Source organism: Argiope bruennichi, chromosome 1, assembly GCF_947563725.1.
Source record: "Argiope bruennichi chromosome 1, qqArgBrue1.1, whole genome shotgun sequence".
Taxonomy (NCBI): Eukaryota; Metazoa; Arthropoda; class Arachnida; order Araneae; family Araneidae; genus Argiope; species Argiope bruennichi.
The window spans coordinates 29,639,065-29,711,153 of record NC_079151.1 but is presented as its reverse complement, the minus strand read 5'-3'; the positions used below and the strand labels follow the sequence as shown (position 1 = coordinate 29,711,153).

The 72,089-nt window shown below is 28.4% G+C and overlaps 1 protein-coding gene across 1 annotated transcript; it reads right to left on the bottom strand.

Moving 5' to 3' along the window:
• Positions 1–13,305: 13,305 nt before the first annotated feature.
• On the bottom strand, positions 13,306–70,407 carry LOC129969920 (protein bicaudal C homolog 1-A-like). The gene is made up of 19 exons (XM_056084423.1): positions 70,297–70,407; positions 41,602–41,639; positions 39,951–40,017; positions 35,990–36,069; positions 35,740–35,898; positions 32,925–32,978; positions 32,046–32,303; positions 30,605–30,817; positions 30,368–30,425; positions 29,965–30,035; positions 29,030–29,198; positions 26,752–26,838; positions 26,077–26,169; positions 24,803–24,979; positions 22,902–23,047; positions 20,974–21,067; positions 20,550–20,695; positions 19,795–19,891; positions 13,306–16,809 (listed from the first exon to the last, which is right to left on the bottom strand). The coding sequence occupies exons 1-19, from the start codon at positions 70,334–70,336 to the stop codon at positions 16,709–16,711; spliced, it is 2,148 nt and encodes a 715-aa protein (XP_055940398.1). The 5' UTR covers positions 70,337–70,407; the 3' UTR covers positions 13,306–16,708.
• Between the last annotated feature and the right edge of the window lie 1,682 nt (positions 70,408–72,089).

Here is a 72,089-nt window from a genome sequence, read left to right as displayed (position 1 = left end):
TGAACCCGGTTTTGAAACATTGCTTTACATATGCCCTCCATCCATACTCATTTCTACTTCACAAACAGAAATTATCGGAAATTATAATTTTAAATTAGGATATTTATAAAATTTGAATTTGAAAAGAAAAATAAAAGACTTCTTAAACTTTATCCCCGGATTGGATACAGATAAATTCTTTTCAGTTCAAAATGAATAAATTTTGTCTGAAAATTAAAAAAAATAAAAATAATAATCCTTTGTGATAACTAAGAAGTCATAATCCTATTAATATATTAATAATATTCTAATTAATGCAAACGTATTAAAAGTCTTTCTGCTAATGCATTATCTCCAAAAGATCTGAGACATTTCATCTTTAAATTGGTTGCTTCAGTTTTGATATATTTCGAAGTACGAGAAAAATAAAGATGTTTAGCTAGTAGAATAGAGTTTCAATCGTGGATTGTGAGCCATTTTCCTTCAAATCAGAACTTCCGAAATTCCAATTTCACCCAAGTGTGCGAATTTACCTCAATGACTGTTTACTGAAGCATTTATTTACGGTAATTAGCATTACCTGAAAGCTCACTGTAACAGCACAACCCTAATGACATATGGAGTTCGTACAAAAGCCTCAATTTGGGATAAATTTTGTCACGTGCTTTATATGAACCATCCAAAGAAGGTTACGATTAGGTAGACTAGTCAACTAACTGCCTAAAACCACTTAATTGATTGGGGGAGGGGGGGAGAACGCAGGTGGTTTGATTTAAAAAATTGTTATTAATTTACTTGTTAAATAAATTTGTAATATATATATATATATATATATATATATATATATATATATATATATATATATATATATATATATATATATGTAGAGGTATGTTAACTCTGGCTCGAAAAACATGCCTCTACTAATCGGATAATATGTCAAATTAAATATCTCTCACGGGCCCTAGGGGAAAGCCCGATTGAGATTAATGCGTAGAGATGGCTCATATTAAGAGAATCACACACTAATTAAACATAAACAAATTTAATGATCTGGACGAACGGCTGGGCCGCTTTACATCGAGGGACGCTAGTACAGTACCGAACACAGTTCTTAGAGCGGGAATCAGATAGCTTCTTATTGGCTGTTGAGAGACGACGCGAGCGCCGTTAGGATGACACTCCGTACCGCGAACGCCGCTGGGATGACGCTCCGTACCGCTAACGCCGCCAGGGGGACGCTCCGTACACTACAATCGGCCGTCCTGATGATCTTGACGTCCTCGTCAATCTGAGAAAGAATCTGAAAAACTCAAAAAAGAAAATTTTAGATTTTTGCAAAATTTTTAGATTTTGTAAAGTAGATGCTTTATGCAGTTGTAGACCAAGGCTTCATATAATCTGCTGCTGTAGAAGTATGGTTGGGGCCTTCGTGGATTCCCACTTTCTCCACTAGGTACCTCTCGTGTGGCTTCTTCGCTGTGATGCGATAGGGACCATGGAACTTCGGGCGAAGCTTCAAACCACTGCCGAATTGGGTCCTCTGTATGGCCACTAAGTCACCTGGATTATATTGAGTAGCTTTCTTCCTGCGCTTGTTGTAAGCTCTTTTATTCTCTTCTTGAAGGCGCAAGATATTCTGTCGCGCTTCTTCGCGGATGTCCTCGCGGCTGTCGATGACCATTTGCTCATATTCTTCCTGTAGGATATCGAGAATTTTCTGGTCATTTTTATGCCTCATTTGCACACCGATCATGAGTTCGAAAGGAGTAAATTTTGTACTCCGTGGAGCAGTAGAGTTAAATACACGTTGTACTGCTTGAACATGAGTGTACCATTTCGTGGGATCATTGATGGAAAGTTTGGCAAGCAGGGGGATAAGAGTTCCATGAACCCTTTCCACTTGTCCATTTCCTCGAGGTATTCCTGTGGTGATTTGAATGTGATTAATATTTTGATTCGCGCAATAGTTTGTAAATTCCTTGGAAGTAAATGCGGAACCTTTATCCGTGATGATGCGCATAGGATTTCCGAACACTGCTTCCTGCAATTGCAGTTTCGTAATTGCATCATTTGCAGTTACACCTTTAACAGGATATAACCAAACAAACTTTGAGAATGCATCTATTATAGTAAGAATATGATTATAATTTTTATTGGTTGACACTAAGGGTCCAATAAAGTCAACATGGTAAGTACTTAGAGGAAAGTTTTCCTTCGGAATAGGATGTAAGAACCCTTCAGGTTTACCACGCTTCCGGTTGACTAGGATGCATTCGACACAGTTTTGTATTACCGATTCAATACTTTTTTGCATATTCGGGAAAAAATAGTCACGTTCGATAATGTTTTTAGTTTTCTCCACGGCGAAGTGCCCTTTTGAATGCGCGTTCTTAATTATTTCGTGTTTCATTAGATCAGGTATTACAAGCAAACGACGGTTGTCCTGACATTTATACAGAATGTTATTTTGTACCACGAAATCAACTTGGTTGTTATCTTTACATAATTCTTTCAATTTTTTTATGTATTCATCTGACATCTGTGCCACTTGCACTCGCGCTGTTAAATCATCACAAAGTGCAGTCATGACTGTTGGGTATCTACTAAGTGAATCAACGTGACGCATTTGACTACCTGAGCGATGTACTATCTCATAATCGAAATCTTTTTTATTTTCATTTAAGGGAGAAGTTGAATTATTATCATTTTTATTGGGAAAAGTATTTTTAAGATCTAAATAATTATTAGATGGTAAAATGCATTCAAAAGAAATATTAGTATCAACAGCTGCTAAAACTCTTTTCGTTACTGACTTTTTATTAACATGACTAATATATATCGCCACTAACGGAAGACTGACAATTGAACTGTTCGCTAATTTAATTTTTGTGCTACGTCCTACATAATTTAATTTCTTTACATATTTAGGATTAATAATCATTAATACGCTTCCGCTATCAACCAAAGCTTTAATAGGAACGTCGTTTACAATAATATCTGCGTATTCCAACTCAGCGATTATTAATTCTTGTGGAATTTCATTTGATTTTAACACGGAGTTTACAGGATTTGAGTTATGGGATCTTCCCTGATTGTTATGTTGTCTAGCATCAACATTTTGGGGACAGAATTTTATTAAATGCGATGTAGAATTACATTTAAAACAAGTTTTCCTATCAATATTTCCACCGTGTACATGATCATTATTTTGGCGGGAATTATTGACGCGCGGCCTTGAGCTGTAGTCATGTGTATATCTACTCTCTTCCCAAAACAAACTTTTATTTCTTGCGCGAAAGTAAATGTCTATTTCTTTTGCTAACATCAGCGGTTTTAACCAGTCCGAGCCTTGTTTGATCAAAATGTGCTCGGATGTGTCCTTGTCAAGAGTGCTGGTTAATTTATCGGTTACAATTAGTTCACAAAGGGTCGCGAAATCTTTCACTTTTCTTAGTTCCAAATAATATTCTAAATTTGCTTTTAATCTTGAGACGAATTGCACGTGATTTTCCCCTTTAAATCTTTTGGCGGCTTGAAAGTTATCCCAACATTCTTTAGCAGATGGTTGGAATTCTCGTAACACTATTCTTTTGATTTCGTCATAATCTTTTATTTCGCTTTCGTTCGCGTATAACAAAACATGTCGGCATTTTTCACCTAACAAATTTAGAAGGACTTCGGCTTTGTATTCAGTTTTAACCTGTTTTGTTTCGAAAGCACGTTCCAAAATATTGAAAAACAAATTGAAATTTTCTGATTTAGTTGGTATTGGCATTGTTAATGTGCGGATGCTTTTAATTATTTGTTCGATGGACTCCGCATGATTTTCTTGAGGAGGTCCGTTAGGACTACTTATTCCGGTCGCTTGAACGTTTCTCATACTTTCTTCATGAGCTAAAGTTAGTTTTAATTTTTCTAATTCAAACTGTCTTTCCTTTTCACGCGCTTTTTCTGCCTCTTCACGCGTTCTTTTTGCCTCTTCACGCGCTCGTTCGGCCTCTATTTTTCCGCGTTCCTCTGCTTCTATTTTTTCGCGTTCCTCTACAGTTGAAATGATAATGTCTTTAACAAATTCCAAATCATCTTTAGCCGCTTGGCTATTTTCTATAATTTGTTTAAGCTTCACAATATTTGTTTTTTCCGGAATTACCTCACCTATTGCTTCAGCGACAATAATTAAATCTTTCTTTTTTGTATTTTTAAACATTTTGAATATGCCTTTATTTTTCCTAATAACAAATGCTAATATAATAACGATAATAATAATAATGCTAATATTTCTTCAAAACAGAAATTTCTAAAATAAACACATTCAAGCAGTTTCTTTTTCTTGAAAAAGTCATTCACAAATATATAAATCTTAAAATAAATGCCTGCAAGATTCTTTAATCAAAATGATATAGAAAATTCTCCTACCTGTTCTTCTTCAATTATATCCGTTGAGATAATATGCAGGAACTTCACAATTTGTCACCCACTGCCGAAGCGAAGATTTGCTTGAAAAATTTGTCGACCACTGCCGAACCGAAGATTTTCTTGAAATATTTTGTCGGCCACTGCCGATCCGAAGACTTTTCTTGAAATATTTTGTCGGCCACTACCGATCCAAATACTTTTTTTGAATTATTTTGTCGGCCACTGCCGATCCGAAGATAATTCGACGAAAACTAATGGTGAAATTCCCAGCTTCTTACACGATCGAAGATTATTTTTCTATTTCCGAGGTCATTGCACTCCGGACCGAGCCCCCACATGTAGAGGTATGTTAACTCTGGCTCGAAAAACATGCCTCTACTAATCGGATAATATGTCAAATTAAATATCTCTCACGGGCCCTAGGGGAAAGCCCGATTGAGATTAATGCGTAGAGATGGCTCATATTAAGAGAATCACACACTAATTAAACATAAACAAATTTAATGATCTGGACGAACGGCTGGGCCGCTTTACATCGAGGGACGCTAGTACAGTACCGAACACAGTTCTTAGAGCGGGAATCAGATAGCTTCTTATTGGCTGTTGAGAGACGACGCGAGCGCCGTTAGGATGACACTCCGTACCGCGAACGCCGCTGGGATGACGCTCCGTACCGCTAACGCCGCCAGGGGGACGCTCCGTACACTACATATATATATATATATATATATATATATATATAATACTTTTCGAATCCTGTCGGCTTTTTAATATGTAATATTATTTGTTGTGAAGCATGATGCAGTTTGAAGACATAGATGAAGCATTTTACATTTTTAAATTCTTTTTAATATCCATTGGGAAGGCATAATTATTTACAAGCAGAGACGCGGACAAGACGTCCGCCACAGAGCAGTACAAAAGCCAAAGAGGGAAAAAAAAAGGGGCGAAATAAATTATCCCTCGCCTTATATAACCTTAGATTTTGATAGGGAAAACATTTCTTTACAGTGCTAATGTATTATGAGATTTCGATAGGGATTTTCATTACACGGGTGGACAAGGTAGGGGAAACACAGGGAGATTTGAAAAAAGAATTTGCTTGATCAGCGGTATGTTATCTCTTCACGCGTAGTGTGGGAAAGTTAGATTTTAGCTGATTCAACAATTTAACAAAGCTTCTCTTGAATTAATTAAGTAGAGACAGTGGAATTGGATCACGAAATAAGAGAATATTTTAGAATGAAGTTACTATGGGCTAAATTAAGATGAAGTTATTATGAAAATTAATTAAATTGAAATTAGAGTTAAAATATCATTACATATATATATATATTCTGTTAATTATAAAACATATAAAGACAGTACTAGTATTTTATCAAATACAATTAGTCAGAGTTCTGTTTATTTCATTATGATCGCTTAATAATTTTAATATTTATAAATCTCGAAAATGATATTACGTAAAATTGGGTACAAACATAGATATCGAACAGTCATAAATAAGTCATTATAATTTTTTTGAAAAAAAAGTATAAAAAATTTAAAGAAGTTACTGAAGTAAAAAAAAAAAAAATACTTAAAATAAATAATAAGCATACTGAATAAGTTAAAAATGTATAGACATGTAAAATTGAATTGGCCAGATGAAAAAGGCCTTATACTGCCTAGAATCGCAAAATATCTAAATCCACTACTGTATCCAACAAAAGAATAATATAACACAGAGCTACATCTAAGCCTCTAAGGCCGCTGGATGGGGAAAGGGGGAAATCGCAAGCAGATTAATTTAAAAAAATGTTATACTAGCTGCTAAACAAATAAATTTGTAATAAGATTCAATTTCTAAGATTTATAAAATATTAGTTACTATTATGGCCATGTTTTAACATGTTTTATTACGTTCACTAAGAGTATTTATAAACATCGAGATGCCAACAATATAGATCCCGAGAATAGCCTTTTACGACGATTGCATTTCGCTAAGGAGTGGTACGCAGAAAGACAAGCAGTTGTTACATCTCCTGACTCCAGAATATTATGAATTCACCCTATAATAAACCTTAAACATCTCCTCCTTTCATATTTCCTCTCACCCTGTTTTTGAGCAAATAAGCGCCTTCAGACGACGAGGTATTCAGGTATTTTCCGAATATGAGAATGAACAATACAAAAGTGGATGCTGCGCCATCATGGGATAAATAAATAAAAATATATACATTTTCGCACAAATTTAATAAAATAAAAAATAACATTTGATTGATTTAAAATTGCGAAATTAAATTAATTGGATGCATTAAGCATTAAATAGAGGGCTTCACCATGTAACCTGCATAGGACCGCAAAATATCTATATCCGCCCTGGGCCTCAGGATTGGAGAATAGCAGGTTCCAGAACTTCATCTCACATAGCGTGTATCTGCGGGTTCTTGCACATTAACCATTTCTATCCGACTTATGCATGATTAAATTTGAAATCCTATATAAAAATGTTCTTTCTACGTTAATCCATGTAAAAGTAGAATTTATTTATCCAGTTACAGGACATAAATGACCTTTAGGGTAAAAATGATTAAACCTAATATCACAAGCTAAACAATCGTCCTCTAAATCGATGTTTAAGTATTAAAAGTGTTGTATCAGAATAATGCAGAAATCAGCCTCATCATTTGGCCGCAGTTCAAAAATTCCTAATTTAGAATTATGGTCAAATTTACGAATCTAAGCAGACTCAAATCATTTTTATGTAGCTTCAAGGCTGAGCACAAATCTAATAAGTCAAATTGCAAAAAATGCAGGCTGATTTGAGCCCATTAGCAATACCCAACAGCCTCGTTGCGATATCTTCGCGATATTAGCCGATATTTAGACGATCGAACACCATCACAGACATATTGTACAATATCTTCTGCTAATACTCAAATATTAAAATACAATTAGCCTTAATTCAGAATCTATAAATCAGTAATTTTAAATATTTTAGAAGGTTTTTCTTTGTTGTTGTTTTTATTGTTGTTCCATCATCCAAATCAAACGAGTTTTATGTGATTAAAGCGAATCGAGAAACGTTACTTTTTTTCTAAAAGGAAAATTAAACAGAGCAATTTCAACTTAAGAAAATAATGGTTTTAAAACAAGAAAAAATGTAAGAAGATCGCATTGGAAAGCTTTCATCGAATGTGACCGATTATATTACCTTAATAAAGTTTCTTTTTATAAGTTTCTATACTTCTCTAATTAATCCATTAATCGTCTTTAAAGAAAATAACGATCTACTTAGAATAAGAATATTACTCTTTCGAAAATTGGATTGAGAACAATGATTGCATAAAAATTAGGATTCCAAACAATGACTTTATTTTGATAAAACTGAAACACCAGAATAATTTTTAAAAAAAATTCTTAATGCCAACCGAAAAAAAAATTAAAACAAATTCTTATGGAATGTTTCTTTCCAAAAAAATCAGAATGAGAACAACCATTTCGTAAAATTGAAATATCTCAAGCGAGTAAAGATTTTTTTATGACAGAAAAAAAAAGAAAAAAAGAAATTCGAAATTCAACGCAAAATCCACAGTTACATCCATTACATAGATTGAGAACGCTGTCAAATGACTTCAATTTCAAATCAATTCAAGTTTGTCCATGTTTACATAGAACTGAAAGTGTCACGTTTGAGTGGATTCACCTTGCTGCTCTCTCTTATAATTTCCTCGAATCTGTGGTTTGTTCTTCCAAAATGTAAGAATTTACTCAAGTAGAACGCTGTTCGTAACTTATCAATGATTAGGAATGGACCAAAAGGAATTCAATTACAGAATTTTCATAGAATTTTTGTCCTTATATTCCTAAAGATATATTTCTGGTGTACAGTGTGTCTTTTCTATCGGTTGAATTCGAATATTGAAATTGATATAAAACATCATACCTGTAGAAACATATAACAGGATATGATATTTATCTAATCTCAGATTACTCTTGGAAGATATATCTTCATTATCACTAAGTGTTATGGTTTCTTTAGCTGGAATCAAACACGCATTATATCTGCTTAGACTTACAAGGAGATGCTGAAACTTATGTGTAAGTTCACTTTTCCTTTATATTGCCTTTGGTAATCAGATGATTTAGTGAGATTAATGGTTGCTAAAAATTTCAATTAAATATTATGCATGAGTTATCTTAATGGCTTTCTCAACGATGTCTTTTTAAACTTCAGATTTTGATAGGCACTTAAATCATATTATTTTAGAAACCTTACACAATTCCGATTCCCCCCCCCCGGGTGGGCACCTCGAAATGAGGATGAGAAGCTTCCGGAATGGTGGTTGGTTCTCGCCAACCTGGAGGGTACATGAAAAAGTGGGAGTCTGGTTCCTTCCATCGATGACGGGATATATTTCCTTAGGGAAGGGTTGCATCGTGGCCGGGGATTGTCTTTAGGACTCGACCACAGTTTCCGCCAGCATTGCTGTTGCGGTGGTCCGGTCATTCAGTAATTTTTATCTGTGTACATTCGGGAGGGTCGGAGAGTTAGTGATACGACTTGCACAGTTCTGATCACTGTGCTTTGCATTTCCTTAATTGTCTGCCTATATCTTTAAACATTCAATTATATCACCGGAAAAGGGAAACAGTGTAAAAAAACCGGATGCCCTTTTTAAAAAATTTTCATCATTGTTTGTTTTTGAAGTTAAATTCTAATTTTAGGTGCAACAAAGTTTCAAAAGTTTTACGATTTTACAAAGTTTTAAAGTTAAAAAGCATATCTAATCCTGAAATGTATTCAGAGTGGGAGAAAAAAAACGGATGAACAAAGCGGAAAAAAAGCCAAGATGGAATATTAGTAGCAGCAATGGAAATGATTCAAATTTCACTTCCACAATGTAATACGTTGTTGTAATTAAAACCTAAATACTAATATTTTTTTTAATTTTAAAGTGATATAAAAAAAATTTCGTGTTATTATACTTTCAGAAATTATCGCAGAAAAAAAAACTTTGCTTAATTTTGAATTATTTCTAATAAAAAAAATTTTAAAATGTTTTAGAAATGCATGTTTCCATCTTCTTAAGTATATATATGCAAGTTGGTATTCCAAATCAAACAATCTGGCCTACAGAGTGGCGGAAAAACACAATACACACAATGATCTTCATTATTAATATAGTTTTAAGATAGATGTTAAATGCTATAAGAGCAAAATATAAATTTATTGCTTATTTTTGAGCTACTAAATAATTAGAAATATCAAATTTTAAAAAATAAGAAGAACAAAAAAAAAAAAAAAATGATTACATTATATATATTTTTTTTTATTCTCTACTGTAGAGGGTTTAAAAAATAAATTTATGTAAAACTTTCTTACCATAAGATAATACAACAAATAGACTTGAATTTTATAACATATGGTTTTATGAATTTTAAAACAGTATATGCTGTAATTTTTTTCAGATTATACGAGTTAAAACCCTTTGCTGGGTTTTGTATAATTCATTATTCTATTTCTTAAAAAAAATGCATTTACAACAGTTTTTTTTCCTCTTTCCATATTTCTACTTAGCATATGGATCAAATACACCATTTTTATAACTGTAAAAAACATAATTCGAGAAACTATACATATCGAGAAGCTATACAACATACAAATACACCATTTTTATACAGAAAAAACATAATTCGAGAAACTATACATTAGAGAACTATACATCGCCAGAAATAATATCTCATGTAGTCATAGGTATATGAATATAAGACCATTAATTGATTACTTTCCCTAGAATAATATGTTTACTTTCTTCCTAGATTATTTACTTTTGCATATACGAAATGAAAAATTGCAATATTTGGAAATATTAATACTGTGAAATACCTTTGACTCGCTGTTTGTTTGTTTTGTTTTTTTTTAGTTCGAAAAAAAAAATTACAATTTAAATGCAGATACTTATGTATGCCATACTAAGTAGAAAATAGATGAAACTATTTGAAAGCTTAACATCACTCTTAATGTTAACTTGAAAAATGGCAAGAAATTGGCTATCAAAATGTATGCAGCAGAAAATATAATGGCAAGTGCTGTGCCAGGCAAATACAATTAATTTAAGATCAATGAAAATAAAACAATTTGAAGCAAAATGACAACCAATTTTTTAAAAAATCTTAATCCTGATCATTTATAAATGGTCATATAAAAAGGGGAAAAAAATTAATTGATTATTTTTAAAATTAATTAAAAATTATTAGTTTTAAAAAGAAATTCTCATTTTATACCTTAATATTTTGAACAAACATTTGCTTTTTCAGATATCTCATAAATGAAAATGAAAGCTTTAGTTACCAAGAATTAGAAATTTCTAAGCAATTATTCTATAGCACCTTTTCACACAATAACAGAAAGATTTTTTTTTAAAATAAATTCGACATAGCCAACTTCCAACCATTTAATTATTTATTGACAAAGAGGAATGATCACGAATTGAAACTTGAAACTAAAAATTAAGTAGCTACTCATTCATTTTTTCTACATAGGCCCTTGTAATCATTTAGAAAAATTTTATGTTCTTGTTTTGTAACATTTATCGACTTCAGATTTAAAAAGAAAAATTTTTAATGTTTAATGACATTCTAAAGACCTACTGTTTATTAATCAAATTCTTTCTTCACGATTCTAGCTAAATTTCATAAAAACTTCCACAACAGTTGAAAGAACAGTTACCTGTCATATTTCTTTCTTCAGAAAAAAAAAAAAGTTTTACCTATCGCTTACCATCACCTCCTTCTTATAAATAATTATATAGAATCATTGCTTCTATGCCATAATTCTATGAACTACAAAAGTCTCTAGTTCATAAGTATTCATCTCATTTCTCAATGAAAAATAAAAAAACAAAATGTTGGTACTTTTCACTTTTTTCTTCTCCTCTTTTTTTAAAAAACTGTTTTTCTCAATTATTTTATTTTTAATATTCATGCAAAGAAAATAATTCTGATTTGTTATAAATTAAAATAATTTAAGTAAATATTTTAAGTTTATAAAGTTCTAACAATATAATCTGCAGAACTTAATGGAATAACATCCTAATATTTTAATGAATTAACTGAAGCTTTCATGTTAAAACTTGAAAATTCTAATAATTTTTCTTAAGAAATTTATAACCTGACATTAAAACAATTAAAAAAATCGGTGGATTATTCCTAAAATTCTGTGATTTGTGCATTAATTTCATATATCAGCTACAAAATAGTGTAACTTGATAAAACCTGCAAAATGTCAGAACTGCAAAAAACTAAGTTGAATAAGATGATTACTTCCCAAACTTGGTATTGAATTTCAGGAAGCCAATATTTTATTGTTTAAATTAACATGAATTTAAAAGATTGATTTATTTAATTATTATTATCTTGATATATTATTTCATTATTATATGATCCTTAAAAATCTTGCTTTCTTTCTAATTACATTCAAATTCAGCCTTTTTTTACTCATTTCATATAACCATTTAAAGAACAGGGTTAAATATTACAATACATTATTTTGTATAAATAAATTTAGGATTTAATACATATCCCCCCCTCTCAACTGATGTTTCATCGATTTAGAAATGCTTCATCGATTGAGATAGATTTTGTAGATCAGCGATACCTTTTTTCCTCTTGAAGGACTGCATTATTGAATCCAATATACGTTTTTGTACAAGCATAATAAATTCATATGATTATGAAGGACTGCATTATTGAATCCAATATACGTTTTTGTACAAGCATAATAAATTCAAATGATTATCACGAATTATATAATATTTTACAGAAACATTTAAGCATTTATTATACATCAAATAACGATGATTTTTTTTTTTTTTGAAGATCGCAGTATATATAATAGAATGAATGCAAGGCAATTCAGACAATCGGAAGCAATAATCACTTTAATCAGGTTATGCAGAAAAGCATCCCATTATTCTGCTCAATTATAAGGATTATGAAAAAGTTGCAAATAATTGATGATAAAAAAAATAGTCCAATGTTGAAGGGTTAAAGAAATTCACAATTGTAATTTCCAAATATAAAATTAAAACATATATTCAATTAAGTTTGATACCAATAACCAAATCATACAATTTATTTATATAATTATTGTAATATAATTGTATTAATATATATATTAGAAATGGACTTAGAATATGAATATAAACAGACTGTATTTTTGTTTCCAAGTATTTTTAGTGTCAAAACTTCCCCTATTTGTTTTTAGAAATCAATATGTATAAATATGTTTAACTTCTACTGCACAATATATATAAAAACTGAACTGATCCTCTTTAAATTATAAAAAATATAACTACATTCATTCCCCATAAAATAAAACCACGAATTTCATTTCTGTGCATAAAGGTGCATCAGGAAATGTTGCCACTGTAATCATATATTTGCAATGGGAAAAAAAAATTTTAGTTCATAAAATTTTTAGTTAAAATTTTTTGAAATGTAAACAAAAACAGTTTTGTATGTGTGTGTGTGTGCGCGTGCATTAAAGAAAGTAGATTTTCAATAAGAAATAAAATACAAAGTGATAATATGGAATTTTGTATGTTAATGAACAGCAGAAAAAAATTTATCAGTTTAAGTTTAATCATCTCAGATTAACAGTAAAATTTACAATTTTTACAAAATAAGGGTCAATTGTAGATGATTTCATTTGCTTCTAGACTAATTTTTTTGTAACAATATAAATAAAAAAAAATTGGAAATTTAAATGTATAAATGTGTATAATAAATATGTCTTACATTATGTCCCTATTTTCAAAATAAGAGAAATGAAACTAAACAAATCATAAAATTGAAAGAATTTTATTACAAAAAGATTACATATATGAATCATAAATGATGAAACATCATAATCATGCATAATGAAGAGTATGTAATGAAACAGAAATTTAAAAAAATGCTAAGTTTAGAATTTTAATTGACAATTAAAAAAATTATATATCCTGTAAAATTTAGGTCTCCCAAAATCTGCTTAAACTTTTTATAGTCCTACTAAATAAGCATATCTTTAAATTTTCAATCTGTCCTTTCTAGTTAATATTAATTCTTTTATGTCAACATTATAATACAGCCTTTTAAAATGGTAAAATATTTATTTTGTGATATGATGGCTCAAGTTAATTCATGTCATTTTTTTCTAATTTCATTAACTTGAGGAGGAACTCTCTTTTATAAATCGGTGCAAACCTCAGAAATGCACTCACTTTTGATGTTAAAAAAAATGAAACAATAAATAAATACACTGTTAGCGATAAATCTAACTATGCAAGAACACGTATTTTTGGTTGAAGAAAAAGATTCACCATATTCTGAATATGTAATTCTAGAAAGTGGCTCCAGAAAGACAAGAGAAAAGGCATTGATGAGAAAACTATAAAAGCTCTTGATCTGATGATACCCCTAATTAATATTGTAACTTCTCATCAAAGTTAATTGTTAAAAAATGCTTTAAAATCGCAATAAAAGCAGCAATTTGCTTCAATTCAACTAACTTCCTCCAATCTAATGTAACATCTTACTTCCTCTAATATAAAAAAATGTTTAAGTTATCAAGATTGCAATAAAATAAAAATAAAAATATTTCTCTAGAGGTTGATTTCACTGAATTGAAATTACATTTAGGTTATATGTCATATTGTTTTGTACTGTACTGAGAGGCGTATATCCCCCAGAGTTGAAAAGTAAAAATTCTGGAAGTTTCTCCCTGCAAAATGGATGGCATCAATTTTATTTTTATACATCCATTATGATCCACATGATTCAAATCTGTAGCTGAAAAAAATAGCTAAATTTGTCATTTAAGTTTACACTTTTCGATAGCTTACAATAAAGTATTATTCTATTTGAATGTCATATTTTTTTAAGATTGTTTAATGAGTCAAGTACTTAGAGAATATAACATAAAGCTATTATTCAACCAATTCTACAAATTCTTTCATGGTACTAACAAAAATATTCCTTTTCCTGCATGTTTTCTGATTCATGAAAAACTGTTAAAATATCTAGCAATCAAAAGAAACAAAAAGTTAGAAGACCCTCTTTGCTCTTAAATCTGTATATCAACAAGAGATTTAAGAGCAAAGAGTATCTTCAAACGCCCATAAATTATTTTTGCGGTTGAGACCTACATCCATCTCGTACTTCTAAGAACTAGCAGTCTATATAACTAATGAAACAATTTCTCATAATTAAAAGCAAACAAGAGCTAGTATTATTCGTTGAAAAAGAGAATAGAAACATAAAGGAATTATAAATTTCTCGCACTTGCAAGCATTAGAAAGAATTTCAATGTAGGTTACAGAAGTCTAATTTGTAATCTTCTTATTTGGGTGAGATGGATCAAGGTTGATGAGAAAATTTCTTCCAAAATTGAAAACAAAATATCATTTCACATCCGCAACTACAATAGTCTAAGAATAAACATGAAAAAATATTTTATATTTCATAATAATAAAATACATTTTATTTTTGAATACTTAATTATATATACCATCTTTTTTAATAAAATTGATATTAATTAAAAAATTTATTTAGCTTTATCTTTCTTACTTCAAAAAAAATCTTAATTTCATGAAATAAAAAATAAGATGGGTCTTGTAATACAATTTTGAAATAATGCTTAATTTATTTAGTAAAAAAAATCTAAAAATTAAAAAAATACACAAGCAAATAAAAAAATTCTACATAAAAACAAAAACACCCGAGGCCTATTTTGGGAGACCTAACTATTTTTTCAATTTAATTAAGACTTTTTTTGGTATTATGAAACCACAATGATACCTTATTTTGAATTTTAAAAAATATTTTTTCATGATGTACTGTATTGCACATAACAGCTACATAAAAATAATAAAACACATTATAAGAAGAGGGGAATGGATAAAATACAAAGAATTTGGCACAAAAATGGCTGCTAACATGAATCAAATATACAAAAACATGAATATTAAAAATATAACTATGTTTTTAACAAAATGTAATAAGTAAGGAAATGGAAAAAAGGAAGAGATTCACATAAAAAAATAAAAAAATGCAAAAAAAACTTTGAAAAAGCTCATATTTATAAAGCGATAGAAAAATATACATGTCAAGCACCTCTTTCATATTGGTATGGAAACTTCCTCAACTCTCAAATTGCACTTTTTGGTCATGTTCTTTGGTATTCTATTACAAAAAAAAAAAAAAACAGTACACAATACATAAAATTGACATTAAATATTATAGATTTAACAATAAAATACACATCCAAGTAACAACTAGCTACTCTATACATAAAAATGAATCGACATAGAAAAGGTGTATTCTACTTTGGAAGCACAGTCACAATACGATAGTAACTTTTAAAACCTTTGGTTACATGTAAATATAAAATCTTCCTACAACGTTCAACAATATATGCTAATAATTTATTGAATAAAATAATGGAATTAAAAGAGTTAGAAATAACAATGTTAATAAGAGATAGGAATTCATATAAACTACTTTTTTATGAAATTGAACTTAAATGCATATCAATGATACAAAATGATTGCATAATCGTTAACAAAAAAAATGCTTCGTATTGGATATATCTCAAAATTTCAAATTTTATAAAGTTCTAATAAAAATATTTTATGCATATTTTAATAATTACAGGGGAAGCGGAATAAGTTGTGTTTTAGAAACGTTTTAAGGATTAAACCAATTTCAAAATGAAAAAAATTTAACCATTTGAATACCCATGATTTATTATAAAATGCATAATCAATTTGATATCTCAACTTTTATTAAACTCTGTAAAACTTTAAATTAAATTTGAAAGATTGGTCTATAAGCTCTTTACAGAAATGTCATTCATAAAATACTTTAATAAAGTTTTAATACTTTTTTTTTTAAAAAAATTGCACTTCATCTCTATATTTTTTTAATGTAAATTTTAACAATAAAATTTATCTTAACAGGAACAGAATAAAAACAATTCTAAGAAAAAAATAATCACTAAATGTAGAAATATTGAATGAAAAAATAAAACAGACTATACGTTCATATTGCAAGAAACTGAACTCTGTACAAGATAATGCTTCATTCACAACAATAACAAAATTAAATTCTTGTGCTAAAATACTGTAATATCTTGATAGAAATGGTTTGTACAAAATTTTTGGTATAGCTTCATAAATGTTTCAATATTAAAATAACACTTGACATAAATTTGGCTTTGGTAAAAATATTCTCTTCGGTGAGCCACAGAAATAGAGAGAAAGCTCTGAGTTTTCCAAAGTCTGCCTCAACAAATTTGCAGATTATCAAGTCTGTCAATGCTGGATTTTCTTTCAGCCCCAGGAGCTGCATCAAAGGTTTTGTATTTCATTGTTGACTCTTGCAATTCTGTAATACAATGAAAGTAAAGACAACATCAGATATCATAATTTTAAAGATTAAACTTGCCCTTAACACGCTTAAGAAATTTCCACCAGGCATTTAAAAGTGAATCCCAATGAATAATGCACAAAATTTATCAAATATGTGTATAATCAAGCATTGTTATTATTTTTAATAATTTAATTTATTTTACCACTCTAAGTAACAAACAATAATTTGAGTTAATTATGATCTATTTGCACAGATGCATAGACTCTTATTAGAGACTAGCCGCCTTTGCCGACCAGCCGGTTCGCCAATGTTAATGTTTGTTAAAATTTTAATAATTAAATATTTTATGCAATTCCTACTTTAATAGCGTCTTCATCAAAATATTTTTAAACTTCAAACATTGATAGTCATATAATTCACTCATATTATTATAAACGCCTTCTGTCATAACGTAATATGTATCTCTCTAATTTTCTGTTAGCTACCGTAAAATTTATACTTTAAATTAAAGTGGAAAGGATTAATCTGTAATTAATATAATAATATTTTTTACTGAAACAAAGTATTTTTTTGTAATATGATTACTGAAAACAGTCACTGAGTGTTTAAACTTTACGGGCACTAAAGAATATCTTTCTTAATTTATGTAATATTTCAAGAATTTGTCAACAAAATTTTCTCAGATTCATCATGACCAGATCGATTAATTAACAATGTTTAATTTTAAATGCATCAAACACTAAGAAAATAAAACGAATCGTTTAAAATAATCGGTTGAAAACAGGTTAAAAAAAAAATACTCAAAAAACGATGGACTTAAAACTCTAAGCATATACAAAAAAATATATAACTAACATAAATACACTTTAATTAAAAAAGCATGCAACTAATCTAAAAATAATTTAAATCATCCGTTGATAATGGTTGTCATGTCAACAATCAGAACACAATGTGCATGCATGAATTTTCAACGCTAGTTACGGTAACACAAATGCGTGAGTTTTTCTACGCCAGTTGGGGTAACGCTATGCAGATTAGAAATTTTTAATTTCCTTTATTCTGTTTTATTTTAATTCAAAAGTACTTCAGAATGAATCTGAAAGATCGATTCATTAACAATGTTTAATTTTAAATGCATCAAACATTAAGAAATTAAACAGAATCGTTTGAAATAATCAGCCAAAAATTCTTAAGCCTAGCCTCATTACTGTTGGGGGGAAAAACGGAACCCTTACTCATTTGGCGGTGGGGAAAATGAAAAGATTTTTTGGCGGGAAAGTTAGTTTTTAATTAATAATTAAAATTCTAATTAAAAATTTAAAAAAAGGGACCCCAAGTGCACATTCCCGGCCTCCAAGGTATACATGTACCAAATTTGGTAGCTGTAGGGCAAATTGTCTTTTCTGTAGAGTGCCAACACACACACACACATTGAGCTTCATAAATAAGTATAGATGAATATATATATGAGTTCTAGTAAAATAATAATACTAATATGGACAGAATGCAATTCTATTTTATTAAATATTAGAAGGTAAATATTTTTTGCATTTCAATTATTACATTTTCAGCAACTGAATTTTCAGTAATTTTTGCCTTATATATCATTATTTTCTAAATGAAAAAGATTTGCATATGCAAAAAAGGGGGTCATATACACTTTATGAAGCCCAAAAACTTTGATTTAGGTAACTGATTAATAATTCTAAACTGATTTTAGATATGTTTAGGTCCTTAATCAACATGTAAAATATATTATCTTATAGTTTATCACTACTATCTAACTAGAAAATATCTCCAATTTTGGAAAGATGTTATACTAATTCAACTATGGGAAAACTTGGAAGTGAATGGATTTCATGGAATTTATGAATCAAATTATATATGTAACTTTGTAAATGACTACAATTTATGTCATTCAATAGATGAATCAGATTCAAACATAACAGTTAAGGAATTAACTTTCAAATTTTTGTTTAAATAATAGAATCGATGAGACCATATTTCATGAGCTATAAAATAACATAGAATATGAAATCATTAGTCGATCCAAACATGTTTATAAATATTGCAACAATGGAAAGAATATGAAATCATTAGCCAATCCAAGCTTGATTATAAATATTGTATCAAAGGAATGAAGAAATATAATGCGTGTTATTTTCTGATGTTATGTGTCAAACACTCTCCTAAGGTACGATGCAGAAACTTGAAGAGGGAATGCTGGCTCAAAAGCCATTACCACCTAGTTGCTGTTAAAAATTACAATATTTTTCACAAAATAGTTTGTAGGTTGATTCATAATCAAACATAAATACATTTTGACCTAACTACATAAAACACGTCAGTCATCAAGCTGATCTATTCTATACACAGCTCCTATTTAATGTTTGGTAGTATCAAAATCAAGAATCATGCAATTCTCTCATGTAAGATGCATATAATATATCTGCAACTGTTTATATCTATAATAAGATATTTGTACTTCACTGAATGAAACGATTATTCAAATTGAGCTGCAAGCAGTAATATTTTAGGTATTGTTGCAAATTCAAGATAAATATTTTAAGTTACAAATGTATTTTTCATGATAAATGAATACATTAATCCATTATGCATGCAAGGAATATATCAAATAAACCTCGTAATACTGATCAGTGGTACAGAACAAAGGTAAGTCAACATGTAATTATTCTTTTGAAAACTGTATACCACAACATTATGATGTTAAGAAATTCAATCATATTTAATGCACATCACACAGAATCAGCAATCATCAGGCATGAAGATTAATACAAACTATAATGGCTATACACATTGTAAGAAAACTCTGCAATATATAAACTTAAAAATATATATCATCATTTTCAACATGATTAGCAAAAAATTAATATTTATATAAAAATAAAGTAATTTTTTAAACGCAAAAGTTTTAAATGACATGTATTGACATTTATTTTAAAACTAATATAAATTTAGAGTAGAAACCACTAAATATACCTCTGATTAAGCAAACCAGTTTCACTCTGGCTTGATGTGCTATACCCATGATCTGTAGATCATTGTCAGTTAACAAAAGAAATGACTGAAAATCGATCTGCAAGAAATAGAAACAAAACAATAATCGAAAGTGTAACATAAAAATACAAAATAACTGGTATATATTCAATTAAGAATACAGAAACTGAACAGCTTGAGATACAAAGAGCTTCCAGTTAAAAGTAAATACCGTAATATCTTTTTTTAACAAACAAAGCATGCCATTAGTATATAAACATAAAGTTTAAATTTTATTTGCATGCATACTATCTATTCTAATGTTTCTTCCACAAGAAGTTGACAAATTATCAAATGTTTAAAAAAAATCCTACAAATTACCAATATTTAAATAATAAATTGGTTTTTCAATTACTTTTAAACGTTCTACTTTGAAAACTAAATTTATACACAAGCAGCTTTTTCTTTTTCTTTTTTTGCTGAATCAACGGAATAAACATCAAAATTCTGATATTTCGGAAATTTCCACATATTTCATGTACAACCAATATAAATAAATATCCACAAAAAAAACCATTTTAAATAAATTCAAAATTATGACTCCATATTAATTTTGAACATCCATCATAATGGCAATAATTAATAATGGATATTACAAAGTGCACAAGTAAAAATGGGAATGGAATATGCAAAGCAATAAATAATACACATTTCTTAATTTATTTCAGTTTCATGAACAAAGAAACATAAACTCTTACTTCTTCTTTGGTGAAAGTGTCAATATATTTGTGCAAACCATGCTGCCACAGCAGTTCTGGAAGAATATCTTTTGTGGTATTATCGAAAGGGAAACGCATGTTTCTTAAGAAATCAAAATAATTGCTGTGACTGAAGGTGGTTTCTTCTATAATAAAATACAACATATTACTAACCAAGTTCATAAATGCAATAACACAGGTCCTTAAACAATCATAATACTCTATAAAACAAATATACATGTACAATTTTTATCCCTAAGCTTTATACGAAATGGTAAAATAAAAAGTAGGCAGAACTACTTTCTTCAAAAAGCATGATTTAAAAAAAAAAAAAAAAAAAAGCACCATCCTTAATTTTGTTAAATAATAATTCAATTTTTGCATCTTATAAAAATTAAGAATCAAATCATCTGCAATGACTTACTTTTATTGGACCAAATGTCTCCATCTATACAATCCTTCATCACCACATTTTCCCAAGATTCACTGTCTTCTGAACTGGAATTGCTACTACAGCTCTGTAAACGATGTAATTTGATGTTCAATACATTTATTGAATTAATAAATTCTTTTTACAATAGAAAACATAATTCAAATAGTGTTTAATAATCATCTCATTTTAACCTTTAGCATCCAGAAAACATCTCTAATTTAAATTAAAAATAATTAAATGCTGATGAATCCCAAAATACTAATGACATTTTATATAATTTTCAATTTATTCATATTATTGGTTAAAAAAGTACATATTTTCTACTTACAATTAAAACACAATGGCGCAGACAAGGAATAGAAGGCTATATTTAAGATTATTCTGAAATACTATTTCAAATTGCAATTTTTTAAAATAAATATCTAATAAAATAAGCTTGATTTTCTAAGGTAAATTGTGATTACTATTAACACTATTCACTAACCTATTCTTTAACACTATTCTTTTAGAACCTGAATTTCTCTCATGTAAACAATTTACAAAAATTAAATTGTGTATAAAAGAACACAAAGATGTATATTAAATATTGGAAAGGTATATGGATTTACATAAATTATGTCAGTATACAGATTTACATAAATATAAATGGTAAGAATCAACTTCAAATAACTGTATAAAGTTAAAACATTCCAAATCCTATTTAATTTTTATTCGATCTGTAGGAAAAAATTTTTTAAAAAAAGTTCACTATTTCATTTAGAAAGATACACAAATTTGCGAAACCATTTCGTTTTTAGAGTAAAAGCTATTATAAATAATCTTTAATGCCCATTAAAACATCAACATTCACTCAGCGATACATATATCACTGTCTCTTACTTTAATTGGTTTCATCTCTATAATCAAATCTCAAGGAATGTCATATTAGAATTTAAGGCTGATTCTTATATTACACATGATTTAAGCATTCTTTCTACTATTAACATTAACTACTAATATTGACTGACCTAATATTTTGTAGTATTTTTTAAACATTAAAATCACAATTGTTTATTTACAACATTATACAAACTGGGAAAAAGTAAGTTGAAACTGATTGGCAGATGAAGAATAAAATAGAATGCTTCTGAAGCAAACTGCCATACAATATATTTTCCTAATTTATTACAGATTAAAGAGGTTGCAATTTTTTTAAAAATTGAATGAAGAAATTTTAATCATCTGAAATGAGTATAATTATAAAGTCTATTATTGAAAATTCAACTGAATCTATCTTAATTTAATTAATTGTTTACATTTTGTTATAAAATCAAATTAGTATAGAAATGAATATTCATAATTATTAGCTCAATTTTTCCACTAGAAATTTTCCATACTGAAAATATATATTAATGAGATAGTAATTGTCACCATTCCCCATATGATTTTCTTTAAACCGATAAGCCTTCCCCATTTCAAATATTCCAAAGAAACTAACTTTTTCTTTGCTTATCATTTTCAAAAAAATTTCAAAATATGATTTTTTTTTTTATGTAAAATTGTTTTCTTTACAAAAGAAAAAAAAATCTTAATTAAAAATATTTTTAACATAAACAATCTTAAAATTGAATTCCATTTTTTAAACTAAGCTAAAAGCTTTGCTTGGATTTCAATTTCAATTTGAAAATTCGTAATAAAATAATTGACCACTTGAAGGCAATAACATCAAAGATAAAAAAAAAAAAACCTTTAAAATCTTTATGAGCATACATACTGTCAATGCAGTTAACACTTTACAATAAATGAATAATTAAAGCTAAACAAATAAATAAAATTTTTAGCTACTTTTACTAAATAAAGGTAACACTTAAGTTTAAGGGATATAATTTAAATTAGAAAAAGTTACACAAAAAGATTTGCAAATGATTTGTATTTCTTACATTGAAATGATAGCGGTTATAGTGATTTACAGAATCCAAACTATCCTTTATTACAGCTGCAGGCATAGATTGCGAGAACCCATATCCAGCCCAAAGGCTTGTTGGAACTTGAGCAGATTCCATAGACTCTATGGGTCTTCGCATTGCTGAAAGGAAAAGAAAAAAAAAATTAATAATCAGTTATTTACAATTAATATTACTAAATACTAATTACAAAACTGAATGAATAAAAGATTAAGTATCTAAACAAAAAGGACAAAAAATCTTTACATTAATAAATTGGATATACCTTATATTTAACAGGCTGTGTCACTGTAAGTATTGTTTTATCACTTTGTAAGAATTTTGTACCTCAAACATAAAAAAAAATGAGAACGTTGATTGTTGAATGCATTTGCAAAATCATCTACAGGTAAGCAGACTAAATAGAATCAACATTATTTATTCACATTTTAATTAATTTCAACCATTAAGTGAGTGACAATAATAAAAATGGTTTTTGTCTCTCTGATGATTTGTTTTACAAGATTGAGAGATGCTACTAAGATTTAGATGTGTAACATAACCACACATCAAAATAATTTTCCTAATCAAATTTTTGATTTAATTTTAATAAAGAAATAAAGTCAAAGCTGTAATGATCCTACACTCAACTTCACCAATAGTTTCCATACAGTTATATTCCATAACATTTTGTGTATTCCATCTTAAATGACAAAATTTACACTTTTCTAAATACAATAATAAGACACAATGAACTTATATAAAAGAAATTATCCATTTGGTTGCACACAATTTGCAATATGCATTTTCTAAGTCATTAAATAGTCAACTCCCTTTATAATCCCCCCTCCCATCCATTTATAATTGTATGTATATTAATCCTTTGACGCCCAATGGTATGACACTGGTTCGAAAGTAATATTCAAACTTTAATAATTGCCTGTAGATGTCAGCACACAATTTAATATCCCTCGTTATATACCAAAAAAAAAAAAAAAAAAAAAAAAAAGCATCATTTTTTAAGCTTTTTCTCAATACTTTCATCCCCCCCCGCCGCCAATCAAGCAACAAAAAAAAAAAAAAATGCAATTTAAATCTATTGTATGAACGCTGTTTGTAACATACACATTTTTTTTTTTTTTTTTTTTTTTTCAAATCAAATTTATACAAATAAGGTGGTTGAAATTTTGCTTTTTAGTTGTGTTTTTCTTGTTTTAGCAAGCAGTCATATTCTGGGGAAGTTAAATACATTTTCTAATATAGTATAGTGTTTTACATTTTTAAATGGCTAATTTAAACATTATGCTTCTTTATTGCTTGAAATATAGTGTTGATTGTATTTAAATGCCAGGTAAAGAACTTGCCATTGATTAGGGCCATTGTAGGCTTTATTTAAGGATTACTAGTTATTAAAATAGCTCATTTTTCTTTCATGATTTTTAACTTCATGTTGCAAGATTGTCTAAGATGTTTTCATTGATAATGTATGTTTTAGTATTTTCTATAAATAAATAAGGGATGATTATGTTACAAAACATTATGTTATAAACAGTGAAACCACCGCCTCCCTCGTAGTGCAGTCCACTAATAAATTTTTTTAAGGTATTTTCTTTTTTCTTAGAACCTATGCATATATATTAATTAAATAATTCTTAAAAAATCAGAACATTTTATGTTTGTGGGTTTCGAAGGGTAAGAGTTATTTCGTATTAAAAGAAGATGGGTTTTGTACGGAATGTAACAATACATTAAATTAAGTACATTGACACTATTTCTTAAAAAGTTTTGTAGTATACTTCTACTGGCTACCACAAACATTTTTAAGTTTGCAAACTTATACTAAGTAAGATATGTTAAATCAGAAAAAAAAAAAAAAAAAAAAATGAAAAATAATTTACCTCTAGCAGCTAGAACTTTTTTCCTATAATAATCCTCAGCTAAAGTAGTTTCTCGATTCTGGTTTTCCATGAAAAGAGATTGAGGTAATCTAGAGCTTTTGCTATTCTGCTCAATTAGCGATTGATCATGAGATATTTCAGCAAAACCAGAGGACACAGTTGTAAAAGAAATCATTTCTAAATGAAAAAAATATGTCATTACATGTATCTTGAACCTCTTGAAATAAAACCGATTTGAAAATAATTCTGAAATGCATCAATGTTCATAACTAATCAGATGTCATCAAATATTGTAATAAATTGTAATGCATCAAGTATATAATACACTCCCGAGTATTCGGCCTGATGTGGTGAAAGGGCAGATTGGATAACAAAATAGCCAGATAAGCTGCAGTTTTATGAATTTGTTTCTTTGCCCACCAATACCAAAAGACATTCTTATTGAGTACTAAGCCCTCCATTTATCTCACACCTCATATAATATGAATGTGGCAGCCGTCTATTTATTTGTACTGGTAGTTTACAGACAGCACTGCATATTTCAAGAATTTGTGAAAAAGTCAGTTAATGGATATAAACTATTTACATTTTAATATAAATTCTATATTGCCTAACTTAAATTCAAGAAACAAACAATGTTGCCAATGCAACGCTTTGCCTTCCTCATTTAATTAAAAGAAAAGAAAAATCAGTGAGGAAAGAAACTGATACTAAGTTTTAAAACAACAAGTTGAAAAAATAGAGTAAATGAAATGTCAATTAAATAGCTGAATGAGCAAATATTACTTGATCACATATCATAGATATGAAATGTTATATTTGTTGCATCAAAATTAGGATAATTATATTCTCTTAACATTTCAAATTATACATTAAATAAATAACTAAAATGAATAAAATACGTATCTACATAACAAAGGCAATGAATTAAGAAAATTTACTTTAAAATCAATCAGGATTTATTTTTTTCCTTAGGAAGACCCCAAAAACTTTATGCATAATCTTAATTCATTAAATTAAGGAGTATAAATCAAAGCTTTAAAAAAATACAATAAAATCTTCTTGAAATGAGAACTTCAAAAAACATTTTTTTTTTTGAATTCAATCATTTTTTTTAAATTCTAAGCCATACAAAGCTAAATTTAAATTACAGTTGAAATGTTTTAAAAATGTAAAAAAAACCACTTTCATAAGACATTACCAAAGTTACAGGCTGAAAAATTGACAGTTTAGCAATTTAGAAGTCAAGGGGAATGAAACTGAATATTACTTACCATTTTCAAATGGAATGTTTTTTATCCAGTTATTATTAGTCAGTAACTGATCATGAGTATTTGAATTTTCCATCTTTGATTTCCAACAGCAACCTGCAAATTACATAAAGTATGTCACATTAATTAAACACATTTCAAAACTTTAAAAAAAACTTTGATTACAATATTTAATCATCTAAGATATTTTGCATTTTTAAGCAAAAATATAACTAACTGGCTCAAGTTCTAGATTAAACTTTAATCTCAAATCTACACTTAATTAAAATATATAGAATCCATTTCCCCCCCCCAAATTAGGTTATATGCGATTTACAGTTTTCATCAAAAAGTGTTGCTGTTTTGAAGAATATCTTATTAAAATAATTCATTTATGTGTGCAGTATTGTACATGCACATTTAAAATTATTAACTCATTATTACATTTCAAATGTAAGATGTAATAAAACAATGCATTACATTTTTATATGCTATTTAAAATATATCAAATGACAGGGAAGTGTAATAAAATTATTCATAAATGTATGAATTAAATTATGCCCTCCTTTGCAATAATTACGAACTAATAGTGCCATCAAAATAATAATCAGATTTTAAGAGAAGGTTATTTTCAAGTAATTGATTAATAATAAATGAAAAGAATAAAAAATATGAAATCTGAAAAGGCAATAAACAAACCATTTTCATTGTGAGAAGTTTGTCCTGTACCTGATGAGCTACTTTGCTCCAAAGCTAGTAATGAAGAACTAGACTGTATCTTAAAATCTATTAAAGCAAAAAAAAAAAAAAAAAAAAAAAAGATTAAATAGTGAAAATTAATAAATAGATTTAAAAAAAAAGACAATGATTCTATAAATAATATAAACATAACATTTCTTTTTTTGCATTAGAGTTACAATAAGTAAATAAGTAAATCAAGAAAGGAAAATATATATGCATCTCAATCAATTTATTCTAATATTTAATTCTGCTTTTAAATATTAAATGACATTCATCAAACGAAATACCCAAAATTGAATTTTATATACAAGTGCAAAATAAAGTTGGTGATACTAGCCATACATGTTCTTTGCTGTGTAGGAAAATAAAAGAACCTTTGAGTAAGCAATAAAATTGAATAATTTGATAGTAAATAAGGAGTTCGTAGTGCAACAATATAAATGGTTGGTTGTGAAGACTACTTTCACATATGAATAGACAAATATCATGATGCAGAAAAACTTTTGCAAGATAAATGATACAACTAGATAACCCGATTCTCCAAAACACAAATTATTCCCATGCTTACTTTGAAAATACTGAAGCGAGAATGTCCAATAATGAAAATCCAGCAAGAGTTGTGACAGCATAGCATAACAAATCCAGTAACAAGAGCTTGTTAGAGTTTTTGTTTCAAAAAGTGTTTGGAAATCTTTATAGCCAATGTGAATAATGAAGCAAAGAAAGCGAGACAAATGGTACTTTTACTTTGTACACACACATACCACAGTAAATCAACAAGTTAATTAAATTAATGTTAGTTTGGTTCAGGAGAAATAAACTTCAAATTTATAACAAGTACCTTTGGATTTACTTATTTTATTACCTCTCTCTGATATAAATTGTTCAGATAAAATCAATCAAAAGCAAAAGAGCTACATATTTCTATTATTACTATTAACTATTTTCCCATTTTAAAATATTAGAATAAAAAATTATTGTTCATTTTTAAAAATACTGAAATATCTATATAGGTATATAAACATTTAATATTAAGCTAAATTTTTTCACACTCATTTGCTCAGAAATACATTTTTAAAAAAATTTATGAACTTGGGTATTGACTACTGCATTTCAGCAAATCCATCCATTTATGTAATCAAAAGTGTTTTCTATTTATAAGACATTTTATATTCTCCTCCCATTTATTTAATAGCATCATAATTTCGATACTTCGCACATACACCATACATCAAAAATAATAATCATATGAAAAAGTTCTTAAAAAATTCTATATCTTTATACCACAAAATACTGCATCTTTTTTTATCACACATACACCATACATCAAAAATAATAATCATATGAAAAAGATTTTAAAAAATTCTATATATTTATACCACAAAATACTGCATCATTTTTTATCATAGTTTAAACATGAATGAACTGTGATTCAAAGAAAGATGATTATATGATGAATGTGTGAACGAAAATGTAATTCATAAAAGAAGGTGATCCTACAAAGAGAACATGTATGAATGATGACGAGTGAAATTTGATTCAAGGAATAACAGTCAGAGAATGGTGATTTTTATCCCAATAATTTTATTTTTACATAAATAAACAAATGAGGCACTACACGATATACAAGTAAGCATCTAAACAACACAAACTTTCCTATGCCACTTGGCTTTCTCCCTCCTACACCCCCCCCCCTTGAAAAATAATTTTCACACCAAAAGGATTGTCAAATCATCGAAAACACCTTACAACTCTGCTTCCATTAATGACTGGATTTATGGAGTTGTTTGTAATGTTTTGTAATTGTTTGTAAATAGCTGTATTATTCAAGCTTTGAATTAGTTGTTTCAAAACCTATATTCCTGCTCAATATGGTTGTTACAGATAATGTTTAAACAAAGAGGAATAAATGCAGTTTAATCCAATTTTGCAAAGGTTTCCTCTGACACTACTTTAAGAGTTTAATAACTTATACACCTTATTTATATACCATAGATAAATAATAAGTATTTTTTTTTAAAATGTATAGTCAGTTTTTTTTATTTTATTTTAATCATTTCTAATTAATTATCAACATCTGAAAGGAATAATGCTCGATAAAATATCTTGTTTTTCATTGGTTAAAAAATAGCAGAACTTTTACAAATAAAAATTACAATTTTCTTCTTCTTCAGGAAATAGTGAAAGATTCAATTAGTAACAGATTTTCAAGAAAAAGCATTAGTTAAGGACTTACGAATAGCATTGGTTGACTGAAAATATTCACTGAGCGAGATCAGGAAGTTGGATGCTAGATTTATATCTTCAACATCAGCCTTGAAACACAAGCTGGGCAAATGCAACAGGTGTTGGCGATACTGCAGCATTTGTTTAGAAAACTTCTCAGGACCCTTTAGAATTACATTCTAAAAAATAAAAAGATTTAAAAATTATGCTTGCAAAACTAGCTTTTTCTAGTTTAACTGCATTTGGCGATTAAGTTTATGCAAAATAAAATAAAAACGGTTCAATTAAAAAATGATATTAGAAATTTATTTTTGCCTTACAAAGATAGCAATAATTGTGGGAAGGCTTCTTTTTTTTTCCTAATAGTTTGGTTTACAAAATGTTGGCTGACAACATAAATAGTATACTTTTATTTATGTACTGATTCAATTTTGAAATCATTCACAATTTGTGCATACCTTTCTTTCGAAAATAGCATCATGACATTTTATTATAAAAATAGAAGAAATATCACATGATACAACAATTAATAAGGCTAATTGTTAACAGTAATTTCAATGTAAGATGCAAAATAATAACCTTTTGAGCAGAATCTTTAATGGATTTTGGTTCAAAACAATGGGTTATTTTCCCTATCCCACATAAAAATAGCTAATTTGTTATTTAGGACCTGATACAAGTTGAAAAATAAAACAGAAAGTATGGAGGAAAATTATAAATTCATATTGAATCAATATTACAAGAAAAATACTGTACTTATCAAGCATTTTATGGTAATAGTTTTAATCAATGAATTATCATGAAAGCTTCATAGCACTAGGCAAAAAGAAAGCTTTTATAATCTGCAGATTTCTAGAAAACAATTTTATAAATTAATTATATCATTCACATCTTAAAATATCCAAAATGTATTGAAAAAATATCCATAAGAAAGAAAAAAAATACCTTTGTGTAGTATTTCGGGTTAGGACGGGTGTACAAGGTAATACCAAGATCTCGAAGAAAGTCCATGTATTCTGTAAAATTAAGAAAGGACACTGAAACTAATTGAAATTTGAAACATAAATTGAGCTATATTAATAATCTGCATTTCATTTTTTCTTAAATTGAAATATGATGATTTATATTATTTTCCAATAGGTAAAAAATACTGATCATGTATAACAGATAATGATTCCAGTATATTTTCAAATATATATAATCTAAAAATTATATTTTGGTCTACATTTTTATTTCTACATCTTATAATTCATATAATGCACAAGATAAAATAATTACAGCCAAATATTTATATCCCATGTATGAACTAAATTTAATAAGTTAGAAAAAAATATGGCAATTTACTTACCACCTTTGGTTTCCCGAGTACCATTTACATCAAAGGATACATTCACAGGCAAAAAATTCTGCAATAACAAATAAGAAGAATTTACTGTTCGAATTTCCATATTATATATATATAACCACTGAATGTATAATTGAATTTTTTATACATATATATATACATATACATTGAATGTTAAATCCCTTCTGTAAGAAATTGTTTAACAAAAATTTTTGACTTATTAATTGCTATTCAACCTACCATAATTTCAAGCCAGGCTACATATACAGAATCTAGGCTACCACTTATTTTAATCGACCTCTTTTCAGACTTCGGAGTATTGATATCCGGAAAGGTTATTTTAGCTCCAGTTCTCTTCACAATTCCTTCAATATTGTAGTTATTTGGCCCTTTTACAAAAGAATGATGTTGCTGCATTATATCTGTCACCATATGTACAGGAGGCAAATTTGCCTGAAAACAGATCAAACATATAAAATATAAATTAGAAAGAATATGTAAGATAATCTGATATTTAAATTGTTATGTTCTTATATGTTTTGAGGGCATGAACAATTTTTTAAGAAACATACGGAAAAATATTATATTCTATTTATAATAAATTCATATTATATACATCTTAAAACCATTATAAAACACTGAAAGGAGAGTTTTAAAACAATTCTGAACTGATTGGAGGAAAACTGATTTTCATTTGGTTTGAGTTCAGTTCAGTTCATAAAATACAAGAGAAACTCATTTTCAAATAACTATAGAAGTTTTTCAAATCAATAGTATATTTACAGCACAACCCATTTTTAGACTCAAGAAACAAAAGAACCCCTCTGTATTTAAGAATACAAATGTTTAATATTTCAATCGGCAAAACCTTTCACCACAGTATGTTTTAAAGTTATATCTTTTCCATTAATAAGATTATCACTAGGCAGTTGTTCTGGTTTGGACTGCAGTAAATTGCAATGCAAATTTTAATTAAATTTCACTTACTAATGAAGTAGCAATCATAAGTATAAAAAAATAAAATGCCAGACTTGTAAACAATTAAATTTGAGATATTTTACTGAATATATCTGAAAAAAATTGAACACAATTTATAAAAATGGGTGTGTAAATATTTAAAATTATCAATAATGAAATGATATGAAGTTCCTCGACAAAATTATGATATCCTGTTAGCACTGTTCATCAGAGATTGGCAGGTAGCAGGTTAATCATTTAATTCCACAGGATGTTAACTGTGTATGCGCGTCTGATAGATATGGTCTTTAAAGCATGTTAAAGAAATATATGTTACTACTTCTCTCATTAGGAAAAAAGGATGCCACCTCTGACGTTATCTGCACAGCTCAAAATTGTAACATGTTCAAAAACACTCTTTGTGCACCTTCAAAATGGGGTGGTAAAAAAATTGAAAAAACTCAACAATACTTTAAATTTTTTCCCCTTCAAATGTGTCTTAGTGGCAAAGTAAGAAGGTGCAAGAATAGAATATATTGGTAATGATTCTGATCAATAAAAAACACTAATTTTAATAAATAAAAATTATTTTTTCCAAAAATATCTCATTAATTTTTAATAAAAATTATATTTAAAACAGCACTGGAATAAAGTTGAGCCACTTAAAGGAAAAACATTTACTGCAAACTCAATCCATGCTTAAAAATTTAAAAAATCCACTTACCCCATTAGTGCAACAGATGAGTTCCATAAGCTTAGTGATATCTTTGCGCAGATGTGAAAACTGGTCTTGGTTACAGCGAACAATAACGATGTTACTGCTTTGTCTCCGAGATGAATAAATAAGTAATCCATTATAACTTCCCAAATATTTAGTCTCGGGTAGATAGCAATCATAATTTGGATGAATGTTATTCAGAACTTGAGTGTCAATGAAACTTGTCTTAGGAACTTCAAAGTGTATTTGTATTGGAATTAAAGCCTTGAAAGATAAAAAATAATAAAACTACATAACTTGAATTTACCAATGTATAGTGAATAATTATATGGAATTCGGTCACAAAAGATGCTGATTTAATTATCATTAATTCAATTATAGAGCTATCAAATTACAAAAATCACACATACACACAACTATAGTTAGTGTTTTTCTTATTATTGTTTACTATGCAAAGTAAAAATACATACCATTAAGACACACACACACTCATTATTTTTTTACTTCTTTAAACAAACAAAAGAATTCCATGTTTTTATATGTTAAATTTCTGAAATCCTTCATTTAAATAAAAGCACAATCTTATTTCAACATTTTTCAACATATGCATATAATACATAAAAAGTCATTCTCCATAGAAGGTAATTAAATTAATGGGGATGTAAGTATATTTAATAAATTGTTCAGAATTTAAAAACATAGGCATTTTAAGAACAAAACCAATTGTTAATTAAAAATTAGTTATTAAAAACTGTAGAATATTTTAAATATATTAAACTGTAGAAGGGTGAAAATTTTAATTTATCTCATTGATATTTAAAATTACTCTACTTCACAATAATTTTTCTTTTTGAGTTTTAAATAAACACAAAGAAAAACACTTACTCTTATCATTACTCGAGCCCTCTCCACATTAGTGGGGTCACCATATATCGAAACCTTTATACAAATAGCAAAAGATTATAAATTTCATACCATTGAATCATTTCCAAGCATTAACAAAATAATTATATAATCAGAAGCATAATTTGAAGTATCACTCAAATTCATGCACCACTTTCACAATTCTACTCAAAACAAAACATGCCTAATATCAAAATATTCCTACATTTTAAACATGACATTTTATCCTTTACAATTCTCATTATTTAGTTATTAAAAACTTAATGGGATAGAAGAGTTCAAACTCTCAACTAATGCAAATAAGAAACCACTGCACAATAAATTGAAAATTCTATGATTCATTAAAATGACTCAATCCATGAGTAAAGTACAGGTTTATGCCACATACATGTATATTGGTTCAGTGATTATATCTATCCAGCCTCAAAAATCAACCCATCTTAACAATTAAAAATCAACATCCTACCCATCTTTCTATATATGTTCTTATTATAGGAACTGAGGTCATTCTATAATTCAAGTATGGGGTGAAATGTTACATCTTTGATCATTTGTACCCAGGACCACTTTTGTCTATACTGGTAAAGAACAAGAAATTTTTGAAGTTTTGTGTTTAGAATAGAGATTAATCATTAATTACTCAATTTAAACTTGTCGCTGCTTCATAGAAACACTTATATTGATGAATAAAAATATTTCCAATATCCCTACTAAAAAGTAAATATTATAAACATAACCTTAAGCCCCATAGCATTTTTGATACATTTAAAAAATGATAATATATGCATACTATAGACAGAATAGTAATCTTATTTTGTACAAACTCTTGATTTTTCTATTACAAAAAAAAAAAAAAAATGAATTAGAGGTTTAAATGTGAAAAGTATACCATGTTGCACCTTTGACCACAGCAATGTGTTGTTCCTTTCGTAGTCAAAGGTACAATATTTCTTATTTAGAGAAAATCGGTAATACTTCAACAAAGATAATTTTCTCAAATTATGAGAACAATGGTAATTTGTGAATAAAATCTTTATTTGACCACTGGTTTTATAGAGAATAATATAAGAAATCTAATCTATGTATATTTTATATATATCTTTTTTAAAAAAGATTGGAAACAGCAGAAAAGCAAACATATTTTGAGTACCAGAAGTAAATTTTTTCTTTTCATTTCTCTGTGAATTGGAAGTTTATTCCTGAAAGAAAAATTAATAAAAAAATTTCTGCATTGTAAGTATGCTTCAATTTATAATTTATGATATTGTGCATTACATTAATTCTATGCAATTTTAATCATCAGATTACTCTTTGTCTACAATTCTTTGCTTACAAGACAATTTTTCTTTAACTTTTAGATTACTTTACAAGACAACTCTTCTTCAAATATTTAAATCATATTAAAATATATACGAACAAATCCTGTAAAATTTTCATTGTTACTCTTTAACAATAATGAAATTCATCTAACTGATGACAAAATAAATGGTACGGTTATCACGACTTTTCATCCTCACAAAAATTATTGAATGCATCCATTAGACAGGGATATATTTGGCCATTCAAAACTTATTACAAACGGCAATGAACAAAGGATAACAAAAAGTATTTAAGATAAATCTTCTACCATATTTATTTAGTAAAATTGAATTATTAAATTTTATATCCAAATAATATCATGGAAGGATATTCAGTGTTTTAGTTTTTAGATTTTATTCCTTTTAACGAGAACATTTTTACTAGTTAAACAAGTTTCTAACTGCATCTGTAACTGACAGACCAATGATTCATCCATATCTCATGCATTATTCAACCATTTTACAGGCACTGAAATCAAATGATACTCCCAAGCAAAACATAAAAAGGGGTTCAAAAGCAATTCTGTTACTTTAACAAAAAAAAGTTTGGAAAAAAATGATTTTGAATGCAAATTTTTCTCATTTATTAAACAGTAACATGACCAAAAAATATTTAAAGAGCAAACTTTTTAAGAAATTGCTACTATTGTAAATAACTTGTTTTTAAGTATAAACATTTAATCAAAAATAATTATCATGTCATTTTATTCTTTATTCTTATAAAATTCTTTTCCACATAAATGTATGTTCTTATGATAAATGAAGATGAAAGGTACATACAGTACCTCAGTCAAAAGTATAATATGCAGTACCATTGATCATCACATAAAATTTTAAAAAAATAATTAAAAATTTAAAAACAGCATTCACAAAGAAATTCTGTACTTGCATACAAAAATGCCAATAAAACATTAATATTGAAAATTGGTCAAAGTCACAACACTTTCTCCTATATATTATCATACTTTTTAGGTAGGATTAGAGATTCTCTGCAACAAGTAATGAAATTCTGTTTCAAAAGAAAGCTAGTAAGTTATTTCTCACTCTATGTTCATCCAAACAGATTTTAAATATTTATATTCCATGAAAAATACATAGAATGTACTGTACATAAACTCTGCAATGACTCTTAAAAAAATATTTTTCTATAATTAAATTTAATTTTGAAATTTATTTTTTTAGTTGTATTAGCACATAAAATATAAAATTGAGCACAACATATAAGCACATAATATATAAAAATTTCATTGATAAAATGATGTGCATAAAAAAAAAAAAATTCAAATGGGGTGTTCCTGTTTACAGCAAAAAACATCTTAATTCAAAACCTATCAATTTCAGTATCCGATTTTAAAACCTTCTATTATAAAGGGATGCGTTAGAATTTATTTCACTTTTTTTTCATGTTAATGGTTGAAATGTATCAGTTCAGTCTTCACCTGATTTTTTTTCTCTAGGATGGAGCATTTGTTGGCATCAGGAAAATGAATGTGACATCCAGTAGCTTCCATCACTTTTTTGATGAGTTTCCCCCCTTTTCCAATGAGGGATGGATGCTCCAAGTGAGTCACTTCCAATTTCATCACAACACGATTGCTCTGAAATAAAATCAATAGACTTTCAGCTTCTATTTTAAAAGAGGAAAAAGGTTAATTTTAACTACTTCAGAACAATTCCAATTTCCCTTACTTGTATTTCCAATTTTTCTAACAACATGTCTCTTGCTTTGTTCACCTTTTCTTCAGGCCCACTAATTTTGATGCATGGTTCTAAAAGAAATAAAAACAATAATTATTGTGTAATATCAAATATATTTATATCCCCTTGTCATTCAATACATACCATTAAACATGTGGAAGAAAGAGAAAGCTTTTATTAACAAGATATAGTATAATTACGAGCAAAAAGTTAGCAATTCCTTTACAAATTCTGTCTATCAGGATGTTCTTTTGCACAGGAAGCATGCTGCCAAAAACAATACTATTTACAGGTTTTGGTCTTCTTTCTTTCAGAGACCGGCGAATCTTATTTCTCCACAATTATTTTAAATCATCTCTTCAATGAAAAATTTATCAAGTAAAATTTCTTGTTTGTAATTTTTTTTTCTTAATTATCAGCAATCTCACGATTCATAATTAATTGAGTTCTGTACTCTATCTCCCTCAAACAAATTTTAATTTCTTTCTCTCAGAATGATTTTAATTTAGTAAATTCTTAATTACATGTATATAGTAGCATCTTTCAAAGAAAAAAATATCTAACAATGGATATTTCATTACTTTTATCAGGTAATGGTGTCACATTCTTCATGGGCTTTCACCATTTTAAATGAATCAGCGAAAGTGGTCTTCAAAAATTTTCTTGCCTATTCTGTAACAAAAGAGCTATTGCAAGCGACTACATCACACATTAGGTGAGATATTGTCCAGTGGGGGCCAATATATATTTTTCAAAGACAAAAAAATTGTGTAAAATATGATATTCTATAAATTATAAAGTATTAAATATAATATTCATAATTTATCAAGTATGTATGTCTGATTTGTAAATTTCTCATTATGTTCACTTAATTTTTAAAATATTTATAAATGCCGAGCCACAGCATTATTAACATTGCGTGCAAACGTGGATGCTCCTAAGTCTGGCGTCGTAATAAATAAATTAAAAAAATTTTTAATAATTAAATTTGAAATATTTTTTTACAATGTCAATAAAATAAAGATTATTTAATTTTAAAATATAGCATTAACATGTTAAAAATGTGTAGTAATGCGAAACTAAATTGACTAAAGTACTGAAAAAGGGGTCCCATAATGTGCACTGCATATGACCGCATAATACTTTAATTCGCCACTGACCTCTCATTTCTTTTTCCTCATAGGCCGGATTGAAACACATTTTTAAAAAAATCTAGTGCAAAATATTTGGTCGTGTGCAACCGTACAATGCCATCTAATATTGCTTCTCTCATCAACCAATATGAAAATGAAAATAAATATCTAAATTTAGTTTCTTAGTTCATTTACTTCTTCCTCTGCGCGAATCCCAGCTACTTGGTCAACATATCTGGGCTTACATTTATTTTTTTAAGTTGATCTTTGACCGTACTATAATTAAAAGCATTTCCGGTAACTAATAATATTCCCCAGGCAGTTAAACATAACTTTGTGTAAAAAAAACAAGGCGGAGGCCATCAAACATAGGCATTTAATCATAACTGGATGCCCAAATAAAGAACGCACACTAATCAACAATATATTTTATTTTGCTGTTCTGGTGCTTCATCATCCATGCATTAATGATGACATAGCGGACCTGCCATTCTATAAAAATCAAGATATCTTTCACGCATTTTTTGTCCTCTAAATAAATAAAAAACACTAACTCAAACACTTAGGTAACCAGACTGAGAGAAAACTTTCAACGCTTTAATGCAAGTATCAGTTTACGAGCCAAGGCGGGTTTTTTTCTACTACTAGGATGCACGTAATTCAAACGTAAAACGTAGCAGATGGCTGAAAAACAGCATTATCACTGTCCCCTGCGCACCCTCATCATTCTCAATCAGAGGAGAAGACGGACGCATCACACAGATGATTCATGAGCGTTCGGACATTCCGAGCGATTCTTCGCTTTTTTTTTTTTTTTTTTTTTTCCTCTTCTCTTCTCTTGATTCATAGTGAATCAAGTGACGAACGGAATTCTGAAAAGGGATGGCGTATTCTAACCACAAAGACATAAAGATTGTTCACACAATCATACCTCAACGAGCAACATCACTTCCAATATCCACAACTTTTGTGACATTATAATAAAATTTTAATACAGATTTGTTTAACCAGAAATGTCATTAACTATCTCACTAACCAGAAATATTAATTATCTCACTTACTTATTGAAAGAAACACAAAACAATGAATGGCCATTGCAGTGATCGGGAAGAAAATGGAGAAAACAACAGCAGTACTCTCCGTGAAACTTTCTGGCACACTCGATTATAATCATGTTATCCTCTCCCGGTACCAAATTATGGACACGGCACATGGGCATTACAGTGATCAGGAAGGAAAGGTAGAAGATAATAGCAGCGGTCTCCCCGAAACTTTCTGGCACACTCGATTATAATCATGTTATCCTCTCCCGGTACGAAATTATGGACCTTGGACAAGATCGTGAACGCCGCGAGGACTCAAGATTTTTATTTTCAGAATCTCAACACATGCGAGTTATGTGCTTCATGATACAAAAATCCGGATATATATTTTAAGATGCCTTCCTTACCAAAACTTAACTAAGGATTTACAATTTCAGAAACAATACACCAAATGACATTTATGGAGGTCGATGAATTGTTGTGTTTCCGTGTTCATACAAAATTCAAACACGTCTACTATCTTCGAATTTGGAATAAAAATTTCCTGGTAAGACAGAGCAGTCAATGTTGAATTCAGGATTTTACGTCTCAACTTAGAATACAAACTGGAGAGTGGGAGAGGTGACGAAATGTTAACAGTGGACTACAGAAGCGAGGCAGAATTATAATCCTAAGTTTGAACAATGAATTCATTGTACAGAATGGTCATCATCTTTTGATGCAAATTTCGATAAAATGTAGATTAGATACCGATAACTTAGTGGTTCCCTTTAAAACAGCAATTAAATGGTTTTTCCCATACATATTTTAATTACGGAGAAGAAGAAGAAGGAAAAAAATGTACGCACGTCATCTTAAGTTCCCAAGAAAGAAATACCCAAAAGAAAGTTCATCTGCTGATATAAAACGTGCTTTGTTTCAAATATTATTTTCTCATTCAATAAAATTGCTAGAAGTTTTTGAAATGTTATAACGCAGACAGACTGTATTATATTTTAAAAAGTTTTGTGAATAAGAATTACTTAAAAATGGGACATGATACCCAAAGTTCAGATGTTTTTTTCATAAAATTATATGCATAAAATGCAAGGTTGATCCCATGCTGCCACTTGGTTTTCGCAAGACTAGCAGATTAACCCGTAAATCATTGGCTCATGTAAAGAAAGATGAAGAAAGACGGTATCTTTTAATCAAAGCGACTTTAAATCACTTACTTCACCAGAAGTTGGAATTCGATTAATGAGCGTCGTCTATCGTAATATAGAGACAGATTGAATGTATGAAAATCAAACCTCAACTACACTGAACAAAAACGTTAAAAAAGAACAAATCTATTTTTCAGTGTTTAAATTATAAAGCACAATCTAAATAATAATATTTAGAGTACAGCATGAGGTTAAAACTTACAAGTTTCCTATTAAGAGTTTCTCATGCAATTGTTCGGTTTCAATGAGAATAGTTTAACATAAAAACTTTTTTTTAATTGGCCAATAAAAGAATATCCTGCCTTCATTTCCTCTATATCAAATTATTTCACTAATTAAAGAAATCTGTTGCTTGACGCTGGATTTCTAACATAATTAACAGAAAATAATCAAAAAATTTTACAATCCACCAAAATACTTTATATACTTAACTCGTAACTGCCAAAAACTGATCATTTAAAAAAGAAGGGGAAAAAAAAAAATTCCAGCAAATCTATCTAGAATTCTGGCGCTCGGTTTCTTCCATCATCCCCTAGCATTAAGAAAAATAAAATGATAGAAATTTACTAACCTCTCCGCACTGGTAAACTTTTTATACCAGATTCCCAGGACACCACAGCACCCGTCTCTTTGGAGATCTAGAGAGACAAGAAAAAGATTATAACAGCAGCTCATGGATAGAAGACTTGTTTAAAACAACGCACCACGGCAATTCAATTACCATTTATTTTCATTTACATACCGAAAATGTCCTGGCATTCTTCTAAATGACTACTTAAAATTAGTACTTAGAATAAATTTACAAATTAAAAAAAAATCCTACTTAAATAAGTACATATGCAAGTAACAGCTTACGTTCAAGATAATTTATACACAGAATAAGAACAACGTGAAAATAATCTGCAGATACAGTGGCTCCCAAAATTGAATATACACTATACTCTTTCTTCTTTAATTTTATTCTTTTTGATCTTAAAATTCCTATTATGGCTAATATTTATAAGAACGACAAAATATACATTAACAAAAATATTAGGCTAAAAATTAAAACGGAGGAATCAATAATATTTTTATTACAGAAATTTTTATGTCAAAAGTTACAAATTCCAAAGTCACAAAATTGGGTATACATCTAGCAAAATCTCTAAACAAAAAGAGAAAAAGCTAAATTGATATTTTGTTGCATATCCTTTTGCATTTAGAACAGCTTGTAAACGGTGTTACGGTGCAAACGGTTAAGATCAAAAAGAATAAAATTAAAGAAGAAAGAGTAGAGTGTATACTCAATTTTGGGAGAAACTGTATATCAACTAAAATGTTCAACTTAACATTTTCAAAAGACTTAAATATCACATCCACAACGATGAAAATGTTAACCCTTTTAATTTTCTTTTCAGGAAACAATTCTACAATGAATCAACTCAGAAACGACGCCATCCTAGCTATTTGATTATGAATAAAAATTAAAGCATCATTCGCCAACAGGAAGCCACCATCTCGCCATTCTGGATAGCGAAAACTTTCATAGCGTGCTTTTAAAGAACTTTTTTCCCCCTCCATACTATTTTTAATTATTTTTCTTGTTATGAATCAAAGGAATTATTGTAGGATTTTCTAATTAATTCCAAACATGTGATTGTGAAAAATACGGGGAGGTGAAAACTTGAGGGACGACCCCCCCCCCCCTCCTTTCCTCCAAAAAGAGGTCCGCGAAGATTCTGTTCGTTTAAAGAACTTTAATGCAACTCAAACTGGAATGTTAACCAAACAATGTCACTAATCTGAATCTTTTGTAGGCATTTGTTAAGACAATCGATGCACATTTCTTATCAATACATTTAAGGTAGAATTTAGCTACAAATAAAATTAAATTAAGTGAGCGTCATCTATGGAGAACTAAAAACAACAAGGATATATATATATATATATATATAAAAGAACCGTTTTAAACTACTTTACCAATGAAATAAATTATTTTTTTAGAGACAGAAATAATATTTTTCTTTAGAAAAAGAACAACGTTAATTACGGAAGGTAAAGTCAAAATTAAAGAGCATTTTGGTACACAACATAAATTATTTTACAAAGAACAACCAGAGTCGATACACAAATGTTTTTAAATCGATTCACTTTAAGCAACTAATTAAATAAATTGCAAGACATTATTAATTTTTTATTATTTGAAAATTAAAACTATTTCAAGTGCATGAGTTTTAACATACCTCTTGGAAAATATTTTCAGCAGGTGAATTGGACGCATCTAAAACAGAGGAAAAAATATAATTAAAATAAAGATCAAAAGAAAAAAATAATAGATTTCAGACTTTTTTTTTCACAAATGAAGAAATATTACAATTTCGTTCAACGAACGTATATACCAAAACTGACTTTTTCATCAGGTATACATTATAATTTCGATTTTCGAAATAAGTTATTCTGAAACTTGGCTCAAATTCCGAAATTTTCAACAACCCTCTTATAATTGGCAATGGAGAAACCGTGTCTTAATTAATACATACATTTGGCTTGGCAGGCGACGCTATTACAGCGTAACATTTAAATAGTAATCTACTTCATTAGATAAATATTTGGATTTAACTGCAAGCATTAATTTCCAAATAACGATTAAAATTCATGATTTCACACAGAGCAACCGTGAGTTCGTGATCTTAGCTCCATCTTCTACCATCTATTTAAATAAAACTGAAATACTTAATTTTTTTGTTCCCTACAGAAACTTAAATTACTGAATAAATTTTTTTCGAATTTTGCAGACAAATACGCTGAAGCATAAAGACGGTTTCAGAAAAGGTTTCGTAACGTTTAATTAAATAGGCTGTTTAAACTGTTTCTTTTGCGCGTGCGTGAACTTCTGCAAGCCAACAACAACACTAACACTGATTAAGTGAACTGAATTCAAAATAGCAAAACACGGGGAAACGAGGTATTTAAATAAGATTTTTTTTAAACTTTATTGATACTGAAAAATGAATTTTTAATTCGAAAATTATTTAGAAATTGGCTATTTGTTTTTAACAGTCAATGCAGACAGAAATTTGCTGTCGAACACTTCTTATTCGCTATCTTCATATTCCACGCTATAAACGTTCATTGTTGCCACAGCTTATGTTAAATTAAATTACTGAATAAACTATTATAATCTTTACAAATTATTAATAGCTAACGAAAAAAACTAGCTTTTTGCGATTTTTAAAAATACTTTTGGAAATATCTAATTTTATGAATAGAAATGAGATTTTGAAACTATTGAATGTTTCTCATTTTAATTGCAAAATAATTTAACTGATGAAAAATTGCTTATATCAAAAATAATTTATAATAGAAAAGCTTTGATATTAAAAATTTTGGATTACTTCAATTTTCGTTGTAAATATTCATTATAATATAAGCTCTTTAAAATTTGATCACAGTTCTTTAGTATAAGAAAGATTTAATGAATGACTGATTTAATTAATTAAATAATTAACTTTTTAGTAGTAAACAGCAAGGAAATTTTCATCTCTCAATGGAAGTATCAAATAATATAGATAAGTTTAAATTTGCGTTTTGCAAAATAAAAAATCGAATACTTATTTAGGAAAAGAAATTTCTTTTCGTTGACCGATTTCGTTAAAAATTTGCAATATATCCAACATTTTAACATGATAAATATTCCGAAGACAATGTATCAAATTTCATTTAATTCGCTTATTGTGTTTGTTGTTATCGCATTCATATAGAAATTAAAAAGGCAAACAAATAGACAATGCATAAACTGACAAGATTTTGTTACAAAATTTAATTTTGAACGGAATAACAATTTTCGTACAAAAATTACAAACCAACATATATATTTAATAATGTAAAAACATGATGTTATTTTGGCTAGAGGTTTTTGAAACGATTTGAAGACAACAAATTACTGAAGCTTTAAAATGCGTAGGCAACAAATTGGGATTAATCTTTTTTTTTTTTTTTTTTTTGGAGTCGACTTTCACAGTATAGCTTTTGAAATATCTATCGTCTGCTAATGTAGTTTTATTCTGGAGTCGGCTTTCAGTGTATAGTTTTTCCATTATCTATCGTCTGCTAATGTAGCTTTATTTTGGAGTCGGCTTTCAGAGTATAGCTTTTGAATTATCTACCGTCTGCTGTTATAGTATTTCCCTTGAAAATCACAGTGTTACTGCCTAACTGTTGGTTCAGGGATAATTTCTGGGATGACAGCCTTTGTAGCTAAAAATTCCTAAATCTCCCTCATTCAAACAAACAAACAGGGATAATTTCAACTAATTAAAATAAGGTTATTAGAAAATAATGCAGAAGGTTGTCACATTTGGCGATTTATCGCCAACTAAAGTTACAACTTGATTTCCAAATTATACTATCTCTGAATTCTTACGAATTGTCTAAATTAATTTAAGTCATTAACGAGTTTAAACCGGTTTGAAACAATCATGAGACTATCAGATTACTCATGCGTAGATATTTAGAAAAACGATGGGTTTTTTTTTTTTTCATCTCAAAATCGGTCGAGCTCCAAAACTTTGTTTGCCAGCTAGAAAAATTGAAAATGAAAGTTTTAAAAAATTATCATTAGAGAGAAGTCTCGTGATTGCTTCAAACGATTTAAAGTGGTTAATGATGTAAATTAATTAAGAGAAAAAATAAAAAATAATAATGTTCTCACATGATAACTTGAAATTTGCGATAGTAAATTTCCTTTTTCCATCTTTTTTTAAATTTTAACCACGTTTTTTTTTTTTCAACGGACTGGTCCAAATTCTGATACCGACTCTACAATTAATTCTTATGAAACCTCACGTCAATTTTCACATCGCTATTTCTTTCTGTTTTTGAGGTATAGCGTTCACGAGCATACGGGCAAGCAAAATAGATTTATTGTAAACGGATTCAGTCGAAATTCGAATGAAATCAACAATTTTATATTAAGAAATTATATTTTATCCATTTAGGTAGCTGCGTTTACTAGCTGTCAAACTACATATTTTTTTAAAAAATTACCGCCTTTAGCGACCAGCATTTTGCTCAGATTTTTGATTTTCTGCCTTGTTAAATATGAATGTGGCATGCATATTTCTTTTAAATTTTTACTTTGTTACTTAATAAGATCAAAAAACGTGAATTTAATCGAATGATTCAAAACAGATAATAACGCGTGCAGATTAAAAAGTGTATAGACCGAATTTACCGAATATATTTTTACCGAAATATAAATGGAAGAAAAAATTCTATTTTAGAATGAATGTCTAAAGAAGGTATTTTTTTAAATTTCAATTTTAATATTGGCGAAGGCAAATGAAAAATTTTTTGGAAGAGTTTGAATTTCTTAACATTAAAAATTGTTACAAATTGTGTATTACATAAAAAATAAAGAACACATTCGCATTAATGATATTGGTATCATTAAAAAGGCAACTTTCTGGATTTTAAGATAATATGAAAACCATTCTTATAAGATAATAGTTTTGGTAAATATGCACGTCAATTTCCTAAGTCATAGCGATTATCCCATCTGGCAATGGTTAATTCGATTTCCGCGTTTTGTTTGACGTCTTTTATTATTATTATTATTTCTTTCGCTTCGCATTTCCTCTAAATAAATAGTTTTGAGTGAGTCTTATGCAGAACATTTCTATTAAAAACTTTTAATGAAGCAGTCTGAATCGTTAGTAATGATTCATTTACATTTGATTGTTGCCATTCAACAATACGTAATAGTAGCTATTTCTAGCGATTTGTTAGTGTCAAGGAGATCTAAAACGTGGAGATCAACAAAATCTCAAAACCGAATTTTGACAACTTATTTTGACTCCATATAAACAAGAAAGTTCAGGTTATGATCCTCACCGTTTGTTCTGCATTTACAAAAATTTTAAATCCAGTTTCAATGTTTTAAAAAAAATCACAACCGACTTTCACAAAACATTATATAATTTCATCAGAAAGGAAATCTTATTTTATTGTACACTAGTTTCAACTCAGTATTTTTGTTTATCGAGATAGGTTTTCATGAATTTAAAAGACTGCATTCAATTTAAAGTTTAATCAACGAACTTTTAACCTTTTAAACCGTTTTCAATTACAAATCTGATTGATATTTTTTAAAAAGAGCGTTATGTAAAATAAAGTTTAGCAGTAATAAAAGGATCGTTATGAAAAGAGCATTTGAATCGGATCGCCAGCAGGCTCCATCTGGACGCCTTAGTTCCTTTGTTTCATAGAAATCTGAGACAGCAGATCAAAACACTATCAATGTAGTTCTTTCACTGTTCTTTTAAGAGAAGAGAAATCATAGAATGGGGATATGGAGAGATTGCAGCTATTTCTACTTCCTCATAATTCTTCATAGCAAAAGCTCAGATTCATACATTCCATTTTCCAGGACTTTTACAAAATTAAATATAATTTTTATCGAAATACAGTATGCTCTTACCTTTCGATTTAGGATAATACAAACTAGTAAATTACGTCAAAGATTAATGCAACAAAGATTCAGATAAAAGTGAAAATTAAATATATAATAATTATATTATATTAAATAGTAAATAATAATCATAGATAATATTATAGTATATTAAAAGTTTCAAAACTTTCAATGACTGAAACATGCATTATATTAATTATAGTCATTTTTTAATATGAACTTTTAAAAACCGCCGGGAGAGGACCCCCCCCCCCCAATACTTTCTTGCATTCTCTCTAATAAAGGTGCCAGCCATCCCAGAGAACATTTTACATGGCACTGGCGTACAATAGTTAAGAAATATTAACCTTTGGGGTGAATTTAGCATTTTTACTGAATTTATCGTGTAACTCTTGGAAAGCATTTTTTTTTTTCATGAAAACATAATTGATTATAGATTCTATACCTTACGTATACGTATATGTCCTAGCTACATTCGTTGCTGCATAGAAGAGTAACCATAAAATTTTAAACGCCCAAGCTGAACTTGGGCTTGCACAAATTTACCAGTAACTCGTAACCGCATCGTACTCGAGTTTACGCGTTAAGCGATTAATACCTGGGCTGCGGTTAATAGTAAACGAAATTCGGTATTGTGGTTTAGACACGTTATTCCTATTCAATCGAAACCAAAATTTGACACATAACTTCAATTGCAGTCATAAAATGACGTACCAAATTTTATACGTGTAAATAATATATATATTTTTTTTTCTTTGAGATATCGCGTTTTTATGCTTCTGAAAGTACAGATCAACTATAGATGTTAATTCTGCGTAACAAAATTTATCTACATAGCTCTCTCCGTTTTGTAAATAACTACCTTGTTAAAATTATATTCAAACAGGTGGCCAGGCAATTTTTCTGCGCGGATTTTGCTCAAAATTTGGTAGAAATCTACAAATTTGGTATAAAGATCATATACCAAATTTCATTCGTCTAAATCGAAGCATTTTTTAGCTGCCTTTGTCACAGACGGACGGATATTTTCCAAGAATATGTTTTTCGAATTGGTTTCGTCAAAATCTCGAGTTCGAATTTTTTGACGATTACTATACTTTCTCCACGCTACATGTACGAGAAAGTAATAAGTCATTTACATTTGTCCATCTTAACTTCTTTTTTTTATGAAAAAAAAGTGTTCCAATGAATTGATGAATAGCTATCAATACTTAAAACAACTGGATTCTCTCATTAAAGCAAATAACAAATCCGCTTGCCTACTATTTCTAAAATTAAATTTGTATAAATTTTGACATAACAGCGGTATTAAACAAAGGTGTGTTTTTTTCCCCTCCCTCCCGTCATTTTAGTTAGATGGGGAAAGTCTCGTTATTAATTTTGGTCGGGAAAATATCCTATTCGATCAGTAAAAATGAGCAATTATTCTTCAAATTAAGTTTTACATGCCGCTTAAGAACTATGGAAAAATAATTACGTCAGCCATTCTGGAGATGAGGAAATTACCAACGACACAAAAATATAATCACCTTTCATTCAAAGTATCTTGCAACCATAAACAAGGTAAAATGTTAAGTTAAATTTTTCCAACACAGTAGATCTTTTAATAGCAATCCAAATAACAATTCTGATTGTTCTTAAATAATGCAGAAAACATGACCATATAAAAATCTAGCGATTTTAACCCAAATGAGTCACCAGCATTCATCCTGAAATTACGAAAGCACCGGTAAAGTCAGCACCAGCCACTCAGAAAAAATCAGTAAACAAAAATTATTGAAAAACTTATTAAGATTTGAAAACGTTTCATTAAAATTTCAGCCAAACATTTCCTAGCGCATGGAAAAAAACATAACAATCATTTTATTTCATATTATGAAACAAACAGCCATGGATACAGTAAAAAATAATGAGTGCACTAACTAGAATGTTTCCCCCCCCCCCTCTCTTTAGCTAGAATATTTCACAAAATACAGGCTTTTTTAAACTCTTCTCATTCAAGAATCCCTTTAGAGTAAATAAATTTTTAAAACTCTCTGCTTTACGATAAATATTTCTTTTTTATTTAATTTTGGATTAACTTGCGTTTCTTGCAGGAGGGAAAAGGGGATCACAATAAGATTAGCTGCAGTTAAATGCTATAAGACAAAGAGTAGTTTCGTTCGTTCAGTGCCGGTCGAATCAAATGAATAGATTTCAAAGAAAATAGTTACGGCAACAAATTTTATCGGAACCTTCCGAGTCGAGATCACTAATTTCTTGAAATGTAAATTTATTTACAATTGTTAATTGGATTCACTCGTTATTTATGAAATTTACTGTTATTTCTATTCATATGAGAGTGCAAAGGACATCCAAGTGATATTTTGTCTTTTAAATTAATAGTTACTTAAAAGTAAATACAGGCCTAGAGCAACAAAAATTCTATAATTCAATGCACGAGTTTCAAAGTGTCAATTCAGAAAAAAAAAAAAAAAGGTTAAAATTTTTTTGTTTACCCATATTTAAAAGGAAGGAAAATACAATGGAACAGTTAATTATTCGAATCCCAATTTCTTAGAATGCTTTAATGGTTAGAAAAACTCTGCAAACCTTACCTTCAAGAATAAAGACAATAAAAAGTAAGTTACCGATGCGATAATTCGATGTTGGCGAAACGCACAGACACGGCGACTGAGGAGTTAAATTAGAGCAAATGAGGGTTTAAATGAGAACCATTATGAAGAAATCTCGTCACATACCCTTTCAGAAAGAAATAACCTTTTTTCATCAATTTTCCATATATTCGATTATCTGAGGGTGTGGGGGTATAGATTGATTTCTCCACTTAAATATTCAGAGCTTCATACGGCATTTTAACAAGAACAAGAGTAGATTTATTTTATATAAAAAAGAACAAAACAAAAAAGTAACAGAAAAAGCAGAACTAGATCTTGCGATTTTGGAAAGAAACATTAAATTCTTGCCGGCCAAATTACATAGTGAGTAGTGATACAGCGGTCCCCACAAGGGTATGCAAATCTATTACAATAATTGGAGAGCCATTGTATAGTAATGTGTTTGTGACCCACTATAATTCCATTCACTCTCACTTGAAGTGGTGATCACCATAGGATTTTTTTTCCCCCGCTATTTAGTATAATATCTCATAAAAATGTTTTAAAGTCATCACTGCTTTAACTTAAGCGATATCAGTTCAAAACTATGCCTCACTATTAGATTGCCAAACACTTGAGTTAAATTATTCATATCTCAAGTATCACGAACAGCAGAATACAACACGAACTGAAAGGAGAGGGAAGGGGGGAATCTTTCCGGAACATTTAACTTTCTTGAAAACATGCCTACAAATGAGAGGAAATAATGGTCCTCATCGCATAAAACACTGCTCCGACCATTCCATAAATAATCGTCCAGACAGAAATAAGCAAAATAAAAAACAGCTTTCCTAAATTGCGGCTTTTTCATCAGTGGACGGCAATGAAAAGTCCAGATCAAAGAGCTCGTTTGTTCGGGAAAGGCGACACCAGCCAACAACGAGGTTTCTGAGCAAAACCCACAGAAACACTCGACTGGGTGGCATGACGCATCCGTCGCCAAATGAGAAAATTACCTTTCGGGTGCCAACAGAGGAGTTCTCACAAATGGGATAAGTACTCGCAATAAAAGAATCCATCATTCATAGACTAAGATTTCACAGCAGTAACACAGTAGATTCCATTATGTAACGTGTGCAGCCACTGACTACATGATAAATCTTTCTGATGACAGATGGTTTAAGTAAAAAATGGATGCATAATAATATAGAGTTTCAAATGAGTTAAAATGTTTTGTGCACCGTTTACAGAATTTTTTTTTTTTTTTTTTATGTTGGTAGTTTCATTTCTAATTTGATATCGAAACTACGACATAAAGGAGATAAACTGGTTTGTCACATCACGGCGATTCTTAATTGGGTTTCAGAAATAACATTGTCAGAAATAGTCATCTCGATTCAGATATTTATGTTACAATTTTAAGAAATACAGTATTTAACCGTTTGAATACAAAGGAATGCTGTTTAAAAGTTTGTTTGTTTTTCTCGTAAAACGCAATATTTATGGTCTAATTAGATTACTACTTCTTTTTTTCAAACAAAAGCAATCAATTTGACGTTTTTGGTATACTTCTAAAATCCTTACTCAGTACTCAAACGGTTAACAATTCAAATGTCATTTATTCACCTTTTCGCTCAATTTAACATTACCGTAACATAATTCAAAACATAATTTGCTGTAAAACTTAGGAAAGGAACAGAATAAAGCTTTTATTGGTTTCATGTACTTCGTAAGAGGCCGAAGCACATTCACTGGTCGTCTCTTCATATACAACCTTGAAGTGCTGTTTGAAATATACCAACAGTTAATATAGATAAAATGAATTTCAAGCATAACTTTAAAAATGATTATTATTCTCATTATAGTAAAAAATGTTAACTTCATGAATTCAAAGATGACTTAATGAAATTTGAGTAAAATGGTAGCATTCAATAAGTGCGAAAGGTTTAATACAATTGTAACTCTCTAATAATGCCAATGCACCAACCCCCTCGAACTGTAACACTCTCCAATAATGCCAGTGCGCCAACCTCCTCGCCAATCCAAAGTACGGCAGTACGGTGCTAACTGCAAGACTGAGAGCATATAAACCTACCGACTTCGAAAATTAATTATGTTAAGGTGTAAATTTAAGTTTTGGCTAAATGTAGAATTGTTGTTGCGTAACTGTAAGTGTAATGTATTATATAATTGGATGTCTATTAAATACTTTTAAATTGTTAGACTGTTTTCATGCATTACTCTTACACAATAAGTTAAATAACAAAATTTTTCTCTCATTCCAATACAGGGCACTCCAGATATCGATAGAGGCAGTCAAGCCGATAGTAAATCTCAACCCAAGATTTGCATTGGCCATACAGGCTACTATAAACCTGGTTATTTTATCATTTAAAACTAGAATGCTTTTGCCTATTCATAATAAAAACCGAGTAAGAGAAATCCAAAGATTCCCTTTATTAATGATTTAACTTTAATCATTTCAGTAATTTTATTTTATTAACAAGTCAATTACGGCCGGTAAAAAGTTTCAAAAACTAGTCGTATTCCCATTTAATTTGAGAGGTCTAGCAAATAAATAGGTTAATACCCACCTATAGGACAACGTAACTTCATTATTTATAACAGCAAATTAAGTTTGTGATTCAAAAATTAAACAAGCTATAAGAGCATATAAAAATAAGAAAAATTCAAATTAAGAAAAAAGCAAGATGTAAACAAGAAAAAATAACCTTAAATGCTTCAGTGCTCATATCTCTACTCAAACTTTTCAAGGTTAAGGGCTAAATTCATCAGACCAGTTCACATCAACTTATTTATTCATACTGAAATCCCCAATAGAGACAGTGGTCTTTCTTTATAGAATGGTTCGAAGGCTCATAACCTTTGAGAAAAGACGGATAGAATAAGATATGTTTATTTGTAACAAGATACGGACTAATAAATCAATTAGAAACTGATCTCCCTGTACGGAGTAAGGAGCATACAAATGAAGTCGTTGTTGAAATTTTATCCATTTGCAAAAGGAAGTAATCGTGTGACTTGTCGAACGAAAACTGACACAGTAACAGTGTTTAAACCGACCTTAGAGTTCACGGTTGAAGTCAACATGATCCAAGGGTTATGTTTACAACAAAAGACTTAAAATCTCAGCTATTTATATAACAAGGTTATACAGATCTTATTAAATCAAAAATAAGCATCGAAAGCATACAGAATAGCAAATCTGTTATTTTATAAATCTGAATTTAATATCGTCAAACAATACGTCAAATAGATTATGATTCTAATGATGAGTTTTATTTCGTTTACGGATAATCATTCAAATCAAATGCTATGTAAATAGATTACTACAATTACCTGGCCCACGAAAATATTTTCAACTTCAACGGAACTTGAATGACGATAATAGTGTATATTAATGTCAATAACTGAATAATGTTTGGGCATTCCTGTTTTAAATATTTCATTTTACAAGAGCACTAAATCAAAAATTACTTAATAACCGATTAAGAAGATCAGTATTTATAATACTTTTCTGTTTCTCTATTCTAATAACACAGAAATTATACATCTGTTTGAAGTACATGACAAAATTTACACTTAAATGGAATGACATTTTATATAATTAAAAAATAATCCCAGGCAGATTAGATAATCTAGGTTATGGATAAAGTAATGAAAAAAAAATGAAGTTCTATTCTAAAACGTTATTGATTTAATTAGTAATTAGGCAAAACAAATAAATAAATTGAAAAAACTTAAAATTATATTTTAAGAGGGGGGTTGAGGGGGAAGGAAATGTATGAATTAAAAAAACATCCAACATTTGATTGCGTGTAAAAAAGTTTTTATTCATATCGGTACTCCGTTTCGAAGCAATACCAGATATATTTTGGAAGGGTCTCGTCATTCTAAACCACAGTCAGATAACGAGGACGACACCTAAACTGGCATTTTCTCTATCCAAGGGAAAATAAAATTCAATTAACCTCGACGAATTCAGGGTGCACCAGAACCATTTACACTGCAGGTCTTCCACAGAATGGGGTTTTGAACTCGGAAGTCCCCGGTTTCTTAGCCGAAATGTTACCATCAAGAGTTGACGACCGAAAATGTTCTAAGTACTGAACAAAGACATTGGTATTCAAAAACAGCTCATTTATTTATTATCACTGAGCTCTAATAATGACTGCTTATAACAGTGAGATAGTAATGAAAGCACAACAGGTGGGGGAAAATGGAAAAATTGCGATTTAAATTGATGCATTGGTACTTGATAATGTTCAACGCATGCTGCATTTTTACAACTTAAAAATAACAAGTGCAATGCACCAGAGTAGTTGAAAATTCTTACCGAAAAATATTCTATAAAAAATAAATTTAAGAACCACACGGTTTTTCCTCTGGAACAGAAACTCATTGCCATTTTTAGACAAACTCTTCCATAAAAACTTAAGTTTTTTTATGTTTAGAAAGATAATGCAAAAAACGGAGGGGGAATCTCGTTCAATTTCTTTTTTATATGATAAACGAGACAAGAACGTAAAAAAAAAAAAAAAATCTTGCTTTAACTCGTATATAACTAATTAGTATCCTTTATTCAACGGAAGTCATTAGGAAAGATCCGAGAAAAACCATTGATCATTTTAAATGATAAAATATTTATACCTACATTTATTACTTTAACATGCTCAAAAACTAACCGATCAGATATTCGGCAGCGAAAATTTCAGATATTTAATAAATAAACCACCAGTCTGTTATCGTTCAATCCACTATCGAACAAACAAGACCAAATAAACCTACCGCGGATGTGCTCTCGCGATCGGTTTAAGAAAGGGGGGGGGGGACTGTCAACAGTTTTCCAATAAGTCGAGATAAATGAGCTGATAACATGTTAAGTTTACGTAGGACTTGTGTTGTGACACTCCCAGAGCATAGAAAAACTGCATTAGACATACGGATATTTCCTACCGGATTTTTGTCGTTATATAAAATTGAGCAAAGAGTTAGAAAGTTTCCGTGTCATTCAGTCTCGGCTTTCGAATTTTTATTTCCCTCGCAATAAAAACAAAAGTATGCTTAAGAAATCTAATAAGTTGCTTACATACCGAAATATTGGGATTTTCAATTACTATTATTTATTTATCAGAATCAATGGAAAAATATTTTTTTACTATCGGTTATTTATAAAACTTCAAAAAAACAACAAAAATACACAATAGAAAGTAATTTTGATGCTGCAACTTTCTTTCCTATATTTTTGGCAAATTTAGACAAACATTCATTTCAACACTCAGGTATGCTTTATTTTTAGACAATTTTTTTTTTTAAGTTGTCTAATAAAATTGATAAAATACGACAAAATAAAATTGCTAAAATTAAGGCAATGAAATGCAGACATTCATTCATATCCAATCAATATTTTTTTTAACTTCCAAGATTTCGTTGGGGGGGGGGATATTTCGCACTTTTTCCCTCCTTTCGTAAAAAAAATAAATAATAAATAATCTTAGTTAAAAAATATTTCAGCAAAAGTGCAACTGTATAACAAAAAATATTTCAGCAAAAGTGTAACTGTATAACTAAAGAATAATTTATAACTAAAAAATTTATTCGTGCTTTTAATCTAGCTCTGACATTACAGTTATAAATAGTTATTACATAGATATGTAGTTAATATAGTTTCAAAAAGTTATATAAATATAAGCATTAATCCCTAAAAAGCGAGCTGCGAAAAATTTAAAACTAAAACATTCAAACATTTTTTTTTTTTTTTTTTTTTTTGCGAAAATGTTTTGAGTTGCATCAATAATTCACAAAATTATAAATTTTAGATATAAAAACGCAATAAAATATTTGATCAAATAAAAATTAAATACTTTCACCATTAACGTTCTAATATGTCACTACTTATTACTTCTACTACTGCAACTACCAGATGCTATTTGTACACAAACTTACTATTAAGTGTTTACTTCTTATGAACCAATGAAACTTGGCTTCATGAATTCGAAGTATTATCACATTTTAACAAATAATCAGTCATTTATTAGTATCCAAACTGCTTTGGAAATTTTAACAAGATTATTCTTCTAATATTTAATACATGAATTAACAACAATTAAACGTTTTAAATAAACAAATAATTAAAAATCTTATTCTTTAACAATAAAAATATTACGAAACTAATGCAATCATTATAAAATAATGCTAAACATCACTCAGTTATTGACTTTAGTAAGTTACATTTAACTCTTAGGGACCCCCCCCCCTCACACACACATTTTAAGCAGCAGAGAGGCCCGAAAACTGGTATGTTCTTAAATTATTTATAAATACATAGGTTATTAAATTTCAGTAAGATAAATAATTAAGAGCGGATTTGCAAAATCACAAGAATTATAACTAAAAAATCCGATAAATTTGGATTTCAAATTTCTCTTTTTTGATTTTCACATGAAAAAAATCGATGGTTATGTCATCCAAAAATACACTACGTGACATGCCATTTTCCCATAGTTTTTTCCGATACATTCCCCTTTCGCTGTGAAAATTATCTTTCCATTTTTAAAGGAAGCATTATATCAGAAAAATACCAGCGATATATATTAATATCGCTATTCCCGTTGTTCATTTAAAATTGTTCTAAAAATCATTCATTTCAGTCAAAAACTTACATGAAACAGGAGGACCCCAAGTTGTAAATTGTTTAGCTTATACTTACAATCACACCCTGGATATGTAATACATGATTATTACGAACCAGAGGCGATTTCAGACATTTTGCGAACCCTAAGCAGAGCACATAATGACTTTTTCTTTCGCGATCTTTTAATAAGATAATCAATATATTTTCACATTTCCGCACAGTTTGTAAATAAATTAACTTTTCGAAATTATGTTAATCTATACGTTAATCTAAAACAACTCGGCTTTCACGTTTGTATATAATATTATTGGAGCAGAAATTAGATATAAATAATGCTAACGACTAAATGATGAGGAATCTAATGATCTTGATCAAGTGTTAATATTTTTCCTATTTTTTTTATCATTTTAGGAATTTGTACTTTTCCCCGTAAATTTCTTTATTTGGTAACTAGAAAAAGTTTGATCGACTTGGTAGCGTCCCGTCCCTCCTCTAGCTAGCTGGAAATACGCTATTGCTATCAACAGATGAGCACGAATATACATTCATGTATGAATGTTGCATCCTAGTCACTTGAAAAATATTACTTTGTTTTGAAAATTTCAAAGCAACGGTCTAAGATAAAACACTACGATTGAAACAAAATGAATATTAATATTTATATGAAATATTATCAGCTCGTAAACAATTCATAGAAAATGGAACGAAATAAAAAATATATATACTTTGGATTATGTGTCAAGAATGGTTTAGAATGCCCATCAATGGTTAATGGACTAATATTACAAAGTTAAGAAACATGAATAGGAGTTCAATCTTCCAAATCGTGCTCCTAAAGGCAATCCCAGGTGTTTATCCAGGTACTCTGTGTAGCTTTGAGCAACAGAACATGCCACACCTTACCTTTCAACATAAGTTCCTTGGTCATCAATTTGATCAAGTTTCACAATATCTAGTGTGCTTAAATGGAATACAACAAAATACCCTAGAAGCAGCAGCCTATTATTTCCTCAGAATGTATTCGAATGCAGGTGGGAACTTAACACAGATGATTTTAATTTCATCAATGATGTTTTTATTCACATGCATTTTTAAAATGTAAAATCAAATAAAATTTAAACTAACATATATGACTACACGAAATATAAAGCGTAAATATAGCAGTTAACTGTATCGCTCAGTTCGCAAACAAGCAATTTATTCACGTGACTTATACTAGCAAATAACTACCTCCTTTTTAAAACGATTTACCAATTACTAGACAATAAGCATTCATTTTGTTCTAAATCTATATACGTGTCATCTGGGAAGCCGAATTCTTCTTTCTCTCCTTTCCCGCTTTCTTGTGCCACTTTAAAAAACATAGTAATAGTTTAAGTAAACTTAGAACAAAAATCATGTAAAGCAACTATTTTTCTTAAATTACACAATATAACCGCCATGAGAAGATTGTATTATAGAATGTGTTAATCATACCACTTATTAACTAATTAAATTGTATTTGTGATTAGTTTCCACATTCAATCAAAGGAAATTGGGATTTACACCTAATGACATCTTCATTAAAATTGAAACATATCAGCTTTCGTTGATTGACACAACTGATTTCGTTGATTTCGCTGATTGAACAAATTTTATATGTGGATATCTACCCTATAAATATATATTTTCTTTAATTTTTGATAAATTATTTTCTTAAAATATTCATATATTGTATTTTTTTATAAATATATTCCAGAAATAATGTAATATCTAAAGGCGGTAATAAGAATGTAGAAATTCTTACGATTTAAAAAAAAAAAAAATCAGTTTTGGAAAATATTCACTGTCATATAAATGTTGATACTAGAAATGATTCCTCCACCCCACTTTACAAAATAATGCTTTACTTAAAAAGAGCACAAATTCGCGGAAATCTTCTGTAATATATTTGCAGTAATTAAAGATCAATTACACACAAGTAATAGTGACGTAACGCAATAAAACGATTCATTTAATTATGAACAAAACGTGTTAAAGAGGTCGAAGCCTTAAGGAAAATTTCTTACAATTTTGGGAATATTGCTTACATTTTAAAATGAATTTGCGATTTTTGAATTATAAACACTTCTTTAATAATTTAATTAATCATTCATAATAAGCATAAAAAACATTCTAAAGATTTTTTTATTTTAGGAATAGATATTTTTTTATAACTTGTCGACTGTTGCAACTTGCTCCGCGTAATAATAAAAACAATATTTAAAATCATTTTCTAATAAAAAAAAATCAACACAAAAAGTCATTCTGCATGAGAACTGCAGTTAACGCAAGCAAATGATAAGACTACTTCCGACAGAACATTTTTTGTAGAAATTTATTTTATATATACTATTAAAAATTTAAGAACTGAATTGTACTCGACTTCTGGGTGGTTTGTTTCGAATGATGTCTTGGCACCGGGCTGGAGTGTCCCAGATTCGAGATCACTTTCACCAAAAACCGTTGTTTAAGCTGGTCTGGTGTGAGAATTCCCGTTGGTGCTGCGCAGAATTTTAAAATGGGGGTGTCAGCTTAGACCTGTTATTATCTGAACATTGCCTATCCCCAAACAACCATAACGTCACTTCAAGATGGAATTTTAGTGTAATATGCTATATAAATTTTTTCTTTTTCTAGAATCTGTGTGTTAACACATAATACACTTCACTTTTTTTTCTGTTTTGGAATTTTTCCCCCTTCAAACCTTTTATTTTCCCTTATCACCCCCCCCCCTTTTATATCATTTCTTATCAATTATTATTATTTCTTATTTATTATTATATTACACACATTCCATCCACCGGCAGAAATGAAGCACATGTTCACATCCTCTCACTACCTATTTTATTTGGACTCTCTGTGATGCAAAAGGACCTGTCATAAAAATCATATTTAAGAAAAATCTGATGAAAAATTTTAAAAATCTCTTGCGTTAAGTGTTAGTTACAAATACCCCCGGTGATCCCTACTTCTTATTTTGACAATAAGGATAGACAACGGTATTAACTATGAAGACAGAATTTTTAACAATTTTTATCACAAAATATATCACCATGATATCATGCTGTAATTAAAAATGGCTTTTATACTATTTGAATAATTATTCAAAAAAATCAACAGAAATATGTTGTTTTAAACATTTGTAGTAACTAAATATCAATCCGACATATTTCATCATAATGTAACGAATTCTTCTAATAAAATTTGAACAATACTTGGTTTGATTTTGTCTATTAATGCTGCTCATACAATTATCACAACATATGTATATGTCCCTCTCCATTTTTTGTAATAACGAAAAAAAATTAAATTTCTCATTTAAAAATAATATTTGGTAGAAATAAGCAAGTACCATCCACTTATAAACGACCCATTTTAAATAATTACTGACATCTAATTCCTTTTTTTAATTATAATAAGATTTAATGAAATATAAAAATAATTTTAAAATTACCAGAAAAATATTATAGAAGCTATTGAAAATAACGAATTTTAAGTAACCGTCTAAGATTTTACTTCTTGTTTTTAACATTTACTTTTCAACAACTGCTTAACACAATCTTTTCTCTGCATTTCAAAAAGAAAAGTTTCAACTAAGCAGTTTTTATTAATATTTAGTACAGATCATAATTTTATTTTATCTGTTTATATTTTCGTCCAATATTTAATCAACATAATAGAAATATAAAAAAAAATAATCAGGTTCAAATTTCGTCATCAAGGCAATTTTTCAAAATTTGTGAGTCGACTCAAATATTGGTGAAAACATAGAAATAGAAAATTATTTGTTTATTAATATATTCGTAATAATTCTCACAATATTTATCTCAAACGAAAAACTGAGTTTCTTTTTTAATGTTAAATGATAAAAAAAAAATTAAAAAATGCATGAAAAAAAAGAAAAAAAGTGCAAAAGTTAAATTTCTATATGCTTGTACAATATTTGTATTTATACGTACAAAACCCAATACAATCCAATATGTACAAACCCAATGTACTAAATTGCTGCATTAAAAACGAATACTATGGTAAACATTAATTTTTTTCTATTAAGAAAAAAATATCTTCATATCAGTACGAATGCTATGTAAATCAAGATACATCGATTTTGTAAAAAGATAAGCATATACACTTTACTTTGTTTGACATTTTTTAAATAAATTTTTTGTATAACTTATAATACAGTACAAATTTACGACAAAATGGCACATTATAACTTCAAGACACATTAAAATTTCTGGATCTGAGATAGGAATTAACAATGTTTTCCATGTGAAAAATAGTAAACCTCCCCGTAAAAGGAATTTTCATTCATTATTTACTTTACTGGAACGAGTTATATGTATTATTCATTTACCTTGCGCAAATTCTGTTAAGAGCGTCTGCCACACATTCAAATAAAAATCAAATGATGAGATAAAACTTGAGTAAAAACATCACTTTCCAAATTTTTCATATCATAATCAAAGAGAGGATATATATATATATATATATATATATATATATATATATATATATATATATATATATATATATATATATATATATATATATATATATATATTATGATCCACGACGGCAAATTTAAGATGAACTAACAGTCCACTAACACTTCAATCTATGATGAAATTGGTCTGGAATTAATGATCTTCCAAACTTGCAACTTTACACCACTAAGCAACCAACGTGAATATATCAAGTCTTCACAATGTGAAATTGTAAAAGGAAACGCAATAGATTATATTAATGAGGCTATTCCTTTTCAATGTGGTCTATGATAGCAGAAAAAAAAGAAGCAAAAAGAGTTTCCAAGAAAGATTGGTATTTTTAAATATACAATTCAATATACAAACAAATTTTAAAAAGTTTTTTACTATTATTATTATTATGAAAATATCATGACTAGTGTTAGAGAAATTAAAATCCAGTTCCAAATACTTATTCATTTATCAAAATACGTTTTCAATCTATTCCTACTGTTGTAAATAGATTTTGCAGATGGTTTTCACGCGCAATTTTGATTACACAGAATATGAAGAACAATTAAAGGTTCAAATACTTATCAACCTTCAGCCAATCATTATAGCCAGGAACTATGAGCATTATGAGAAACATAACGGATGGGTGGAGGGTAGTTAGAGCTCGAGTTTCACCGACTTCAGCAAGCAATAAACCCTCTCAACAAAAGGAGTATCAAGACCTTAGTTAACCTAACTTTTTTTTTTAATCCATAGTAAGAGTGTTGTTGCTAAAATGGCGCAATTGGCATGTTTTTTCCCCTTGCCTTCCGATATCAATGTACTTCTCTGTGATTGCCAAGATACATGAAATAGAAAAATATTTCGCTAATGGTGTTCTTGTATCCTATTCGTCAGGAACTCGTCTTTCAACAAAATTCAATTTCCGAAGAAAATAAATTGGGCCATTTTGAAGTTAACAACGGAAGATGACTGTAAAAAGAAGCAGAAATTTTCTCTCACATCCTGTAGATATCAAGAACAGAATCTACAATGAAAGGGTATGAGAAAACGTATAAATAAGCTATGGAGTTCCTTAAAAATCAATCAACCTTGTAGAAATGTCAGGGTTGTTAAATTTTTAATTGCATATGGTCAGGGTTTTTTTTTTTTTTTTTTTTTTTTTTTTTAACTCTCCGGCCTAATGCGGTGGAAGGGTGTTCAGATTATAAACCGTAGTTCTATAAATTCTCAAATCCTACCTCACTCATAATATTATCAACAACAAAAAAAAACTTTTTATAACAAAACCCACGTGATGCAAGCCAATAATTCATAAATACCTGTTACAAACTAAGTTCTACTTTTTTAAAATTCAAATTTATTACAAAAAACAGATGTTCAAAAATGAAATTGCAGTACTCGTGATATCAAGATAATTTTTATAATAACTAAATGCTGGAAAACATTTGCAATGCACAGTAAGATTATATACATATTTGTATCACACAATAGATTTACTTATACAGCGCAAATTTACCGTCACAGAACTTGTATAGATTAGATATAATTAGGTAAAGTATTATTTTAATGTTTTTTCATAAATGCAATAAATGAAGCTTAAGATAATAGTTTAAACTGACATTTTTGAAGAAGTACAAGACAGATGACATCTTCCTTATCATATTACTCGAAATTCGTTTTGAAACCACGAAGAGGAGAATTTTCTTTAAATTATATAGTTTCCACTCGGATGAATAATGCAAGTTTTCTTACACCACTGTTATAGTTAGTAACGAATTAACCAAATTGTTTAAATTCGAGGACGTAAGTACATCGTTAACAAGAATAAAAGTTTCACTTATAAGAATAATAGAGGGGTTTTTTTTCTCTGGACTTTTGTTCTCTTAATATTAATTAGTCACCTACTGGCGACGAGTCAATTCGCCAGCAGTAGTGACCGAGTAACATTTTAACTGAATTTCTTAATGAAAACACACATTCCTGTTCTTCCAAATATATCTGTGTAAAATTTGATAATTCTAGATCAAACAAACTCTACAGAAAACTCTATATAGTGGCAATAGACATGCATTATCTTTTACAGTTTAGTCAAGATACAGAATTTGAAGGAAAAAAAGTTGTTACCGACCCAGACAAACTTCTCTTTACTGTTAGAAATTCGAAAATGAATACCTTTTAATTCTCAGGTAGCATACCTTGATTTTCAATGTAAAACAATCTGGAAATATTCCTGTATTTTAATAAGTAATATTTTTTTAAATAATAAGAAATTTGTGCAATTCAAATGATTCACATAGCCACAAAGTGATACTACACATAAATCGCTTCAATTGTCACTAGGGAAAATTAAGTTGTGGTTAGCAATTGAGAATTAATGTCTTTAAATCATTTATTAATTCAATTTAAATTTAATAATTAATTGAAACATAATTAAATTAACAAATAAATATCGGTGATCGATATATATTTTAATTTAAGCTGAATGGACAAAGTCGTTGACATTTTTACCCGCATCAAGGCAGCCCGAGAATAAAGAATGAACATAAAGCAAGATTGAAAATTGTTACAATGTAGAAACGTCAATACCAAGGCGCACCCAATAGCATCTTTCTTTCTCTTCCCTTCCAACGTCAATCGACTGAAATGAATTCTACCTTCAAAAAGTTTGAACTCGTTGAAAAAAGAATGCTCATTACATCTCGCTTCAAGACAAAACTGACCACCAATCATCCGGTTCTGCCGGGATTGTTCCGAATTTCCGGCTGTCTGTCCCGGGTGACTCCGTTTTGTACTTATCAAAATATAAGATTTAGTCGAATTATTTTTTTTTAAGTTAGCTTCGTTCTTCTTCAATCTTTATTAATTAGCTTCTTTTAAACTTAAAACTTCTCCGTTTCCAAACCTTACCTAAAATACAGTCACTTTAATATGAGTAAATCACTCGGAAAGAAAAACAGTAAAAGTAATAACAAATCATATCAATTATGATCCTTTATTTCTAAATACATTTTAACGAAAAAAATTTTAATATATTATTTAAATATTTATTTGATTTCTTTATTTACTTATTTGATTTCGTTGTTTAGTTATTTGATTTCTTTATTTACTTATTTGATTTCTTTCATTCTTTATTTATTTAATTGATTTCTCTCTTTCTTTCTTTATTTTACTTCTCATATTATTCATTCACTGGGTTTTGTCCAGCAATCTTCCTCAAGTAACCTACCGAGATGCGCATCCGAGTCTAAAAGCAATCTGATTTAAATGAAGATCGAATCGCTTTATTCACTAATAACCGCCTCTGTCGACCAACTGGTTCGATGGGATGAAAGTTTGCTAAAACTTACAATATTTATGTAATTTAGTCTTAACTTCTCCAGCGAAGTATTTTTAAGCTTAATTTTTGATAGATTTATAATCCATACTATTTTAGAAATCTTAGGCTGTTCCATTCACTTTTATTATACTTTTATTTTCTATCGGCTCTTCCGAAATTCGTAAAAAATGAATATACTCCCCATTACTAGCCTTTTTAATAATGTTATCGTAATTTATAACCTAAAGCACTACAAAATTAAGCATTTTTCTTCCTTTTCATAGTATTTTCAATATAAATTAAATTAACATATTTGTTTTAGGAAGTGATTATATATAATATTGCTTGCATTCCTGAAATTTGCTTTGCCAATAATGATTTGTATAAAGAAAATAAGTTTAATTTCCCTATTTTGTATATGTTTCATTGTTTTTCATATTTTCGATAGTAATTATAAAATAAAATGAAAAAATATCAGCAATTTTAATAGTAACTTTTATCAGTAATAATAATAAATGTTATTCTTCCAAAATAATGCTTTTTTTTAAAACTATATTTTCACCTAAATTTTTCAGCACTCAGCACTTTAGTGCGACTGCATCTGTTTAATACTTTTCCTTTTAACACTACAATGTCCGGTGGTGAAGAACTTCAAAGTTCGGGTACTCTACTCAACCTTATGCAAATCGGCAAAGTTTTCTATTATTGTTTGTAATAAGTTTAACATTCGTTCAGAATCCATACTATCTTTATACTCTAGTTGGAAACTATGCTTAAAATATTTTTTTAAAAACTGACTAAACATTAAAAAAATTATATAATTTTGTGAATTTTAAAATGATGTAAAATGATTATTGTGTTGTAATATTTTGACATCACACGCTTTCGCTTAATTTTCAAAAATTGCTCCAAGGTGCACTGCACATATCCAACGTTCAAAGTATAAATCTGCTAAATTTGGCAATTCAAGGTCAAACAGTCTATCTAACCTGTAGAGCGCCAACATAGAAACACACTTGCATCTTTATTATAAACAAAGATAAAAAATCAAGATAAAGATGAAGGTAACTACACATAAGGAATTAGCCGACATAATTCCGAATTTTGACTGTTTGAAATTGGAATGAATTATCCTGATTTCTACTTATAAGTAAACAGCACAAAATAAAATAAAAAAAATGTGTAAGCAAATTTCATAACAAAATGGTAAGATGAAATAATTTTAAATAACAGCAAAATAAAATAATATCTCTTTTGGCGGTTCCTATGCATATTAAATGATTATACATAGCAGAGAAATCCGGCTTTTAATCTCTCCAATATATTATAAATATGGCAGAACAAGATATGAAATGTTTCGCTACATATTCAGTGATGGATTTCTGAGTAGGCAAGTGCAACTCAATATAAGGTCGCTAGATAAAACGAATAAAAATATGTTTTAGTTTAAATTGCAAAATAAATAAATTTGAAAAAATCGCAAATTTGATTAATTATAAAATATTAAGATAATAGCACTATGTCAAGTATAATGTGCCTGCTTTTTATCTGTTTCAATATGTTTACTCACTTACAATAGAATTTATAAGCAATAAGCATCTGTTTATATATAAAAAGAAATACTTAAATGCTGTGTATAAACATCGATGGCACACAGTTATCTGTCATAATATTAATAAAAAGAATGCGTATTTTCTCTAAAATAAAAAAAAAAAACACAATATAACTCATTAATATATTTAGTAAGTTAAAAGTGCACTGAAATGTGAAACTAAAAAGGACAGTTAATTAAATGAGGAGCCTCGTAATGTTCACTTCATTGGGTCGAAATATGCCGAAATCCGCTACAGCTCATACACGATTAATTGAGTTCTAACTGCATATAGTTCGAATTGATTACTGATTTATATGGTTCTAATTTTTTTTAAAAAAAAGTTCAAAAACAGTTGTTTAAAGTAAATAAATCTGTTTGAAGGAAGAATAATTTCATTATTATTTTCATTCAAATACAAATATAACAAATACATTATTCCCTTTCTTTAAACTGCGCTCACTTTTTTTTTTTTGTTTAAAATAAATTATTTCATTATGCTAGAGGTCTCCCCACCACCACCACCTAGCGCATACAACTTCAGTCATCGTCTCGGTTGTGCTCCTGAATTTTAGAACATTTCGGACTTAATTTCAAAAATATCATTACTTTATTCCGGATAACATAAAATTGTAAGAAAAATAAACATTGCACTAAAATAATACAAATATGCAGGAAGCACAAAAACAGATAACTAAAAATAGTAAAATTTACTGAATATCGTTCGTGCACGTCAAGATTCAGCAACGTCATAAATTGAAATTGACATTTCCGTTCGGAGCGACAATTTTTACCATCCAAAAAGTGCTGATCGTTCACTAAAGCAATAGCAAAAATTCGGCATAAAGTTATTTATGGGTTAATAAGTAACTGATGGCATCACACCAGAACTACTATAGAGATTGATGAATTTATTCATCTTTTAAACGATCACAAACAATTTCAAAATAGATGAAGATAGAAGCTATTTCCAAACAATCCACTGTGCAATAATAATGATTGTCTGGATTTCATTGGGCAAAATTCCCATATTTAAAGGCAATTTGCAACAAGAAAACAAAAATAAAATCATCATTGATATTATTTGGAATAATATATTCCATTCGTGAAGTGTCCATGTTACCATAGCAAGAATATTTATATTCATCGTTATTTTTCAACTTATTTTTAAATTTGTTTAATGCATTATGGATTACAATTTTATGCCAAAACTATCGATAAATTAAGCATCTAGAAAACTATACAATTACATTTATTGAAGAAACATCAATATAGTGTTTATGAAATTGAAATCGGTCACAATTCTGTTGCAGTATATTAAACAAGTTAAATAATAGAATAGAATGTTTATAAACGTTATTTAACTTAACTTTTTTGTGTTTGTACAGTTGCAAACTTTTTTGTGTTTGTACAGTTGCAATTTTCGTAATGCCTGCCTGCCATTGTAAAGTTTGGAATTTTTGACATTTATGTTCTTTGGCGGTAATGCACCTTATTTTCAGATATCAATTATCACTTAATCGTTTAATCACATCAAGTACTGGTTTCATTTAAAAGACACCACTTGGTAGTGGATTTTGAAAAAGTTTCATTTATAAATAACATTACAATTCCAATAATGAATTACAAATTAAAAGTAAAAAATATATGGAGTGAAAAATCACCTATTTATCAGACTAATAAAATTATTTTCAAAATCTGTTTAAATTATACTTATTTTATTTTAATAAGAAGAAAGAATGTTTCATTCATAGTTAATTTATAACTAAAAATTTGAAAGGCATATTAACTTCTTATGGAACAGTTTTTGTTTCATATATGACTACCCCTTACAAATGAAATTATAAATTTACAAAACTAAGTCACTAAATAATGTTTTTAACTTAATTTTCCACTGAAATTTAATTAGTACTAATATTTGATTAAGTGGATACTTACAATTATTGTACATATAAAAGTAGATTTGAATTAATTTTTATTTACTTTAACCAATATTTAAATTTATCAATCTCACATATGTATCAGAATAAAACATAAGTGTTATACTTCTAATTAATCTATGTTCTAAAAATAGTTTTCTAATTACTTGAACCCCAACTTCACTGTAACTTGCAAATAAATTGTGCAAGCTGTTTTACAAAAAAAAAAAAAAAAAAAAATGTGTTGTCAATCTTTTAAAAAATTACAGAAGTTCCAAAATACTTTCTCTCTGTCCTCTTTTTCTTACTTTCTGTCTTTTTATTTGAAATGCTACACCATGCTCATCATGGCTTTTGTAAAGAAATCTTTGTTAGATATATAAAAAAAAAAAAAAAAAAAAAAAAAACTGAATTATTTCTTTAATATTATGAAGGATAAAAATTGTTAAAGAACTTAACACCTGTTTCTTCAAAACATGTTTTGCATGATACATGAAATTTAAAACTGTTCATAAGTACTAAGATGGGAGGGAAATGAAAGCAGTATTCTTTAAAAATACAAAATTTTCATTTCCAATATTTAAAAATTCCAACGGAATTTTTTAAAAAAATTAGTATCAAAGAAAGAAAGAAATTGCACTAGTAATGTATGATATTAACTGCTAAAATGAAAGACATCGAAAGAAATATCTTCCAACATCATCAAAAGATTGTGAAATCTTCAGTGTAATAAAGAATATTGTATGCATCGCTAGCCTGAAAAATTAACAGTTATGTTTTATTTTAAGCTTTAAGCCAATGTTTATTTGGATTATATTTTAATTATAACAGCAATTAATAAAAAATAGAATATGAATGTGAAAAAAAATCTTCAAGATCTATATTTTAATTATAACAGCAATTAATAAAAAATAGAATATGAATGTGAAAAAAACAAGATCTATCTTTTTTTTATCTTGATGAACCAAATCAATATCACCAACTGAACATAGGCTCATTTCACAATAATGATAAAAGTTATCTATCTGTATTTTAAAAAGAAATTCTACGATTCCTTATTTATGGCAAAGCTTTAAGTAATCTTGAATTCAATGGGGAAGTCCTGATTTTAAGTTTTGTTCCAGATTTAAATCCAATTCTTTACGAAAGTTATTTTATTTATCAACATACGTCACACTAAAGAGGGAGGAGATACTTATATTAATTTAACTTGGTTATTTGTAGATTAACTCATTTTTACAATTTTTCCAATATACTAAATAGGGTCACAATAATGTGGTCAATGTGGATAGATCTACTTGTGAAAAATAATAAGCATGATAACAAAGCATGTTATTTATTTATTTGTTATTTATTTATTATCTATATTTTACCTCTTTTTATTGAAAATTATTGTTTCTGAATTTTATTTATATTTTATAAACTTACTTTTTCATATAATGAACAATATTTTCTTAATGCCAGTTTCAATATGAAATAGAATTTTTGGAGCATTCTAAATTAAAGTTTAGTATTTTTGGTTGAGTATTTTTTTCAATATGATGCTAAATTACCAAAGTATTAACATGACAATATAACTGCACATTTTCTTGCAATTTATAAATCATGAACCAACATTTGTATCTGTTAGAATAATTTACAGTGCTAAGAATTAATTTAAAACTAATAAGAATACCTCGCATAAACTTTTCAAAAATCACACAGAACAATATGATTTTTTTATTTTGAAACATTCAGTATTTTGCCTTTTTCAAGCTTTTTGGAATCTGAAATGATGATGCAGTTATATGGAGCTTTTATTTATTTTTTTCTCCAATATTTATTCCCTTCAATAATCTTACCAACTATTTTGACATACCTTATTTCTCACAAAGAAAATTTTATGAATATAAATTTGCATTGCCTAGTATTTAAATGTTGATCACATTATCTGGTAAGAAATAAATTTATGTAATAAATGGCAACAGTTTAAAAACTGCATTCTTTTCTTTCTTTTCCCATTATTTAGGCTATTAAAATAAGTAAATAATTATCGCCAGAATACAAGCTTGACAACAAGGAAAATAATTTTTTTTTTTTTTAATTCTTACACTCAAGTTCTTCATATATAAAGTCATCAATTATGAAAATTTCAGTTTTATTCATTAATGAAGCAAAAATTTGACTGTCACTAAAAACAGCAGGGCCATAACTGTAAACAGAAGGATAATTCAAGTTTTCCCCTCCCTCTGAATAAGAAGAAAAATATTGACATTGTTTTATATTATAACTAAATTTTCTTAGATTGGAAATAATGTGTATTTTAATTTAGAACAACTTTACTGTTACTAACATACTTATTTTAAAAACTATAATTCTTCAGCATTTAATTCATTCATATTTGAATAATTAAATAAAAATCAGTGGCTAATTATTGGCTTAAATAATATAATTAAATAGATGCAAGGGACAAGATACAGTTAAATCATTACGCAATAAATTAAGAAATTAATAAAATCAGATAATTAAACAAGAAAATTAAAAAAAAAAAAAAAATAGTAGACATATTTACTTCTATACAAAGAGCAAATAAAAATTTTGATTCATCTTTTTAAACAGAAAAAAATACTACACAACAGTATAAAAAAATCCTGTTACATTTTAAAAATAATAATAATAATAATCAAATAAAAGCATCAAGAAAACTACAAGTTTTTATTCACTATCTTATTTAAAATGATTTACTATTCAATATCAAATAGCATCAGTTAACCAATTCTTATATGTTCTTTCAATTTTACATTTCATACACAAGTTCTTACTCTAAACGAATTTATGATACCGATTCCCCTTAAAATTATAATATTAATTCCATTAAAATTATATAATCAAAGCTTGTCTTTATAGTAATTAAACAGATTCCTTTCCAATAATATCAACATTACTAAAAAAAAGTTTAAACTATTAAAGAAACATTTACAAAAAAATGCATTGAAATTAAAATATTACTAAGAAAAAATAATATATCAGAGTAAAATACAAATTTTGAAGATAATGCATTAGTGAATTTATTATTAATAAGAGAAATGCTTTTATTGTCTATCCTTTGAAATTAATAAGTTGCAATAATTATGTTCCTGTTATGCCTTTTTTTAAATGTAAACTTTCACCAGGATTTTATATGCAAATATTCACTTGATGAATGCATAATATACTCGTAAGTAATTCTTATTTACTAGTTAAATAAATTACTTAAATAATTAAAATAAGGAAATGCCTATATATAATTTACTAAATACCTAATAATATACATTTTATAAAGATTTTCAAACCTTCAAAATAAACAATTTATATTCGTTTGATATTAACAGTAAAAGAAAAAAAGGAATTTCAGTCTGGTGTAATTGTTTTCTTTTCTTTTGTATTTGATCCTACATCTAACTATATGAATGTGTATTAACTAACATTTATTTAAACTTCTTGCGACATAATCTAACATTTAAAAAAAATAAGCAGATAAGATATTCTCTTTAAGAGTACTGAACTAGCGTTGATATTAAAATCTAACACGGAAAGAAAATTTTACTGTATCTCGGAATGTACACTGCTTTCAAAGATCTTCAAACAATTGCATAACTTACGGACTATGTGAAAACTTTTAGTTCCATGGATGCTTCTGAATTAAATCAGAACGCAAAATAATAATCACCGTCTTATAAAGTTCCATATTTTATTTAAAGAAAAACATTTAGTAAAACAAGAAAAGACAGTAACTAAGAAATATTCCTTACTTTATTCCTTTCGATACCAAACGATACACTGTTTGTAAATCAACAGATATGAGATAAATTTTTAACAGTTTATGATTCACTTAACATCAAATGGTAAATAATTTTAATGATTTACTTACTTGGCAGCTTGAGGCGATCAAGTTTTATAACAATTTCCATGTTATATTTTCGCCGACATTGACTAGCGTAATGAAATTCCAGCGTCCATTTAGACAGGACTCCGAACTTCTTATAACAACAAACTATCACATGGCCTAAGGGTTACTACACATAACGGAAAAAGCATCACGGACTCAATTTTTATGACGAATCGCCAATTTGGCTTCGAAATCTCTCGTGGTTCCAGCCACGTGACTTAATATTCCAAAATTTGGTCGCCAAACTATGCGATACTAAACTTAAAAATCATTTAATTACAAATCCTTAACAGCATAGTAATTTCTTAAATTTTTAATTTTTATTTAGAATATTAGTTTGCAATAATCAAATCTGCGATAAAATTAAACAAGGCAAAAAATAATTAGCTATATATTTACTAACATACACCACAGTGAATAGGTACATAAGTAACCTTAATTACAGTACATAGGTAACCTTAATTAAAAATTACAACTTAAAAATTGGAACGAAAAACCTGAATTTATGTTATATACTGCTATCTTTGATATTTTTCATAAAATTTTAATGTTTTTAAATCAATTTAGAATGGATAATAACATTTACTTTAAAATATAAATAAACTCATTATACAAAATAATTAAAACAATTTTTACTAGTCTTGAATGAATGTTAAAGAATGAAATTAAAAACCGATCCCATGAAACAACAAACTTCAAAATTTTTTTTGATTGTTACATTGTTAATACAACAAATCATTAAGTCGAAAAACCAAATAATTTTCGCCAACAAAATAGAAAAAAATCGAACATCAACTACGAAAAATCCTTGTATGATAATGTTTTTAAGCTTGATTAATTAGTTTATCTTTGCCTAGCTTAATTATATCAACCGTTGCATTTTATTTATGAAGAGTTTTAAAACTCTCGGAATTCATAAAGAAAAAATGCAAGCCTTCAGCAATGAAGTGCATTATCATTCTAAAAAGCACCCAATCTTTTTGAAATCCATCACAGCATTAGGAATAATAAACTTAAAAGTCCTTTATTCCCATATGGGCTATTATAAGATTCTAATGATTATTCACGTTTGTATTTTAGTTACATGCGGCTAGGTAAAGAAAATGCATTGCTGCAAAACTACATATATCTTATTATAAAAAGTTAATTAACTATAGTATAGTTTAACATTATAGAATATTATAGAAAAAAAATTGGATCATTTATTTTTATTTTTTTTTAATACTTCGGAATAATGTAAAAGGTTTGTGTGTGGGGGGGGGGGGTGATAATATGTACTGAAGTTACTGAGGAAAAAACATTCATCACTTCCTTTTATTTCTAATTCTAATTAAATTTTTGAGAAAGTCATTTCAATTTTAATCTTAAAATTTTGAAAAGGACTTTCCTAGTGTGCATCTACAGCAAAATTACTATTATCCATCAAATTTTAAGGTTTATATTGTACAATATTTTAAAACATTTTTGAATCGCACAATTTACAAATAATCTACAACCTTTAAACATTCTCATGATAAATTTTTTACACAATTAACCTATATTACGAATAGTATAAAATCTTTTTGATGAAGGCAACAAGCAGTAGTTCTACAACAACGAACAACATTAAGAATTACTCGAAACATTTAAAAAAAATTAAACAGTATGAATTCTAAAATAAATACATATAAAAATATTCGATCAATTTTCTGATAAACTTTACATTTTTCTTCCACCTTTTTTATCACCAATTTGAGCAAATATAAGTAATTTTAATGTGTTATGTTCTCCACAAC

Coding starts and splice junctions, on each gene's coding strand:
- LOC129969920 (XM_056084423.1), bottom strand. CDS start 70,336: ATGGAAATTGTTATAAAACTTGATCGCCTCAAGCTGCCAA. Junction 26,839..29,029: donor TCAGTCAACCAATGCTATTC/GTAAGTCCTTAA, acceptor TTGCTTTAATAG/ATTTTAAGATACAGTCTAGT. Junction 21,068..22,901: donor ATAACCGCTATCATTTCAAT/GTAAGAAATACA, acceptor CATCGTTTACAG/AGCTGTAGTAGCAATTCCAG.